General features: G+C 43.6%; 3 protein-coding genes across 8 annotated transcripts in view; 2 read left to right on the top strand and 1 right to left on the bottom strand.

Annotated features, from left to right (window-relative positions):
* RFTN1 (raftlin, lipid raft linker 1) overlaps nt 1-13,512 on the top strand; it is a 187,895-nt gene extending 174,383 nt beyond the window's left edge. The window contains exons 9-10 of the mRNA XM_081071626.1: nt 1,455-1,536; nt 12,108-13,512. Of these exons, the coding sequence (XP_080927752.1) occupies nt 1,455-1,536; nt 12,108-12,506 (481 nt within the window). The 3' untranslated portion in view covers nt 12,507-13,512. The remainder of the gene's footprint in view (nt 1-1,454; nt 1,537-12,107) is intronic.
* A 13,325-nt stretch (nt 13,513-26,837) lies between these two features.
* OXNAD1 (oxidoreductase NAD binding domain containing 1) lies at nt 26,838-63,516 on the bottom strand. 6 transcript variants are annotated; one of them, XM_081072786.1, is made up of 10 exons: nt 63,149-63,506; nt 58,471-58,626; nt 56,439-56,565; nt 56,086-56,149; nt 46,800-46,925; nt 44,752-44,858; nt 36,813-36,954; nt 29,179-29,421; nt 28,306-28,414; nt 27,049-27,636 (listed from the first exon to the last, which is right to left on the bottom strand). In XM_081072786.1, exons 3-10 carry the CDS (start codon nt 56,555-56,557, stop codon nt 27,482-27,484), a joined length of 1,065 nt encoding a protein of 354 aa, XP_080928912.1. In that variant the 5' UTR covers nt 56,558-56,565; nt 58,471-58,626; nt 63,149-63,506; the 3' UTR covers nt 27,049-27,481. The 6 variants fall into 6 exon arrangements, with proteins under 6 accessions (XP_080928915.1, XP_080928916.1, XP_080928912.1 ...); XM_081072789.1 differs by lacking the exon at nt 46,800-46,925 and having other exon boundaries at nt 26,838-27,636; nt 63,149-63,516; XM_081072787.1 differs by lacking the exon at nt 58,471-58,626 and having other exon boundaries at nt 63,149-63,496.
* Nucleotides 63,517-63,691: 175 nt separating this feature from the next.
* DPH3 (diphthamide biosynthesis 3) lies at nt 63,692-70,478 on the top strand. Its single transcript, XM_081072757.1, has 3 exons — nt 63,692-63,950; nt 64,500-64,574; nt 67,982-70,478. Exons 1-3 carry the CDS (start codon nt 63,843-63,845, stop codon nt 68,045-68,047), a joined length of 249 nt encoding a protein of 82 aa, XP_080928883.1. The 5' UTR covers nt 63,692-63,842; the 3' UTR covers nt 68,048-70,478.
* The last annotated feature ends 1,371 nt before the right edge of the window (nt 70,479-71,849 follow it).

Raw genomic sequence — 71,849 nt, 5'->3', positions numbered from 1 at the left:
TCCCTCCTAACACTGGGCCATGGTGAGTTTGTGTACCTGCAGGAGCCAGGCTGCAGCCACCTTTGGGCCCCTTGGCCCCTGAGAGCCACCATATTGTTTCTCAGCCAAGACTTGTAGGGGCACAGGGAGATGCAGCAGAATGGAAAGAACCCTGGATTTGTGGCCCAAGTCCTAAGTCTACCACCTCGGTTAAGTCCTGTAGCTTCTCTGAGTCTGTTTCCTAGTCCATAAAACAGAAGAACGTCTGCCCCACCACCCATTCCAGAGGACAAGAATCATCATGAGAATGTATTTGAATGGGCTGCTCCGCTGGTTCTGAGCTAAGCCCAGAGGGTGTAGATAGGTCTCTGTCTGTCTGCCTCTCAGATAGTTACACCTGCTAAATAATTCTCCCTAGTCCCCCAGGCCCTGTGCCTTAAGTGACTCCTCATGGTGGAGTGGGAGAATGCATAGAACCAGGCAGACCTGAACTTGGATCTTGGCTGTGTGCTGTGGAGGCTGCTTTTTAAGTGAGCCTTCATTTCCTGTCTGTAAAGGTGACCCAATCCTTGAAACGTTGTGGTGAGACCTACATGAGCCATTATGTGTGGAACAAGCCAGCCCAGCCCAGAAATAAAATAGGAAATATTAGTCCTCTCCCTCCTTACCCTCTGACACTCCATGTAGTGACATGTTGCTTCGGCAGAGAAGACATTTGTAAAATAGAGATTTAAGAAAGTAATCGGAAGGGTGGAGGCAGGAGAGAAAATAATGATCTCCTTTATAATATTTCTATCTGCCTTCTTGGGAGGAAAGCACACTCATTGTGCCATAAAAATGGGTGGCGCTCATAAATGGTCCCCTCACATGCTTTGTTAATGCCAATCCCTGCCTTTCTGCCAGCCCTTCATCTGTGTGCCTGCAGGAATGGCATGGCCCTCCTGCTCAGTGAGGGTGTGCCAGGCCGTGCCTGGGACCCTGTGAGCAGCCAGCCCTCTGCCCACTGTCCCTGTGACGGCTGATGGGCAGAGCTCTTCACCCAGGTCCTCATCTGCCTGCCCATCTGGGCCAAGCAGGCCCCTTCGGGACCTCATTACCAAAGACAGATTTCGAAGAGTCCTCTCACCCTTTTGAGAGTCACTAAAGAAGCCAGTTTGTCATCATTTGGCCAAGATGCTAACTGCTATTTCACATCAAGGGAAGAGATTTTTTCAGCTATGAAATTGGCTTTGCAGGGATACCCACAAAACTTTGACTGGGCCCCTGAGATAGCCCTCCAGAAGCAAGGGAGGATAGCCTGGGGGTAGGAGGTGGGGGCACTTCTTGATTCTGACCTCTCACTATTTGGTGGCAGCCTTCCTTTCTTCCTCACTATTTGGTTGGCCTTATGAAGTTAGGGATTACAGTGTCTGTGTGAGGTTTAGAGTCCCCCCCAGGTATAACATAGCTCATTCTCAGCTCTGCGTGTGTTGCAGGGAGGGCAGTGTATCCACCAAGCAGATTGTCTTCCTTCAGAGACCCTGTCTACCTCAGAAAATCAAGAAGAAGGAATCAAAGGTAAGTGACCTTGATGGCTTTCCTCAGGTTTTCTTTGCAGGGTTTCACCTTGGAGTGTATTTGTCTTTAGCAGTTGAGCGGGCAGCCTGCTCCAACTTCCAAGGGCTCTGAGCCCAAGGGCACCTGAGCCCCTTGGCAAACTGAATCAGACCTGAGGCTGCCAAAATGGGACAGGTGAGGGCACTGGCGGACCTTGTCTGCCAGTGTCCTACTGGTGAGGCCAGAAGAGCAGAGAAGAGAGGTTTTTCAGGACAGTCAAGCATGCCAGATATTCCCACTAGGCTAAGAATAGGGTCATGAAGTCAGCTGCAGTCTGTCAGGATGGCGGGAGGCGGGCTTGAGCTCAGGCCCAACGTCTCTGTATCTTCATCTCATTGCAAGCTGGGCAGAGGTCTGGCCTGCCCTTCGGACCCCTCAAACATCAGAAGCGTGGTGATTTGGGCAGACAGACCCCACCGGAGCCCGTTTTTGACAGGCTCTGACCCAGAAGCCCCTGAGTGACAGTGGCTGGTGTGGACAGAGGCCAGCCAGCCTTCGCCTGCGGCCGTGAGTCTTCAGGTTAGACTGCCCTGGGGATCGCCAGGTTCCTTTCCCCTCCCTCACTGGATGTCACATGAACTATCCGGGAAACACAGTCACCCTGAGAGACTGTGGCCATTCTCAGAATATTTCCTGTGTTTCATAAAGTCAAGCCCAAGTCTGTCCTGTGTCAGTTGCTTCTGATGCTTCACACGCCCATGGTTTGCTGCTGGAAGGTGCTTTTCCCATGGGTGTGTCACCAGTTGCTCAGGAAGAGGCAGGTGAGTCGAGGGAACCTGCCAAAGCCCGAGTCAGATGTCACCTGGGGCCATCTCGCCCCACCTTTGATGGCCAAGGCCATGCTCTCCGGCAGTGCCTTCTGGGCCTGCTCCTCTCCTCACATTTGCCACTGTCCCTGGGCTCCCATTCTTGTGCCTCAGGTTCTTTGGACATGGAGCCTGGACAGGAGCACCAGGCAAGGGAACAGATTGGAGCAGCCCCTCACCAGCCAACAAATCCGGGGAGGGGGACTTTCGTGGGAGAAATGCCAAGGAAATGGCGCCTTGAAGCCAGATGGGGTAGATTGCCGCAGACAGTCTCTCTCCAAGCTCTGAGATGCTAATGTGACAGGTGACAGCCGCAGAGAACCAGAAGGCAACTGCCAAACCCAACATTAACCACCAGGAGCAGTCAACCGCCGGCGGGAAGATGGATCAGCCCGACTGCTGTCACAGTCATGGCTTAGCCGTCGGCTCCTGGGGACTGTGTGCATTCACAGAGTCACGTTCAACAACAGCACAGGTCAGGGCTCCCCAGACACCAGAAGAAACCCGTTCTCCCTCTGAGAGAGGGAGGTGGTGCTGCCTTTTCTTGCCAGCTGTCCTGGTTGTGGTGCCGTCGGGTCCCAGAGCAGAGACACGTGTTTTGATTTTGGTGAAGGCCAGACATCTCTCACAGGGGGATGAGCCAGTGGAAACTTGAGCAGCAGCGAGATTTTCAAGGTAGTGTTTTTAGGCTGCTCTAAGAGGATAGAATGAGTTTGTTCTGGAAACATCCTGAGAGGATAGGAGTCATTTATTTTCTGGTCAGTAGACACTTCTAACCCCAATCAACTATACAGATATGGATGGGTTAGCTGCTTTCTCTGTTAAAGTACTTATTTATTTCCTACTCACTGCAAGGATTGGCCGGTGCCGAGCACTTGTTCTCTGTGTGACCTGGAGAGGTTCCCTCCCTGGTGGAGTCCCAGAGAGGGGACTTTACATCGGATGTCTTGTTTTCATCTCCCCACCGCTGTCTTCTGCTCCTCAGCTGACTCAGGTCGGCGTTCTGCTCCCATGAGGTCTGTCTATCCCTGTGACTGTGGCAAAAACCCCACCTACTCCTCACGGTTCCTGAGCACCTGGCAGCAATTAAACTGTCAGCTGCCTCTACCTCCTGAAGCACCTTTTCCTCTTGGCTCTGTCCCACCATACTCTCATGGTTTTCCACCAGGTTCCTCAGGGTTCAGACCAGCCCGATTCTCCTCTCACTCTCTAACCTCTTCCTTAGAAAATCTCATTCATCCACAGAAGGAGAAATTCTCCTCACTGCCTTTGTGTTGACGACTCTTTATCTGCGTTTTCAGCCCTCCGTGCTCCCTGGAGGCCCCAGCTCTACCTGTCCTGTCACTGCTCAACAATCTCAGAGCAACTCCTGACTTCGTCCCTTCCCCACACCTGGCCCACCTCCCTCTACCAAGAGGAATGGGCCACCACTGACCCAGAGTCACCTGCTCCCTTAGGGACCATCCTTGTCTCTCCACATCTCCTTCCCTTGTATTCAGTCAATCCTTAAGACATGTGTATGTTAGGTCATGGAAAATCTGGAATCTTCCACTTCTCTTCACCCTCACTTGCCTCAACTACCCCAGTCTTCTGAGGACAGGTCTCCCTTCCAATATGTTCTCCACTCAAAGACAAAGTGATCTTTGGAAAAAGCAAGTGGAATCATGTCACCCCACTGCTTAACATGGTTCTAAAGCTTTGTATTATTCTTAAGATGAAGATGGAAACCTGTCATACGGTCCACGAGACTCTGTGTGATCGGACCCCCATGTTTGCTTTCCAGCTCTGTTGGCCTCAGGCTCTCAGTGTCCCTTCCTGCCCCAGGGCCTTTACTTTGGCTGTTCCATCTGCCTAGGACACTGTTTCTTTGTATTTACTGAGGATGATGTTCTCTCCTTTCAGGCTCATTTGTGAGACACAGGGAAGAACCCCGCTTCTCTTTTTCAGAGCTCTCTTCTCCTTTCTAATGATTTGTATTCATTAGCTTATCCTCTACTGGTAGAGGTAGTCCATGAGAGCAAAAACGTTTTTCCTGTCATATGCCCAATACCTGGCTTTTAAGTTGGTTCTCAACAAATATTGGTTGAATCAGTGAATGAGTAATCAAAATTCTGAAGCCCAGAACATACATATTCTCTCTAGCATTGAAATTTAAGAAAAGAAATCGCAAGGTTGGCACACCAAGAAAGCAGTCCTCTTAACAAGCAAAGTGGACAAAATTCTCCAATCAAGACTTTTCATCGTCTGAAAGAAACCTTTTTGTGTGTATGTGAGTGTGGCTTGCAGAGCAAATATGAAACTCCTTCAAAGGTAATAGGTGGTTCCTATGACACCGGAGAAATCTTCCTTCTAAACTACTTGAAGTGAAGGCAGATAATGAATCGTGTTCAAAATGTGCGAATTAAATTCATTAGCCCCTGCTGACATGGAACTCTGGACACACTGCTGTAAAATGAAAGATTTGTTTTCTTTCCTCAGTTATTTCTGACATGGATGGCTAGTTGGAATCTTTCTTGCTTTAGGCACCAGTGGCACACCCACGTGCCACAGATACCATGCTTGCGAAGGCCCCCAGCATCGTGCAGTCTAACTTTCAGCTTGTTTGTGGAGTTCAGAGACGCTCCCTGATACTGTTCAAGATATGAAACATGTCCTCCAGGCTGGACTGCCTGCCTTTAAGTATGATTGTTACAGACGCCCTCTCATAGACAACCCGGAAAGCTGTCCCTGTTCCAGGGGCTGCCACATCCCTGCCTCTCCTTTTTTTGCTTTCTGAAATGTCACCTTTTTGAGCCTTGGGATCTGGAGCAATTTTTGTTGTCTGTTAGAGACTGTGATTGTCCCCAGCTTCAAGGAGAAAGAGAAGCCTGTGTGTGAGGGAGCTGGTGTCGAGAAGGAAGGGAGGCAGACGAGGAGGCCCTTCCGTGCACGGCGGGGCTGGGGGAAGCTTAGGGGCATGTTCTTTTTTCACCCGCTGTTCCTCACACAGCTAACCTCTGCCCAGGTGCTTTCCTTAGCTTGGTGGTCTCAGATTATGGCTCCTGGACCAGCAGGATCAGCCTCATCTGGGAGCTTGTTAGACCTGGAATGGCTCCCCCACTTCCCAGACACACTCAGTCAGAAACTCTAGGAGGAGTGAGTGATCGGTTTGAAGGAGCCTTCCAGGTGATGATGATGTCCTTCCAGTCTGAGAGCCGGTGTCTTAGTTGAACAGTTTGGGGCCCTTCTAGGCTCACCCATGAACCTCCATCCAAATTTTATCATTATTGATTTTTTTTAAATGGGCCTGTCAGGGAGCCTCCAGTGTACATACTTGTTATTAATAAACTGAACCAAAGAATCCTTAATGGCAGTTAAATCTGAACTTCCATTAGCTGACCACTTGGCCACATGAGTCAAGCTCCTGATCTAGAAGATGCATTTGAACATGGTACAGTCTGAAAGCTGAGGCACGTATGCATTGGGCTGAGCCATCAAAAGGTGTGTGGCCTCTCCCTTTGCTTCCTCTCCTCCCTTCTCTCTAGGGCAAGGGACTAAAGCCTTTCATTCACCAAGAATAAGAGGCTAGAAGGGTAGTGTGGAGCCAGAGAGACACCTGTGTTTGAATTCCAGCTCTGCTGTTTTCTAGCTGTGTGACTTTAGGCAAGTTACTTAACCTCTCTGAACCTCTACATGCTCATCTATAAAATGGCTTTAACAATGCCTACTAAAGTATTGCTTTGGGGATTCAGGGAAATGGGAAACCTTATCACAGTGTGCGACACATATAGTAGACACCTTGGTATGTGTTTGTTTTTTCCTAGGCAGGTGTCCTACAGGCAGTCTGCCTTTGCAACTCAGAACATTTAGCTTTTAGATTGTGCAGTCCCTGAGTTTTGGCCACTCCTACTTCCCTGCCTCATGAAAATGTGCCCACACAGGAGAGAAGGAGAGAGGAGGAAAATGGAAGCGTGGAGTCAGACAGCCTCCTGAGTATCTGGCTGCAGCACAGGGACAGCTGTGGGAGGATCAGGGTGCCCAGGTCGCAGGGGGAGTCTGCACAAACCCATCCGACGACACAGAAAACAGTGCAATCCTAGAAGGCATGTGGCTTGGCAGATTTTTCTGTGATGATTCTGCAGGACAGAACACATTGGCTGGAATAGTTCCCTGCCAGCTCAGCACTGACAGTCCCAAGTATTCCTCTGCCCAGCAGTCCAGGCACATTCCTGGAAAAAGTGTCTGGTGTGCCTGCCACAGGCCCTTTCCACAGTCTGTGTCCTCCAGTCATTATATCAGGTGATCAACAAAATGTGGTCTTCTTCAGGAAACTGGGTATGACTGGTCACCCAGAGGAACCCTGGATATTCTGTTGTTTAATTAGCAAGAGCAGCCCCTGAGAGAATGGGTTTGCGTAAGAAAAGAATTGTTGAGGATGGAATCTGGCCCAGGTGAAAGCATCCTCAGTTGTCTAGCACCCAACTGCAGGGGTCACTATTCACATCCACTCCCAGCCTGCAGTGTGCACCACAGCCCTGCTGGCAGAGACAACTGTTTTAGCGATGAGGAGCTCGAGATTCCGAGAGATTAATAACCTGCCCAAGGATGGAGAGCTAACAAGTGGCAGAACTGGGATTTGAATCGGGGTCTCAGCCACCGCACTATAATGCTTTGACATTTTGGGATGTAGGGCCTGGCAGCTAAAGCAATCTCACCACTTCTTTAGCAAAAGTAGAACTGCCTGTAACTTCCCTGCTAGCCCACTGACTCTCGGAGTACTGTATGTAGGCAGCCTTAATGGGCCTTTTTAAAAAAAACATGCAAAACACAGAGACGCTGACTATTTGGGGACATCAATTTTTTTTTTTTAATTAATTTTATTGGGGTGACAATTGTTAGTAAATTTACATAGATTTCAGGTGTACAATTCTGTATTACATCGTCTATAAATCCCATTGCGTGTTCACCACCCAGAGTCAGTTCTCCTTCCATCACCATATATTTGATCCCCTTTACCCTCATCACCCACCCCCCACCCCCTTACCCTCTGGTAACCACTAAATTATTGTCTGTGTCTATGAGTTTTTGTTTCTCATTTGTTTGTCTTGTTCTTTTTGGTTTATATACCACATATCAGTGAAATCATAGGGTTCTCTGCTTTTTCTGTCTGACTTATTTCACTTAGCATTATTCTCTCGAGATCCATCCATGTTGTCACAAATGCTCCTATATCATCTTTCCTTAACGCCGAATAGTATTCCATTGTGTATATGTACCACAACTTCTTTATCCATTCATCTATCGAAGGACATTTTGGTTGTTTCCATGTCTTGGCCACCGTAAACAAAGCTGCAATGAACATTGGCGTACACGTGTCTCTATAGAGAAATGCTTTTATATTTTTGGGGTAGATACCCAGGAGAGCAATTGCTGGGTCGTATGGTAATTCTATTCGTAATTTCTTGAGGAACCTCCACACTGCCTTCCATAGCGGCTGCACCAGTCTGCATTCCCACCAACAGTGTATGAGAGTTCCTTTTTCTCCACAGCCTCTCCAACACTTGTTACTATTTGTTTTGTTGATGAAAGCCATTCTGACTGGGGTGAGGTGATATCTCATTGTGGTTTTCATTTGCATTTCTCTGATGATTAGCGATGTTGAGCATTTTTTCATATGTCTATTTGCCATTTGTATATCCTCTTTGGAGAAATGTCTCTTCAGGTCCTCTGTCCATTTTTCAATTCGGTTGTTTGTTTTTTTGTTGTTGAGTTTCATGAGTTCCTTGTATATTTTGGATATTAGCCCCTTATCAGAGGAACTGTTTGCGAAAATCTTCTCCCATTCAGTTGGTTGCCTCATTATTTTGTCAATAGTTTCTTTTGCTGTGCAGAAGCTTTTCAGTTTCATATAATCCCATTTGTTTATTTTAGTTTTTACTTCCATTGCTTTTGGAGTCAAATTCATAAAATGCTCTTTGAACCCAAGGTCCATAAGTTTAGTACCTATGTTTTCTTCAATGCAGTTTATCGTGTCAGGTCTTATGCTTAAGTCTTTGATCCATTTTGAATTAATTTTGGTACATGGTGACAGATAGCAGTCCAGTTTCATTCTTTTGCACGTAGCTATCCAATTCTGCCAGCACCATTTATTGAAGAGGCGACATCAATTTTTTTTTAAGGCTCTTCCATGTGGGTTGGAATTAAAATGCAACAGCAGCTGCTGCATGTAATAAGGCAGCAGTTATGAACCATGATCACCTGTGCCCGAGAGCCACCGAGGGCTGGTGTCCGAGGCAACAGCCATGGCTCTGAGGTCCAAAGTCGGCGTCATGCATTGGTGGTTATGGAACTGAGATGCTTGCTTGGCAGTCTCAGCCAAAGTGGGCACCCCTGGGGTGGGGGCCTGAGGCACCCCGTTGCCTGTGGAGGGGCTCTCAGGCCATTGTTGGAAACTCATGGCTTAAGTGGAAGAAGCTCAAACCATCCCCAGAGGGGAGTCTGTGAGCTGTAGTGTGAGAGGGAGGGTCTGGGGGAAAACCCATCCCATTGTAGGCGAGCCCATTTGGGGGTTTGGGTGGGAGGGCAGGGTGGAGGAGGACAGGAAAAAAGTTCAATCCTCAGCATATACTTCGCTCCTTTTTCTCTTCTTTGATGAAATATTCAAATTTACCAGTCTTATCCAAAAGGCGTTCAGTGCAAAAATCCCATGACGTGTTCAATCTCAGAACCCTGTGAGTGCTTAGGCAAATGTTTTATTTGGGAAAACAGGTCTCTACCACTGAGAGCTCTGCAAAGATGGCAGATGTTTAAAAATTTACATAGCACATTTTTGGTGTTTCCTAGCAAAGTACTCAATTATTTACAGTGTGGTGAAGCCTTCAGTCATTTTCCACTGATGGTGCAACCGCATTCCTAGGCTCCCCTCTCCAGAGTAGTAAGAGGTCGTCAGAACTGCAGGCTCCCTTTATTTTTCTTTCAATCACAGGCGAGCTAAGATTTAAGTCCATATTTGGCGAAACCAACGTAGTGTGATTGAAATAGAAAGACATGACTGTGGTGGGAACTTAAACTAAACCCCTGTGTGTACCGTGAGTCACTGAGCTGCAGCTGTAGGGCATGCCCAGAATCTAGTCCCATGATTCTCCTCTTCCCAGTAAGAACACTCCCTGCCACTGGGGGTCCTGACTCTGGCCCCCACCTACCTAGCTCGCTGTCTTCTGGGGTTTCTCTCTTGTTCTTTGTGTCTTTCACAACGAAGCCTAGCACGTCCTGGAGAACCTGTGGCTACCATTTTCCCAAGTGAACGCACACCACATGGATCCCTGGCTTCTGACACTGTGGGTCCCCATCCTGAGTGGACTGGCCATCCTGGGGATACTGACCCCCTAGAATGACAGAGGTCAGAGGGTCTTTGGCTCAGGAAAATTGGGGGCACCCCTGATGTTTGGGGAGTAGAAGAAGGCTACAATTCTTGCTGGGTCGTTAGCCCACAGAACACATTCCTCTTTTATAAATACAGTGACCCACAACTCCGAGGTTTCCAAGGTGTTCTCTTTAATTATCACCCTTCAGTGTTTCCATGTCTGCTCAAGCTCATTTGCCTAGATTTATTCCAAGTGCACAGGCCTCTAAACTGTTTTCCTCAGACAGTTCATGTAGTCAACACACTCAGCAGAACTTTGAACGTGGTGCCCTCTTTTCCTTCCTTAATTTCTCTTTTTGGAGATCACCCAGAAGTAATGTGTAGATGTACCCATCCCTCCTCACTAAACCCTCAGCTATGTTTTGGTTCTACATTACGGAACTGGTTTACCCTGAAACACAGTGTAGGCGGCTTGGCTGGGCTCTGTCATCCTTCCAATCATGCATCCCACAAATAGTTTTTGAGTGCCTACTCTGTGCCAGGCACTGTGCCCCAGAGATACAAAAGTAAATAGGACAGATGGCCTCCTTGACCTAATGGAACTCACATCTGGTGTCATTCATGGTAAGAGCAAACGTATCTGGTATATAATGTGCTGGTCACAGGGCTAAGTCCATGACATGGATTATCCCGTCATTGAAACCACATAAATACCCTCTACAGCGGGGCTTGACAAACGACAGCTCGCGGCCAAGTCCAGCCCACACCTGTTTGTTTGTTTGTTTGTTTGTTTGTTTACTTTCACCTGTTTTTATAGATGAAGTATTATTGGAACACAGTCACGCTCATTTGTTTATTATCTATGACTGCTTTTCTGCAACCACAGTAGAGTTAAATGGTTGCAGTACAGACCACATCGCCCACAAAGCCTAAAATATTTATCTGACTTTTATAGAAAAAGTTTAACTGATCTTGCTTTTACAGAAAATCAGATTACCAATTTGATTTTAGAGTTACTGTCCCCATTGCACAGATGAGGACGCTGAGGTTAAGAAATTAGGCTAGTTTGGGGCGGCCGGGTGGCTCAGGTGGTTAGAGCACAAGCTCTGAACCACAGGGTTGCTGGTTCGATTCCCACATGGGCCAGTGAGCTGTGCCCTCCACAACTAGATTGAAGACAATGAGCTGCCACTGAGCTTCTGGAGGGGGGGTTGGATGGCTCAGTTGGTTGGAGTGCGGGCTCTCAACAACAAGGGTGCCAGTTCAATTCCCCCATGGGATGGTGGGCTGCACCCCCTGCAGTTAAGATTGAAAACAGCAACTGGACTTGGAGCTGAGCTGTGCCCTCCACAACTAGATTGAAGGACAACGACTTAGAGCTGGTGGGCCCAAGAGAAACACACTGTTCCCCAATATTCCCCCCCAAAATTAGAAAAAACGAAATTAGGCCAGAGAGCAGTGGAATTTCAACTTTTCCGCTGGCGGTCTTATTCCACAGCTGGGACATGACCTGGTACTTGCCCAACTCTTGCATGACCTGAGTCCTCTCTGCGTCTCTGTTGACATCCCTGTCCCATGGGGAAACGCTTGGCTGCAGATCAGACTCCCTGAGAAGCAAGGTCTGAGATAGTTCTGAAAGGAGGAAGTTACCCTCAGGAACAAACACCTGTGGGGTAAGGAGGGTGCAGGAGGGGGCAGGGGGCGAAGCTGAGCTGTGATGCAGTCTCAGCAGCGTCCTCAGCCGACCCTGCAGGTATCTGGAGCTGGGATGGCCTTTTCGAGTTGTCCCGAGTTGGGACAGGGAGAATGGATCCCATTGGATCAGTCATTGGTCATAGGTGTCCCCAAGAAGGGAGTGTGACCTTCTGTAAGATGGTGGGGCTGTCAACAGAGAGGGGCTCCGCTGAGGGCAGCAGTCCCGGCAGCTGAGGCAGTAATCTGGGCACTCCACATTCTGTGCCCTTCTAACTCAGGTGAGACGGTGCTGGCCCACAGCTAGCTCAGGAGAGAAGCAAGTAACCAGAGACCTGGCATTTAGGAAGGGCAGGCCCCATGTCCCCTCTCCCATCCTGCTTATTCAAATAATAGGATTTGGGGACCTCCCCTTCCAAGCCTTTGGCATGGGGCCAATTGAAAGAGGTACCCCTTCAGCCCCCCACAACACTTTAAAGTACGCTCCATGAAAGGCATTGAGCAGGCTTTCGGGTGGGTGTGATATGTTTGGGCCATGATGTTTGGTGCCGGTAATTCTCTGCCCCATGAATGCTGGGAATTGTGTGTCTTGCTCCAAAAAATGATATGGGTATAAGTGCAAGAAGATGTTCAGGTGAAGCTCTCGTTCACAGAGACTGCATTTATTTATCCCCATCCTCTTCGGTTTTTAGTTTCAGTGGCGATTCTCCCGGGAAGACATGCACAGCAGGCAGATGAGGAAATCCAAAGGTAAACTCAGTGCCAGAGACAAGCGACAAGCAGAAGAAAATGAGAAGAATTTAGAAGAACAGTTTTCTAAAGCTGGAGATGTGGGAAACTGTGTGCTGAGCCGGCAGCAGGAGGTGGGAGCCTCCGAGGAGATGAAGGTCCCCTTCCCGGAGGTCAGGGGAGAACAGCTGTGTCCTGACAGCCGGCTCTGTGTGGAGGGGGCCGCCATGCAGAACGGTCCTGCTGGCCACTGCAGGGCTCCAGCGGGGGGCTGCGAGGGGCAGTCGGGTCCTGGGGAGGATGCCAGGGAGGGAGGTGCTGAGGAAGCGGCTGCAGAGCCCCTGACAGCAGAAGACAACTGAGTCGCGGGCGGTTGGGGCGGAAGCCCTATGAGTTGGCCAACCCGAGGCACTGTGCCGGCAGCCGGGTCGGGGACTGATTTGCCCTGGTGTCCTGTGTTACCCTTTGGTTTGGTTTGACCTCTCCTCGTGAGCTCTCCAGGCCCTGCAAGGGCTGGCTGGCTCGCTGACAGTGTTGGTTTCTGCATATCCATTTGAAACGTGTCGTAATGCTCCAGTGTTAGAATGCAAGAGATCAAGTTATTTCTTCTAGACTCGGGGCTGGAGGCCCAGCCCTGGCTCCGTCACTCCTCAGTGGGAGGGTCTGGACCATCCAGTGCCTGTGTCCACCCCCCAGGGCCTCCAGGGAGCATCCGGGTCACGTCCATGGGCCTTCCTGGCTCCAAACCAAGGCTGTGTGGTGTTCATTCCCACACCCTGCTGGGCCAGTGTCTGTCCCTTGCTGTTTTCTGCAGCTACTTGGTGATTGTAACAATCCCTGGAGCCCTGTCAGCTGCTCTTCTCTCCCTAAACCCCCCAGACCCTGATGCTTTGGCAAAGAAAATCACATTAGAGGAGGCGAGGTGCCCCACCTCCTGGCTTTTCTCAAAGTATTCCCATAGATACTGGAAATCTGGAAATGAAGAGGTAATTCTGTTTGTGCACCTACTCTTGCAGAATGTCCAAGAAAGTATTCTGTGTTAGTATTAATGCCAAAAAAAAGTTTTGAAGGTTTTGTACTCAGCACACCACGTGAACACATGTTCTTTCTGTCATTTCAGGGCAACCCGACTGGTTGGGTGTCCTTGTTATGTGCTATTTTTAATCAGTGTATCATTGGCCCAGTTGTTTCCCATGTATGCTACCACGTGTTTATATCGTCCAGAAAGTATTGTTAAGGCTTTAAGTAGATACAACTGGCAAACCTTGGAGAGAGGATGCCGAGTGTCTTGACCAAAACAACAACCTGTCTCTTCTTTCTTGTTTAGTTACTTAAAGCAATAAATCATCTATGAGTTAGTGCATTGTGAGTATTGAGTATTTACTGTGTCACAGTGAAAAGTCCTAGCTGATGTCCAAAGGACTCGACCTCATATCCCTCATTTACTTTTCGTAAGTTTCTAACTCCTGGCAGCGTGATGCTTTTGGAGAGAATGAAAGCTCCTGTGGGAAACAGCAGCGCCAGCTGAACACACTGTGCTTTTTTGTGATTTGTAGAAAGGAGATAGAACGGGGGATTCAGGTACCACCATGAAAAGGTGCTAGAGACAAACCTTTTGAAAACAAACAAAAAGCCCCACACCAGTGTCTAAGCGTGTTTCCGAGCTTTTAAGTAACCGATCTAATGAGGCAAGTCATTCCCATTTGCAAGTTTGCTAAAATAAGACACATATGTAAAATATTTACTGAACCTTGTACAGACACATTGTACAGTCATTTTCCTCTCGATTTTTGAGCAGGTTTCCCCCACCCAACCCCGAGAGCTTACCTAGAAAGGTTGAAGGCTCTGTTCAAAGAGAACTATTTCTAAATAACATTTTCCACAATTACACTCATTAGGAATATCTACACAGCATTATGATTTAATAAAAATATTACCACTTGGCCCATATCTTAGAGGATCATGGCTTTTTAAAAAAAAATAGGCGAGTGAGCAGCAGGCTGGGACAAAAACAATGCCCATCTTTCATATCTTTGAAAAGCATACGATCCCAGGCGGTATCTTCCAGGTAGATGGCCTTATGCCACTCAGCATTGGGTACATTTTTCAATAATTAAATGACATTTATGTTGGCTGAATTTGTTGTGGGGAAAAAAATTAAAGGTGATTGTAGCTAATTTGAATTCTTCAGGAAGTTGGGCCCTGGAGCCAGGCGAACAAATAATTCCTGAAGGTCTTGTTTTTTTCCTCTACTTCTCCACACCCCTGCTGATATCTGGCAAAATATCAATCTCCCACAGGCAGTTCTCAAATTGGCGACACCTTAGAATCACTAGGGGAGCTTTCAAAACCCCTGATAACCTGGGTCCCACACCCGACACTGGGAGTGGCCTGGGCATCAGGATTTGTAAACACCACCACCACCACCCCCCCCCCCACACACACACACGGATTTTTAAGGTGCAGCCAACGGTGAGACCCACTGACCACAGGGTTGCTGTGAATCAAATCACAGCGTACTCCTTGTGAAATACAATGCTTTTTATAAAAGCTAAATAACCAAATCCCTAAAATGCAGTCCAGCATCCTCTGTGCATTGCAAGGGCACTGCAAATTCCTGAAGAAAATTTCACTTTCCTGTGATTGCTGATCATTGTGGGGCCATCAGGGCCGTCAGGGCCATCGTTGGCACTGACAAGACCCCAGTGACCAGTATAAGCTGCAAAGACTTGCAGTATCTGGCACGAGGAGGCTTGTGTACGTGGCAGGTAGTCTTTGTGGCTGCCGCTGTCACAGCAGGTCTTGAAGAAACAGGGAGTTCTGGGGGAGAAGGGGTGATCAGGTGACTGAAGTGGGGACCTAAGTGGCTGGAATAGGCCCTGCTGCCACCACCAGGCAGCAGGATGGGGCATTCCAGGGAGTCTGAGGCACCAAGGTACCAGGAGGCCAAGGCCAGCCTATGGAGGGAGCAGATGGACTGCCTGCCATGGAGGGTTCTGGTAGTTCTTTGGCCCAGTCATTTGCCTGTGGAAGGAGGTTTTGGGCGGGGGTGGGTGGGGGGAGTCTCCCCTAAGAACAAAAGAGATGTTCCTGTGAAACTGGGACTGAAATCTAAATCGTTCACTAGGAAATGTTTTCATGACCCACTCTTCACCTCCGGAGGTTCAGGAGAGGGTAATGGACGGAGGTTAGCATCATTCCCAGGGCAGCTGTGGGAGACGGAGGCCGAATTCTTACCAGAGCTGCTTAGAGAAAAGCAGGTAGGTGTATTGCTCTCTGGTGCTCGAGGCCACAAGGACAAAGTAGGGAGGTATGGAGAGCCAGCCAACACTTGTGTTAATGAAGTGGGAAGACTGTTCTGTGTTGGCTCATGCAGTGGGAAAGCCCAGCCTGGCTTTGGAGTCCGACAGAGCTGGTTAGAACAGCTCTGACCAGAGCTGGTTAGAACACTGCACAACCTACAGATGTAAGCTCCAGTTCATTCCTTCACACCTGCGAGCACCCAGCTCCTCATTTGTGAAAAGGGGTTAATGACACCCACCTCATTGGATTGTTGTGAGGATTACTAAGGGGTGGTTACGTACTTGGTCTGGGGGAAGTGCTCTGTGGGTAGCAGTTCATCATAATACCAATAGGTAATAAATGGGGCGGAGACTGTCAGTACTCACCCAATACCCATGGGCTCCTGTACCACTCTTGCAGTTTGGGGCTGGTGACTGGGTTCTGGCTCAAGGGACATGAGCAGATGTGACATAAGCCAACTCAGGGCCTGAACGTTAAAAATACCTCATGCAATCCCAGCCCTCTCTTCATCTCCAACATCCTTGGCATAGTTCAAAATGGACTGCGGCACGAGGAATAAGTAAACCTTCGCTGTGCAAAGCCACTGGGATATGGAAGTTTATCTGTTACTGAAGCATAGCGTATCCCATCCTAATAGAAATACTGTAATGTTTATAAAATCTTTGTGAGTGGTTTATAAGTAACAATCTTTCCCTGCCTGTTTTTACATCTCCAAATTGAGCATACGTCACTAGAATTATACATGATGGGACCAGCTTCAAGGGGGGAAAAAACAGCATTAGGAGACATTCTAATTCATTTCTTATGAAGTACATTTTATCAGTACTCTACACATTAATTACGGACTTCTCTAAACCACAAAACATCTTTCAAGAATAGCTCTCAGATGCAACAATGCTTATTAGTAGGAAGACGTTGACCCAAAATTCATCTGTCTTAGAACACAGTTTGGTTGCGCCCATACCCAGTGCAGGGTGTGCTGGCCCTGGTGAACCAATTGCAGGGAGCAGCCAGTCCCAGCTTTGTCCTGCTGGGGCTCACAGCCCTGCACAGGCCAAGCGCAGCAGTAGGGACTAACGACAAAGTCCTGAAAGGGCTGGTGAGAGGGGGGCGGGGAAAGGAGGACTGGGGTGCAGACACGCAGCCCGGAGGCAGCTCAGTGCCGACTCCCCAGCCATTTCAGGGAGCCCTGTCTCCCTCAGCCCTCCCGGAAGTGCTGGGACCTGACTGCGTGAGCAGTACAGGGTGTGCCCCTGGCCATCCGCACTCTGCCCGCTCTGTGACCTGCCAGAACGACTGATGCAGCTTCCCAGGAGAGTCTGGGTTTCCTGTACCTGGCTCCCAGAGTTTGGAACAGGGAAGCATGTGAACTTTAGATTTAAGTCCAAGACCCAAGCCTTTGGCTGGGATTTCTGAAATGGCTGTCCCCAGAGAAGGAAGCAAAGTGATGTTCACCACAGGTTCCTGTTGATAACGATCATTTCTGTGGCCAGACTAAGAAAACTAACTCTGGTCACAGACAGCTGGCTCTCTGAACCTAGCAGCTACTTGCTTCCCCAGCCCTTGCAAGACAGTGTGGTGTGACACTTCCTTTCCCTCCGGCAGAGGTAGCGGCCTGCTTGGAAGACCTGTGCGTTTATGTGGGCATAAGGGATCAGATCACGCACTACACAGACATAGTTTTGAATGCCTACACCATGGTGCTAGGTGCTGGGGAGACAGCAGTGAATGAAGACAGACCCAATCCTGACTCCTCTGGAGCTTACAACAGACACTAAGTAGTTGCCCCAGTTGGTTATAACTGGGTAAGTGCCGTGGAGAAGAGCAGGATGCCGTGAAGGAACAGGGAGATGTAACCTGCTAGGCAAGGCCCTGTGGAGAAGCAGGCGTTAAGCTGAGCCCTGAGACACAAGCACCAGGTGGGGGGCAGCATGCCTAGCGGCTCAGAGTGTGGAGCCTGGAGCCAGACTCCCTGGCTAGACCCTGACTCTGCCACTTACCAGGTGTGGCTTTGGGCAAGTTACTTAAGCCCTCTGTGCCTCAGTTGCCTCATCTGTAAAATGGGGATAAGAGTTGTAAGAATTAAATGAATTAATAGATGCAAGATGCTTAGAGAATGGCTGGCACACAGTTAAGTGCCATGAAAGTGTTGGTAATGAGGAGGAGCAAGAATGAAAGGGAAGGCTCTGAAGAAAGAAGCTTCTCATGTTCCAGTACCTGGAAAAAGTCCAGTAAGGCATTTTTACAGTGTGTGTGTGTGGCAGGGAAGGGGCAGAGTAGCAGGGATGACATTAGAGATGAAAGGGGCCAGATGTGGCAGGGCCATGGTAAGGATTCCAGTCCTCACGGGAGGCTGTTGATCAGTTTTAAACAAGGAAATGACCTAATATTTGTATTTGTAAAAGATCTCTGCCACTAAAAGAGAAAGCTGGTATGGAGGGGGCCCAGAGAGGAAGAGGCACAAGTGAGGAGGCCAGTGAGTGCTTTAGTCCAGGTGAGAGGGCTGGAGGTTTGCGCCTCAGTGGAGAGGGAGAGAAGGGGTCACATGTGGTAGTGATTTAGGAGTGAAAATGGACTGAATTTTACCACTGACTGGAAAGTCACCAGCCATACCAGAAACAGGTGAGTCGTCCTTAGCAAAGGCATGTCCTCGGAGTAATAAATACTCCAATGATATTGCTGTGGCTTGGAACTTCTCTAGAACCAGTCTCATGGATTATCTTTCAGGACTTGAATGACTACTTCAACTTGTTTTAAAAAATCACTAAAACGTAAGTCTTCATACCTTCCTTAAGAACCAAAGTACTATGTCTTTAATTTTTGGAGGGAGCTGAGAAATAGAAGCAGCTGGTGCGGAGATGCCATGGGTAAGGTGTGTGGTTGTACAAAAGAAACTGTCTCAGGTCTGCGGGGCAGAGCCTGAGTTCTGTCCCCAAAATGATTTTTAATGGTGATGCTGACAGTTACAGCCACAGCTCTCAACTATGGGACCATGGCTTGAAAATGGGTTATGGGGATCCATTCACTCCAGAGATGGCTTAAACACACAGATCTCATTTTGGTTAATTCATTGAGGGGACAGAGTCCCAGAGCGCAGTTTCCAGGCTCTCGGTCTCATGTGGAAAGGTGCTGGCTCGCGTAGTAGATGGCCATCAGCTGTGACTAGTTGGCCATCAACCGTTACCGGTTAGCCATTAGCCACTGATATAAGTGCCGTGCTGAGCTGGGGGGGGTTGGTTGGCAGAGAAGCAGACGGCGGATTGCGGATGGGATCGTGTGGATCCTGCTTCCTGTATCTCCAACCCAGCTGCCAGTGAGAATATAGTGGTATGAACTCCCTATCCATGGCTCCATGGGTATTTGTTTTTGGCCTCACCATATCCTGCATCCTCATGCGGGGAGCGGGACCAGAGACCCCACATATACCCCACATGACACTTGTGAAAAAAGAAAAGGTTTTCACCCTATAACTAATGCAGTAAAACTTATACTAATGTATTTAAATGTGTTGCTCACTAGTCATTAAGTTCAGTATGGCTCTGGATTTTTCTGCTGCCTCTAAATAATATAAAGGCTTAATGTTGATAATATATTTCCCTAATCAGGTTGAATGTCAAAATGCTTCCTGTAATGGACCTCTATGTTTGTAAACTTTCAGTCCTAGATATGTCATATCTAGTTGATTCTTCAATAAAAAGAACAAGAAGGTCATCTTGGAAGGAAGGACAACCAGCAAGCTCACCAGTTTCTGGACCCACAAAATGCCCAACAGCCTAAAACTCTTCTTTTTCATGAAGCTAGGGAACTCTCAATTCAGCCCCTGGTTCAGTCCAGCCCACTTCAAACTCCATAGGCAAATGTTGTCAGTTCTCTTTCTTATTAATGGTGAATCTACCATTTCTCTTGGGCCCCAACTCCAGAATTTAATCAGCACTATATCCAAAAGTTCTCTATATGAACCTAACTTTTCCCTCGCTTCAGTCCAAGGCAATTTCTTCTTAGGGCAATGTTCGAGATGCAAACAACAGTCATTGCAACAATTAATCAAATATCTGAAGACAGTTAAGACACTTCATCATCTCATTTGAATAGTCCACCCCAGCTCCCCTTGATCTCTAAGGCCCACTTTTCCATCATGACATTGTAGAAAGGGATTTTCAATTGCATAGCCCTACCCACTTGACAGACAAGGAAAGCCGGTTACAAAGAGAGGTGGAGGGAGTCAATAAAGGAAGCGAGTTGTAGAATATAGAATAGAACTGGTTTAGGTATCTTGATGCCTGGCGCTGTGCTCTTCCTTCATGTCACACAGCCAACCAAACTTTGTCCCATTCTTTGTATCTGTTCTCTAGACTCCTAGTCTCTAAAAGCAGAGAGGCCTAGCTGGATTTTCAAAAATTCTCACTAATTGGAATGTTCTGGCGATGGGGGGTTTTGGTTGAGTCTTTCTAAAAAAATAGAGGTGTCCCATTAGTGGTGGGAGGATTTTGGAATAAGCCCAAGTCTGAGTCTCTAGAGAGGAAAGTTCTCCAAGACCAGAAAGAGACCAAATCCTATAGGTCTGGCTTTGTCACGCCCCAGCCATGTGAGATAGGGCAAACTATCTAACCACTCAGTTTCCATTCCCTTGAATACCTACTTCAGGATTATTGTGGAGTGATTTAATGAGACAAAACGAAGCGCGTGCTCATTGCCAAGTACTGCTGTAATGTTCAATTGATAATGGAAGCCCGAACCAAAATGTAGAGGACCAATGAATTCAGGTAACCCCAGAGTCACTATTTCCTATGTTTTCCTTTATGACTTCACCTGTGAAAGTGAAGTTATATCACTATGCGTAAGCTCTGTTTGTGTTTAAATAACCTGGACATTAAAACAATGTGGGGGGGGGGAGTGTAGAAAATACAGACTATACTAAAAAGCTAGAGTAATTAAAACAATGTGATATCAGAGCTGGAACAAATAAGGAGACCTATAGAACAGAGTAGAGAATCTAGGGGGAAAAAATCTGTATGTAGGTAGGAATTTAGCATGTAATAACGGAGGCATTTCAAATCATCAGGGAAAGTGTGGAATATTTGATAAGTGGTGTTGGGCAACTGGAAAGCCATATGGAAAAAAACAGATCCTTGTCCCCCACCCATCAAACACAAAAGTAAGTCCCCAATGGATTAAAGACCTGTTAAAGTATTAGAAGAAAATATATCCATAAAAGCCCAGGAAAAAGGAAATTTATAGGTAAATTTCAACTCTGGTATAAGTTAGAAAGCACCAAACTCAGTGAAAACAGAATGGGGAAAAATATTTGCAATACATTTAACAGGCAAAGGATTTGCCTTCATTCTATTTTATAAAGAGTTACAAATCAGTCAGACATCAAAATGGACATAAAATGTGAACCAACACACCATTCTCAAAAGAAAGAGAAATGGCTAAAACACTTTAGGGAAAAAATGCTAGGGAGAAAACAGGAAATTAATTTTTTTTAAATAATCTTTTTAACCTAACAGACAAGGAAAACACAGTTTAAGGACTTAGAATCTTTAGTGTTGCTAGGAGGTAGGGAAATGAGTACTTTCATAATCTATTAGAATATAAATCAATTAGGCATTTTGTAATTTGTCAATACTAGTCAATTTTTGATCCAGAAATGACACTTCTAGAAACTCTACAGGAATATGTGCACAAAAATTATGTGAACAGGTAAGTTCGTTGCAATATTGTTTATAACTGCCCCAAACTGGGAACAATCTAAACATCTATCATAGAGATAATGGTTAATGTGTGTGTGTGTATATATATATATATATATATATATATATATCTCCATAATTTGGAGTTAAAAGAAACCCACAAGCACACATACCTGCATATGTGTACAAGGTTAATACTGTGAAATGTCTAAAAGGATACTTAGCAAGCTCTTTATACAGGTCATCCTAGGCAAGGGAGGGGGTGGGGCATCAGAGGACTCGAGCATTTAGCATACATACGTTCATGTTATTTGATTTTTTTATAATCATATTTATCAGGTAATTAAAAAAAGAACAAAGGAACAGATAAAATGTTGGATGGCTCAAGCATAGCAAAATGGGACATTGGGATGAAATGGAATATTCATCCAGGTGAGTCCAGGTGAGAGGGCTGGAGGTTTGCGCCTCAGTGGAGAGGGAGAGAAGAGGTCACATGTGACCTAAGGTGACCTAAGGGGTCACATGTGACCTACAGGTGACCTAAGGTTAGGCTTAGGGCACCTGTAGGGTTTTTCATAACTCAGAACAGACTGACCTAGGCTCTTACCAACTAGGAAAGTCTGGGTTCCTAAGCACAGACCATTTTAAAATGCATGCCTTGATGTGATGGCGGGTGAGTAGGTATCTGTGTCCATCATCATCACGTGTGCTGTGTGTGCGCATATTAGCAAAGAGTAATATTAAAGAGAGAGACGTCTCACTATTTCTCTAAGATGAGGACAGTAAACTTTGAGTTTCATTTAAAGTAAAATGAAATAACAGCTCTCGGGTTAAATTATCAGCATATGATCATCTGCAATACCCAGGATTAAAGGAAATTGCTGTTTTCCACTCAGAAAGGAAAAAAACCTCAGGCAGAGGAACATCACATTGGGCACTGTTTGACAATCATTGCATGCACGCTCGTATTTGTATTTGCACACGCGCGTGCATACACACATGCAGCTATACATCCCATAATAATTCTCCTGAGTGCTGTCTCCAGAGTGTGGTACCTTTCCGACCACCCCCCTTCCACCCTCCACCCACTGGATTCTGTCACTTCAATGACTTGCCCAGACATCTGTCTTCCCCAGCTTTTCTTTCAACCAGTGATAGTTGCAAAAAAAAAAACATATTTTCCCCAGAGCATTTTTACTTTCAATCTTGTTGAAATGTTCTCAGTACTCAATATATTTCTTTGTAGAAGAGAGCTTTTATCACTTTTTAGCCTCATAAAAAAATAGCTCCCCAAAGTATTTAACTTGCTCTTCAAGATAACCTTTGTCTTATACTTTCCTCTCTTCAATTTCTAGCATAGTGACTACACATTGTAGATGTTCACTAAATGACAGTTAACAAATTTATTATCCGCTAGAAAAAGTTGTCACCTCCCCACCTGGAGTCCCAATGAATGACTCTTCCATATTTTTTCATGCAATCAAGGTGTTATTTCTCTCACCTTAAAAACATACAAACAAACAAAAATTAGTTAATAATACTGTACTAATCTAACTATACTGTTAATTTCTTAGTTTTCATAAATACACCATGCTTATATAAGATATTGACATTCAGGGAAGCTGGGTAAAGGGTATATGGGAACCCTGTACTCTCTTTGCAACTCTTCTATAAATTTAAAATATTTCAAAATAATTTTAAAACATTTTTTAAATGAGTACAAAGAAATGGAGTTCCCTTAACCCCATTTCCCTTTCCAGCTACCATCCCATCTTTCTCCTTCCCATTATAAATTATTTGAAATGATTATTTATATTCACTCATTACAATTTATTTCCTCCCAGTTGTTCTTAAATGCACTCCAATGTTTTCACTCTTTAATATCCATTTTATCAAGCTCAGCAATGACCTTCCAGTTGCTCAATCAATGGCTGCTCATCAGAACTCATCTCTCCTGTCCTATCAGCCACATGACATCCCTCGAGACACTGTCTTGTGGCTTCCTGGCACCACACTCATCTCCTGTTCCTCCTTCCTGTTTAGCAGAGCACGTTTTTGTGACTCTACGAGCCCCAAACCTCACCAACGCCCAGGACTTAGTGTGGACCACCTACACAGCAGTGGCAACCTGAAACAAGTGGAATATAGAAAACTGACTGTAGTGGATGAAAACGATCAATATATAAAAAGCCGTAAGTTCATAATGATACTTAAAAAAAATCTCACTGGTCATCTCGAGGTTGCCAGGGCACCAGCTCAGAACAGGCTACCTAATAAATAAAGGGAAAGAATCAAGCACTGTCTTTCCTGTTCAGACTCATTTCAGGGCAAAGTCAATGAGGGAAAGTTCTTTATAGAAGAATCACAGGTAATAAATGCAGGAAAAATGATAGAAATGGACAATAATCCTTAATGAATAGTAGGTATATGCTATGATCAACAGCTACTAAGATAATTAGGTGAAAGGTTGATAGAAGACTTTATGGGATGGATCAGGCTGACAAGAGCTGAACCGATTGGTCAATCTTTTTCTTTTTTAATTTATTGGGGTGACATTTGTTAGTAAAATTACATAGATTTCAGGTGTACAATTCTGTATTACATCATCTATAAATCCCATTGTGTGTTCACCACCTAGAATCAGTTCTCCTTCCATCACCATGTATTTGACCCCCCTTACCCTCATCTTCCACCTCCCATCCCCTCCTTACCCTCTGGTAACCACTAAACTATTGTCTGTGTCTATGAGTTTTTGTTTCTCATTTGTTTGTCTTGTTCTTTTGTTGTCTTAATAACACTACGAGTGAGACAATCAGACATTACGTGCCTCTTCACGTGTGAAATAGGAAGTACACACCACCCCTTATAATGTAGTCTTGCAAAAAAAAAAAAACAACCTTGAATCTGAATCTAAATAAGCTCTAGATCTAATCACTAGTTTACATGAAATAAAGGTAAAGGATAATGTTAAATGATACTTTTGAGGATACAGTAAGCCAGTTCAAAATATCTGATAATTTAACCCGAGAGCTGTAATTTCATTTTATTTTAAATGAAACTCAAAGATGTTTACTGTTCTCATCTCAGAGAAATAGTGAGATGGGACAGTATATAGGACAACTGACCCAGTTTCAACAAATGAATGAGCGGGGGGTGAAAAGTGTCTGTGTGGTGGGGGGAGGGGGCCTCAGTTTAAAAGAAACTTGAAAGACACATCAACTGAATGCAATGTGCAGACTTCGAAACCATGGAGGGAAACGACACGGATTGGTCGCAGATGATCTTAAGGAATCGCTGTTACTTGTGTTGAGTATGATGACGGCCCTAGATGTATCTGTAAAGAGACACATACTGAAGAATTTACAGGTGACAGGATATAATTTCTAGGATTTGCTTCAAAATACACCAGGCGACAACACAACAAAGACAAAAATAAATAGCGGAATGGTGATAATCACTCATGTTGGATAGTGGATGCCCAGAGTTCATTTTACTGTCTTCTCTGGTATCTCTGAAAACTTTTGTTTTGTTTTTAAATACAGGCTACTGAATAAAACCGGGGTGTCAGGGGATATCCTTCTCTCGGAGCGTGACGTCCACCTGCAGACACCCTGTTGGTTGGCAGTAAGTGCTGTGCCTCACTGAAAGCCCCTTTGACGGTGGACTCTTTGGGAAAGGCCAGGTATTTGACCCATTTTCTGGTGAGCGCTGGTATTCATACTGACACTTACAATTTGGGAAAGATTCATCCATCAGCTTCACTATCTCTTGAGTAGATTGTGGAAGGGTCTAACGTCACAAGAAGAAACATCGTTTCATAAACGCACAGACTCAGAAGAATCCTTAAGAATTCCTTTAACATACCTCATCAGCTCTGGGCAGGCCCTTTCACCCACATAAGAAATGTTTATTAAGTCCCTGTGATGTGCCAAACACAGTGCTGAACAAAACAGGGCCCTACCCACATGAAGGTTATAGGTTAGTGAACTAAACCTAAGCCACCCAGCCTCTTGCAATCCTTTCTGAACAGGACAAAGAATAGCAAATTAGTAACATAACACACACACCTGTCGTGTTCGGCCAAGCATTTGATTTCCGTTATCTCATTTCATCCTCTGAGGATGAAATTAACAATGCTATGAGGTAGGGAGTATTACCTGTATATGCAGGTGCCAGCGTGCACACGTGTGTGTGTGTGATCACAAACTGAGGCATAATACAGTTAAGTGACTTGCTCAAGGTCATTTCCTTAGTAAGTGGCATAGCTGGGATTTGAACCCTGGCAGCCTGGCTCAAGAGCTCTCTCCAGCCTCCATTCTCAATCCCAAGGCGCCCTGACAGGAGTTAGCTCAGTGTGAGTACCAAAGAGATCCTGACAGGCCTGGCAAGCAAGGGCAACAAGACGTTCTTGGCCAGCAGAACAGAAATACTCATCAGCACTCAGCACCAGAAATGAGAGCTGGAAGGAACCAGAGTCCAGGCAAAGGTCACGACCTGGCCCATCTCAGCAGTTTACAGATGGTGAGTGAGTCTGGGAGGGTAGCCGCAGAGCTGGCATCTCCAGGACAGGTGGCCCTTGCTCTGTAACAGCAGGCCCACGGGCTATCGTGTTGGTTGGATGGAGGCAGTGGGCGGCACCCCTCGCAGGCTACCCTGAAGATGCTCGTCGGGCATCTCCAGTACCAACACAGAAAGGCCTGCGGTGGCCACTTTCTCCATTCCTTTGCGGCTCCTCCCAGCCAGCTGCCTTTGCCCGTCATCAGAAGAGCCCTTTGCTCTCTCACATCCCTAAGCTCATCATGCTGTGCTCCTATGCTCTTGCTACTTGGTCCTAAAGCCTAGCCCTCAGCCTGGACACTTTGGGGCCACCTGGGGAGTCTTATAGCAGCCAGGGCTTCTCACATTCCCCTCACCTCTGAAACACAGATGATCACTGCCTTGGAGGGACTTGGATATTCCCATGAGGTCAATGGCCCCTCTTTCCTCCCGCTGAATTCATATTTGGGATCAAAATAGTTGACAAATGATCTCTGCTTAAAACTTGACAAAATTTAAAACAGAGTAGAGGCTGGAATGGTGATGCCAGCCAGGTCCGTAAATCAAAGCCATGTATAAGCCCTGAAGTCCCTGTGAGGCCTGCAGCCAGAGAGATGAGAGGGGCAAACTGTTTCTCTCCAGAACACAATCTTCTCGACTGGAGCTCCTGGGTCTCCAGCACTGATGTGCCCTCTTCCCAGACTCCCTGTGTCCTCAGTGTCCTCTCAGCATGGAAGCCTTAGGCCGGAGACTATCACAGAACGAACAGCCTGGCCTTACCAGGGCAGCCTTGGGCCAAAGCTCCAGCACTCTCTCTCCCCATCCTGGGGAATGCCTCCCCACCCAGGCTTAGCAAAGAGTTCAACTGTCTTTTGCTTTCTTTCAGTCATTCGACCAGTATGCGTTGAGGAGCTGCTGCTGCTGCCAGGAACGACCCTGGTGAAGGAATGAAATAAAAGGCAGAGCGAGGATTTGGAAACAGCTCTATACCACCCCTAATCAACCTTAAGCACATTTCCACAGCTAGTGAGCACGGCTGCGGAAGGCAGATTAAATGTGCAAGACGGCAGCCACCAGTGCCTTTGTCCCCACCAAGAAGCCACCTCCTACATGTAGTGCAATGGCACGCAGCCAAGACAGAACGCACAAAGGGTTTCATTTGAGAAGGAACTAACAATTAGTCAGGATACATACTGAGGATATTCATTAACATTAAGCAAATACGCTGGTCATTCAATTCCCTAAAGCAGTTTTCCTAACAATTTTCTCTTTCCAAACCCGACTCATGGTCTGAAGAAGCAAGGCTGCAGGCCAGGGTGCGGTCAACTAAGACAATTAAGTAGAAAGAATTTCCAAAGTAACATCACTAAGAATGTGTTTAAATTATAAGTTTATTGAACATAAGATAGTAGGCTGCTATCAAATAATTTAAAGACAGCCTGCATTTCACACACAAAACCACCTTTTCATATGATTAAATGTAAGTTTATACCTTTTTTTATTCCCTCAGGGGAAAGAAAATCTATACTGACCAATTCAAGTACATCATGACATAATCAGTTATTAATAAAAGAAAGTCAATATAGTAAAAAATAGTTTTAATCAATGGAGTCTTTGCAAAAAGTTTATCATTTAAGTCTGTCAGCTGGTTTTTCTGTTATTCTCCAGTAGGTCACTTAGTTCACAGCCTTAAAAAATAAGGCTGAGTAGAGGTAAATTCACCCAGCCACAAGTCATATAACATAATACCTGTGACTGTCCTAAGTGGCTCTCAGAGCTTTCTCTCTTCGACCTTTGCCTGCTCACTACCACCACTTCTCAAAGCAAATGTGTTCTTTGGGAACATGGCTGTTTTCCAGTTGCTTGGAGAAAAAATCTGTCATTGGAGGTGGGCCACAGATATAGAACAAAGTCTCTTTTGAAATATGATCTCTTATCTCCTGCTCCATTATTCTTCCTTCTATCAAGAAACAGAATAAACACCAAATTAACGCAGACGTGTTTGTATTGAAATGAGGAAGGACTACCTACAACTCAGCAACAGTGTTTTTGTTTCAGTGACTCAAGGTTGGTGAATCTCGTCCTGAGTCATCCACGCGATGGCTCCTGTTGGCACCGGGGCCAGACCCCAGCAGAGGGTATCTCCAGGATTCCCAAACTTATGGCAAGTAAAGTAGGAAATGAATCACAATGCCTTCTTCAGACAGGGCGAGTGAGTTTACTGATCTTTGCTAGAGATTCAAAACAGCCTTCAGCAAAGTCAAGAAACTGTTTTGTGAAAAACCCTACCAGCCAGGGGAAACTACAAGTAATTTAAACCACCATTAACGGCAAATGGCATTGATTCAGTCAAAGCTGGAATATAAATTCTTTATATGCATATTGCAGTGATGATACAAAGGTCCCCTAAAAAAAGTGGAAAATAAATTTTTAATTTGGGTAGTAGGAAACCTGTACGTAGTAAATAAATCCAACTAAATCTCTTTTCCATCATGAATCACCTTTCAATTCCCCAGGTAGTGATATTCCCAGCCTGCAAGTCCCAACAATAAAGCATCTACATTCAACCAACTAGTATGTCTACCACGTAACTCCATGGAGATAGTCGAAGTATTTTTGGGGGACTTACCCGTAATGTATGGCTTGAGTGCTGCACTGATTTGTGTAGTCTGTTTTGTAACATGCAAACTGCATGCAATCTTCTCAGGAAATTCATTTACTAAATCGAGGATACTTTTCTGGAATGTCAAACATATTTGGTCACACTACAATTTAAAAAAATCAAAACAGATGTGTATAACCACTGACGTCGAACCTCGCCTCCCATTCTGCACACGACGGCCACTCTTGCTCTCTACTTAGGCAGACATTGTTTGCAGCCGAGCCGGCCGGAGCATTTGGAGTACACAGGGCTCTTTGGCTTTAATTGAAATCTGAACATGCTAACAAGCATATTACTAAGTCTCCAGGAGTTTTTTCCTTTTTCCTTTTTCTTAAGCCTTAGCAATTAAGCAGCAGTTTCACTGACCACAGTTGTGTCTTTTAACTATTTCTGTTCTTTTGTTCATCCTTGCAGCTGCAAAGCAATCCAGAATGAAAGCTTAGTTTCAACAGATGCAACTAATGGGGGTTTCATTTACCCAGCTGGGTCCAAACTATGTACATCTCACCTACTCCTGTTAACACTCGAGCCCGCTTGTAAGTCGCTTGACTCTTGACCGAGTCTCATGGCCAAGGTGACTTTTCTGTTCATCCACTTCCAGACTGAGGCCCACAAGCCCTGCCCTATCCTGTCATGTCACTGGGAGCCTCCTCAATACTAGCTATTTTGACAGTCCTGGTTAAGTTGTGTTAATTCTCATTTGAACATGGCTAAGCTTTGTCGGGCCTTTTGTTTGAATTGTTACAGAGAAGACAGAACTGAGAGAGGAAAGTTCTGTGGACAATTAATATCATGACACAAGTCTGCCCACAGCAAGCTACGAAACACACATATCTTTACCTTAAACAGGAGTTCGCTGGTATTTTTTGCACTGTAGAATAGTTTTATTGTTCCTATATCATATCCACTTCCTTTGTTTGCCCGTTCTCTGAGAAGATCTGCCGAGTGCCGCAAGATGGAAAGCAGAGGGTTAATTCCGACTCCTCCTGCAATCAACACGAGGTTTCTAGAGGCATCTGCAGGCTGAGGGTCAAAGAAGAACTCTCCACCCACTCTCATAGCCACTTCAGAGTCAAGTGTACACTAAGGCAGGAAAGAAAAAAAACCTTTACTCTTTTGTAGCACAGGTCTTAAACCAAATGTTCTTCTTAACGAAAACTGATGCATCTACCTCCTGCATTTGTATCAGTATTTAGGACTATGTTTGCAGCTTGCTCTCAAGTTTCCCAGGGCCCTGTGAATTGATCCCACTCGTCCATTATATAGGTTATTTGCTACTCTACTCTTCTGTGGTCCATACTGCGCAGCTGCTCCACTACTGAGGAGCCTCACTTGAGTAATTTTATCATTTGTTAACTTCTTAGGTAAAGAACTGAGTTGTGGAGAGGCCCTGGGCTCAGGAGACAGCTCTGAAATATGAGTTTCCATTTCGGAGTGGCGCTCCTATTCTAATCAAAGCTATGGAGTTAGGAGAGGCAAGACAGGGTAAGTGTCACTAGCTGTGGCTGTCCTGGACTTATCAGGGCTGAGAAATGTGGGTACCAGGGGTTTCTTCCTGGTCGCCAGCAGGGCACAGCCAGAGCTGCTCCACAGACTGAGGCCAGTATTGCAGCACCATTCAGTACTTTTCATGTCTCCCTGGAGCAAGAATAGGAAGCCCGAGGCTTCACACTAGGGAGTAACATATACAGTAGGGCTGAACACCACATACACTAGGAGGTGAGTACCACATACACTAGGAGGTGAGTACCACATACACTGGGAGGTGAGTACCACATACACTGCGGGCTGAGTACCACATACACTGGGAGGTGAGTACCACATACACTGGCAGGTGAGTACCACATACACTGCGGGCTGAGTACCACATACACTGGCAGGTGAGTACCACATACACTGGCAGGTGAGTACCACATACACTGCGGGCTGAGTACCACATACACTGCGGGCTGAGTACCACATACACTGGCAGGTGAGTACCACATACACTGGCAGGTGAGTACCACATACACTGGGAGGTGAGTACCACATACACTGCGGGCTGAGTACCACATACACTGGCAGGTGAGTACCACATACACTGGCAGGTGAGTACCACATACACTGGCAGGTGAGTACCACATACACTGCGGGCTGAGTACCACATACACTGCGGGCTGAGTACCACATACACTGGGAGGTGAGTACCACATACACTGGGAGGTGAGTACCACATACACTGGCAGGTGAGTACCACATACACTGGCAGGTGAGTACCACATACACTGGGAGGTGAGTACCACATACACTGCGGGCTGAGTACCACATACACTGGCAGGTGAGTACCACATACACTGGGAGGTGAGTACCACATACACTGCGGGCTGAGTACCACATACACTGGCAGGTGAGTACCACATACACTGGGAGGTGAGTACCACATACACTGGGAGGTGAGTACCACATACACTGGGAGGTGAGTACCACATACACTGGCAGGTGAGTACCACATACACTGGCAGGTGAGTACCACATACACTGGGAGGTGAGTACCACATACACTGCGGGCTGAGTACCACATACACTGCGGGGTGAGTACCACATACACTGGCAGGTGAGTACCACATACACTGGCAGGTGAGTACCACATACACTGCGGGGTGAGTACCACATACACTGGCAGGTGAGTACCACATACACTGGCAGGTGAGTACCACATACACTGCGGGCTGAGTACCACATACACTGGCAGGTGAGTACCACATACACTGGCAGGTGAGTACCACATACACTGGCAGGTGAGTACCACATACACTGCGGGCTGAGTACCACATACACTGGGAGGTGAGTACCACATACACTGGGAGGTGAGTACCACATACACTGCGGGCTGAGTACCACATACACTGGCAGGTGAGTACCACATACACTGCGGGCTGAGTACCACATACACTGCGGGCTGAGTACCACATACACTGGGAGGTGAGTACCACATACACTGGCAGGTGAGTACCACATACACTGGCAGGTGAGTACCACATACACTGGCAGGTGAGTACCACATACACTGGCAGGTGAGTACCACATACACTGGGAGGTGAGTACCACATAAACTGTGGGCTGAGTACCACATACACTGGCAGGTGAGTACCACATACACTGGGAGGTGAGTACCACATACACTGCGGGCTGAGTACCACATACACTGCGGGGTGAGTACCACATACACTGGGAGGTGAGTACCACATACACTGCGGGCTGAGTACCACATACACTGGCAGCTGAGTACCACATACACTGGGAGGTGAGTACCACATACACTGGGAGGTGAGTACCACATACACTGGGAGGTGAGTAATACATACAGCCATTATGGGGGTATTTACAGCACAGCAATCAACAAATGCTGCAAATAAGGGCACTGTTTACTCAGAGAGCTGGTTTAGCAGAACATCATTATCTGCAATGCACAGACTTCTCAATGACCCACAGGACATACATGTAGGTGTGAACTGGTTTTTAATGATCTGAGACTAGATCCTAACTCATTTTACAAAAAAATTCAAAAGTGTTTTTTGCATGGATCTAATGTAGTCTGAATTTTCCAGAATGTAACCACTGTGTAGATTGTACTTGGTTGTGCTCAGAACTTTACCAAGCATGTTCACTGTTCTGGAAAACTATGTCCCCACTGGGAACATGTGCATGTGATCCTTCTGTCACCACACAACAGCTTTCACCACCTGCATCTATGCACAGTGTGTCATGGCAATGCTACACTGAGGAACAGCCATCGAACTACTTCATTCTACCTTCTCGTGTAGATATGCCTACGCATTTATATGAAATACACAGACTTTGTGAATCATTTTCCTTTATCCCTTTATTTCTCTTTTATAGTACACTTAAAGAATTACATTACCCCTAAAAATTTATGTGTTGATTACATTAACTTTGAATTTCATTTCAAGATAGTTCTAGAGAAAGGCCACTGGATCTAACAAAGTTGAGAATATCTAGTTGGAGAAAAATGTACTGATCTAGGAGTCAGAAGACTGAATTTTAAGTACATCCTCTATGATATCCAGCAAGTCCCTTCATTTCTCGGAGCCTCTGCTGCCATATCTGGAAAATGGGTATCAGCAGCTGTCCAGCTCATCCCACAGGGCCGTGGTGGGCATCACATGACACACTGTGGGGGAAAACTCCCTTTTGGCATCCAGCTCTACATAATAGGGTATTTTGGTCAGTGCAGCTGTCCAGTAGAAAAAGTGCTGGGGGTGCCTGCCTCCTTCTTCTCTGTCACTAAAAAACAGAATCTGGAAATCAGGAAATTTATATTAAGAGCATAGGCCTGGTTCATTACACATTCCTGACATAAATCAGCTAAATGAACTCACTCCTAAGATGTATTAACGTACGATATGCTCTTTGAAGACTGAACCTTTAGCATTCACACCCTGGCACCTTGCATGGCAGATAGGAAGTAAGTCCATTTTGACATGAATTTAATTTGAGGCTCTATAACTTAAAGAAGAGTTAATCTTAGAGAAAAATCTAAGAAAAAAAAATATTTGAATTGACAAAACAGGTCTTTTTTGGTAAAGAACTGTTAAATGAATGAAAATCCTTTCTCTTAGGGGAAAAATACATCTGAATTTAACTATTCTAAATATGTGGGAGATTTTTACATGAAATAGTAAGTGGGTTTTCATTTTTGACAAAAGAAATTAGCATCAAGGGAGCATTCTGTTAGTAATAACTAAAATCTAAGAATCACTACACCGGCTACCAAAGTGCTTTAAAATGCTCCTTCCTTTCAAGTCTTGAAAATAGAATTTATGATACGAGAGCCTCTGCCTAACGATGACAATGGATTTAATCTCTTTATGCCCTGCCTCCCCCTTTTGCTTGCCTGTACACTTCTCTCTTTAGCTCTAAGAATCTAAGAGTAAGAGACGAAGAACTGAAAAAGAAATAATTTTCTCCAATGGTCTTCTTCGGCATGCTTAGTAATGACAACAAAAATGCCTTTAGGTTATTGTTTTTAAAAACCACAGTGTTTTCAACCCGAAGGTTGACAAGAAAACATGCCCCAGGGAAAGATAATACTCAAGAAGCCTGTCGTCTCCTTAATGACAAAATAATCTTCAGTAGATCTATCTTCTAATTTGCAGCATCTGGAAAGAATCAACAGCCATCTTTGTCTTTTGTTGATCAATAAAAACTGCCAGGATAGCATGAACAATAAAACTCAAAGTACTGTACAGTACAATATGGAAGTGGGTAAAAGGATACTACCTTTAATCACATAGCAATGTATCTAATTTGGGTATAGATTTTCTACTTCTGAAATAAACTACTTCTCCACAGCAACTGGAGCAGGCACACAATAGCTGTCTAGAACCCTTTACCCTGCCAGGAGCTTGAGCCAAAGCATATGAAATAAAGGAAGATATTATGGCATTTTATCCCATGTCCCAACAGAGCAGCCTGCTGCCACCCCAACACTCATGTGCCTCCATTGTCCACTCTAATAGCTTAATAAGACAAATCCTCGGGAGGAATACAGCCACCTGAGAATGGTTCCAAGAAAAATCTGACTTCATAAAGGCTGTTTGCAACTCCCACTGGGCAGAGTGGAGCAGGCACTACAATTAGGATGTGCATTCAGGCAATGCCACTTGGAGATTTTCTACAGCCTCCAAGAATAAGTTCCTTCATTGAAATGCCAATGAGGCATGAAACCAAGCAGGGAGCTATGGACCAGGACCAGGCCAGGTCACGTGGGAGGCTGACAACGGGAGGGGGCTCACAGCACTAGGAGACAGAAGGGCTAAGCTCCTTTTAACAGTGAGTGCAGGGCACGTGAACGAACACCTTGCTGGTCCCACACCCGCGGCATATTTTAAAGACTCGGGATGTAGCCTCAAGACAGTAATGGGTGGAAAAGCCAAAGAGAATCTAAACAGGAATGATGCAGCTAAGGCCACACCGAAGGAAGAATTCAGAAGACTGGAGGATAAAAATGTGACAGATACATTTACGATGGAAACGCTGAGGCGAGCAGCCAGGGGTTATCCTGAGCAGACACGACTGGATATGTAAACCATAAGAAAATATATTTGTTATGCCCCCACAGATTTAAAAACTCTTTATTTTTTCAATTATATTCCAGGAAAACTTTTGTTGGTGTACAGTCCATGAATTTTACACACACATACATCTGACTACCACCAGAATCAAGATATAAAACGGTTCCCTCACCCCAGAAAAGCCCCTTGTGCCACCCTTTTAGGCTCACACCCTTCCCCACCCCCAACCCTGTCAACCACAGATCTGTTTTCCATCACTGTATCTTTGTCGTCCAGAATGTGACAGAAATGGGATTACACGGTACATAACCTTTGAGACTGGCTTCTTCCACTCAACATAATGCCTCTGAGATTCACCCAAGTTGTTCTGTGCCATCAATAAATAATAGTTCATCTGTGTTCACTGCTGAGTAACAATACACTAGATGACTATATCACAGTTTGTTTATCCATTCACTGCTTGAGGGGCATTTGGGGTGTTTCCAGTTTTTGATACTATAAAAGGAATTGCTGTAAACATTCATGCACAGGTTTTAATACGAACAAAGCTTTCATTTCTCTAGCATAAATACCCAGGAGTGGTATTGCTGGGTCTTATGGTAAGTGTATATTTAATTTTATATGAAACTGCCAAAATGTTTTACAGAATGGCTTGAGCATCTTGCATTCCTGTTGGCAACATAAGCATTATATTAACAGAGTTCCAGTGGCTCCACAACCTTGTTAGCACTTGGTAGTGTCAATATTTTTAATTTTAGTCATTCTAACAGGTCTGTAGATATCCCACTATAGATAGTTTTACTCCGCATTTTCCTAATAGTTAATGATAAAAGATGTTAAACATCTTTTCATTGCTTATTTGCCATCCTTACATCCTTTTTAGTGAAGTATCTATTCAATTCTCTGGCCATTTTAAAATTATATTTGTTGTTTTCTTTTTTGGTGATTTTTGGGAGTTCTTTATATGTTCTGGATACAGTCCTTTGTTGGCTCTCTAATTTGCAAATACTTTCTCCTAGTCTGTAGCTTGTTTTCTTAAATTCTGTTAATAGTGTCTTTTGCAGAAAAAATTTTTTAAATTTTGATTATGCATCTTGCTTTTGGTGTCATGCCTAAGAACTCTTTGCCCACCCGCAAGTTCAGAATATTTCTTATGTTTTCTTCTGAAACTTTTATAGTTTCATATTTTATACTTAGATCTACAACCTATTTTGAGTTAATCTTGAATATAAAGTATGAGATATAGGTCAAGGTTTTTTGTTTTATGGGTTTTGGGTTTTTTTGCATATGGATAGACAATTGTTCCAATACTATTTGTTGAAAAGGGTAGCCTTTCTCCATTGAATTCTTTAAGCACCTTTGTCAAATATCAAATAGCCATATGTGTGTCAGTCTATTTCTGAACTCTTTTTTCCATTCCATTGATCTGTGTGTCGATCCCTTCACCAATACCACAGTTTTGATTACTGTCATTTTATTTTAATCTTAAATTTGAGGAATGTGATTCCTCCCACTTTAGCCTTACTTTTCAAAACTGTTTTAGCTATTCAAGTTCTTTTGCCATGCAATATAAACTTTAAAATCAGTGTATCTATCTATAGTATTTGTACTGGTACATTCCTTTTTGGTAAAGGGGATAAGAAAATGCCTGGGATGGGATGGCTGTTGGTAAATGAAGTAGGCACACACTAGAAGTGAAAGGGATGGCAGTAAAACAAAAAAGACAAGGGTCAAAAACTAAGTAGGCAAATAACTGATCTGCTCTCAGCTCATTCTTTGTTATCAGAGTTCTAGTAGGGAATGAGCAGGCAGCTTATTATGTAGGACTGTGTTTGAGTCCCCGGAGGAGGCATGAGTTATTAGCAGCAAATGTGGATTCCCTCTCAGAATCCCAGAGATCTCTAGAGACTGAAATGGAGAGGCAAAGACACCTCAGGTTTAGTAGTGCTCAGGTCTAGGCTTGAGCAGTATGTAATCAGAGACCGTTTCTCATCCAAATAATGACAGAATGATAGTTTAATTCCCTTCATTAGGATGGTTAGGACAAAATAATCGGATTTTATAAATTTACCGTTTACAAGACATACAAAGAACCAATTTTCAAAAACTTACATATAAATAAAATGTTTTACTCCTAAAGCAGTATTCAACTGAATACTGCTTGGTGACCCAGACGGTATTTCCAGATTCCAAAGTATCTTTGAGTCATCCTTAATGCACCAAAAAGATTCTGCTTCTTTGACCTTTTGGAGTCTGAATTCTAGATGTAAGGGAGCTCTCTGTGAGCATGTACCCTTTTCACTCAAGCCTAGGTTTCTTAGATAGATTAAGTGAGCTCACAGAAATTTTGTGGATGGCAGAGATGCCCTAATCTGCAAGTTTAAACAGAGGTTTGCTCACCTGATTGTGAATCCAGAGAGCAGGAGGGTGGTTTGTATATTTCACTGCCAATTCTATCATTCTCTCTTGTTCTAGCAATCTGGGGCTAGAGCATATTGAGAACCCACCAACCACAGAGACTCCCGGGATAAAGAAATCGACCCTAAAAGGAAGGCAAATAAATTATTACTGTTGAAGCAATTTTAAAAGTGGGCAACAAGGCAAACAAAACTGACAAACTTTTAACTAGACTGATTTCAAAAAAAAAGAGAAAACAGAAAATTACTAAAAGCAAGAATAAAAGACGGGACATCATCACCAACCTTACAAAAATAAAAGATTATAAACGGCTTCTATAAACAACTGTTTGACAAAAAATTAGATAACTTAGATGAAATGGACACATTCTCAGAAAGACAAAAACTACCCAAATGGACGCAAGGAGAAACAGAAAATCTGAACAGACCTGTAACAAGCAAATAGATTAAATTAGTAATTTTACAACTTCCCACATAGAAAAGGACGGGTTCAGGTGGCACCACTCTTGAATTCTACCAAACATTTAAAGAAGAATTAATATTAATCTTTCACAATATCTTCTAAAAAAAAAAACAGAAAACACTTCCAAATTCATTCTATGAGGCCAGTATTACTATTACCCTGATTCCAAAACCAGAGAATGATATCACAAAAAAAGAAACTATAGATCAATATCCCTTGTGAATACAGATGCAAAAATCCCAAGAATACAAGGCCAGTTTAATACCTGAAAATCATTCAATGAAATACACCACTTAATAAAATAAAGGACAAAACCCACATAATCATCTCAACAGATGCAGAAAAGGCACTTGATAAAATCCAACACCCTTACATAATAAAAATATTCAACAAGCTAGGACCTGATAAAGAAATCTACAGAATCATATTTAATGATGAAAGGCTAAAAGTTCCTCCTCTGGGAATAGAAATAAGACAAGGATGTCCACTCCCACCACTTCTGCTCAACATTATTCTAGAGATTCTAACCAAGGCAATTAAACAAGAAAATGAAATAAAAGGCATCCAGATTGGAGAGAAAGAAGTTACAGATGACATGACATTGTATACAGAAAATCCTAAGGAATCTACTATACAGACACTAGAACTAATTAACAAGTCAAATAAGGTTGCAGGATACAAGATCAATAACAAAAATCAATTGTATTTCTATACACTAGCAATCTAAATGTGACATTAAGAAAAATAATCCTATTTGTAATACCATAAAAAGAATAACATAACTGAGAATCAATTTAACAAAAGAAGCATAATACTTGCACAATGAAAACCACAAAACATTGTTGAAAAAAAATCAAAGATCTAAATAAATGGAAAGACATCTCATGATCATGAATTGAAAGACTTCATATTGTTAAAACAGAAATACTCGCAAACTTGATCTCCAAATTCAATGCAATACTTATCAAAACCCAACTGGTTCCTTTGCAGAAATAGTCAAGTTGATCATAAAATTAATATGGAAATTCAAGGGACCCAGAATCATCAAAACAATCCTGAAAAAGAAGAAGAAATCTGGAGAATGTACACTTTCTGATTTCAAAATTTACTATAAAACTACAGTAATGAAAACATTGTGATACTTGCATAAGAACAGGCATATAGATCAATGAAAAAAAACTGAGAGCCCCAAAATAAATACTTACATTTATGGTCAGTTGATTTCCAACAAGGGTACCAATACAATTCAATGGCAAAAGATTAGTCTTTTCAATAAATGGTGCTAGGACAACTGAATATCCACATGTAAAAAGAATGAAATTTGACCCTTACCTCACACCATATACAAAAATTAACTCAAAATGGATCAAAGACGTAAATGTAAATGCTAAAATTATAAACTCTTAGAAAACTTACACAGGAGTAACTCTTCAAGGCAATGGTTACTTAGATACCAAAACACAAAGGTCAAAGAAAAAATACAGAAACTAGCCTGCATCAATGAAAAACATTGTGCTACAAATGATATCATCAGTAAAGTTAAAAGACAACCAACCGGCGGAATGGGAGTAAGTATTTTCAAAACATGTATCTGATAAGGGACTTGCATGCAGAATATATAAAAAAACTCTTACAACTCAGTAATGAAAAGACAAATTTAAAAAATGGGAAAAGGATTTGTATAACTATTTCTCCAAAGAAGACACATAAATGGCCAATAAACACATGAAAAGATGTTCAACATCATAAGTTATTAGGAAAATGGAAATCAAAATCAAAATGAACTATCACTTCACAAGCACTGGGATGGGTGGCTAATCAAAAACACAATGGCAAGTGTTAGTAAGGATCTGGAGAAATTGGAATCCTTATACATTGTAGCAGGACTGTAAAATGGAGCAGCCATTCTGGAACAGTCATTCTGGAACAGTTTGTAAGTGCCTGAAAATGTTAAATAGAGTTACCATATGACCCACAACTCTACTCCTAAGTATATACCCAAGAGAAAGGAAAATATATGTCCACTCAAAAACACATACACGAATGTTCATAGTAGTAGTATTGATAATAGCCTAAAAGTGAAAACCATCTAAATGTTCATCAACTGATAAATGGATAAACAAAATGTGTGTATCCATACAATGAAGTACTGATACATGCTACAACATAGATGAACACTGAAATTATGTTAAGTGAAAGAAGCCAGTCACAGAAAAGACCGTATATTGTATAATTCTATTGATAAGAAATGTCCAGAACAGGCAAATCCATAAATACAGAAAGAGAACAGTCGTTGTCTAAGGGGGTGAGGATGAGTATAATGAGGATTATTCATTATACTAATGAATAATAATTAGTATAGGGTTTCTTCTTGGGACTAGAGAATGTTCTAAAGTTGATTGTGCTGATGGTTGTACAATTCTGTGACTATACTAAAAACCACTTTAAGTGGATGAATTTATGCATTACCTGGATGAATTTTATAATATGTAAAGTATATCTCAATAAAACAGTTTTAAAAGGTGAATGAAAAGGCAACAAAAACTCTTTCACTGGCATTTGACAAATTAAATAGGCCGATATGGCCTTCTAAGTTCCAAAAGTCTTATTTTTCTTGCTTTTCTTCTAACCACACTCCTATAGTCTAGAACTCTTTCAAGTTTTAAGCCTTCAATAGTTCTATACCACAAAAACCCTTTTGTTGGGGATTCTAGGAAGTGCAACACACGTAGTCACATATCAAGGAAAAAAAATTTATTAGAATCCGGGACCACAAAAAATCCTCATCTCCATGTTTAGGAAAATCAAACATCCAATTGACATGTTTCTCTGCCATCAAAGAGCAAAAGTATCGTTTTCCCACAGTTGTTTTCCTATTTGCAGGCTTACATGAAAATGTTCTCTACTGATTTCATCTATGACCTCAAAAGATGCTTTCTTTCTATCTATGACCTTAAATATCTGTTTTCTTTTTATAGTCTTATAAAAAACAGTTCTCGACTGGAAATGCTCCAGAAAAGGTCCCTAGCCTACTTTCACCTATATTCACGCGACTGCTTCCCATGAATACCTTAATTTCCCTTTCATTTCAGACAAGGTACAAATTTTAGAAGAATATAGTTAACACTTATTAACATAGTTCCTATATGCTTTCAGAGAGGAGGTATAATAGCATCTCCACAGCTTACATGACAAAAAAATAATCAATGAACTACTGTTGTTGCTTCGTCTCCTGAACTCCAGCGCCCTCTGCTGCTTGATGTTAATAAAGACCATTCTCAGGTGAGGGAAACGGAATCCTATAGAAAATCTGGAAAGGTACCTTTGGGAAAAAGGACTCCCCTCATTAAATGCGACAGAAGAATTCAAATGACGCAGAAACCTCATGTGAATGGATTTAAGAAAATATGCACAATACATATTTGATAAAACATGTGTCCAAGGAAGAATTATTTTACACACACACACACACACCACTTTAAAAATGACCTTTGTGGGATGAGCAGTCTTGGAGCCAAAAATTAAGGCACCTACTGTAGCCCCAGATGAGTGAGTATATGAAGAACTGAGAACAAGAGCCTATTTCTGGAGTGAGGACACATAGCCATATCTAACTGTGACACACGAGGCAGCGCTGTCCTGCCTACAGATGCAGCCCCTGTGCCCAGCACAAAGCAGGCACGAAAACCGTGGCCGAATGGCGATGCTTTATTATGAGATCCCAAAATTCTTTAGTCCTCAACTATAGTACTCGGAGCCCCTCACACATCCCCTGTGCAAACACTGCAGGTGGCACCTGCCTACAATGTGCAGGCACTGGGGTTCATGTTAGAAGTAAAGATGCAAGTTATGTCTTGGTTCCTGCCCTCAATAAACTCACCCCAAAGGGAGGGAAATTAACAAATAAATATAATTAAATGGACTATGTCAAAATCTGCTTGGCAGAGAGAGAAAAAAATAATGCTCATCATTTGAGATCTGTCTGGAAGTATCTGTACTTAGCAGAGATTTCTTGGTTCTCACATATGTAATCCTGATTTTATCGGAAAATATTAAAGCCACTGTTTTATTAAAAAAAACAAAACTGCTTGTGGGGAGTCAGTTGGGGGTGAGAAGGATAGCAGAGGAAGAAGTCGTCAATTCTACCAGAGGTAGAGGAATTGAGAAAGATTTCACAGAGGAGTCGTAAAAGACACGAAGCGCTCACGAGACGAGCAATGGAGGAAGGTCTGGACAACGACACCGAAAACTGCAGCACTTCCGTGTGTGGTCACGTGAGAGTCAGGCTGCCAGACATGGCTGTGTAGGGTGTATACTGTCTACAACACAGCGGCCGTGCTGGAGGGTGGGGTAATCTTTTTTCTCTAATTCTGCTCCTCTAATGGGTTTCTTCTTGGTGTCCTCCTTCTCCTGGTACAGCCCTGTCACTTTCAAGCATAAAAACATACATTATCTTGTCTGAAGCCAGACATACGTACACCTTTCTCTTTCCATAACCGTGTTGCGCTTGCTTCCCCTCGGGTGGTGTCCTGTGTGCAGACCCCATGGAGTCAGACAGAGCTGCCCACAGCATGAGAGGCATCTGGTCACTGGAGACGCATGTGCACCCACACCTACTGGGCCTGCTGTTCTTCCAACCCAGCGTCACTGCAGGAGAACGGGCCCAGGAACTAAGAATTGGAATCTGTCCCCTGGGCCTCACCAGCACAAATGATCTAACTGACTGAGTGGAACACTGGCTATAACAAGAAACAAACTAATAAAGTTAAATATTAGGCATTACACTAAGTGCTACCATATCCCAAGGTACAGGAATATTACTATTCCCTCTTTACCTGGAAACCGAAGCCCGGAGAAAGACAGAAACTGCCCATGCCACAGAGCTAGCATGCAGAAAAGCGGACATGTGAGCTGGGCCGTCCCCAGAGCACTAGGCGTGTGACACTGTGGTACAGCCTCCCCGGGGGATGGACCCAGCCCAAAGCACTGAGCACCAGAGAACGGACTGTGGCAGCCCCGGGCACTCACACACCGCATGAGGACTGTTGGTGGCACACGCCAGCCCTGAGAGGACTAATCTTTCCACCCTCAGGAAGGAGGAATTCTGAAGAGGTGAAGGGCAGGACTCACCAAGGAGCTAGGTACTGAGGGATGGACCCACTGGCGAGAGAAGCCCTAAAGGTTTGGCCCTGCTCACGTGAGAAGGGGTTCAGAGGCAATATCCCCTTTGACTTTTCTATCTGCATTAGATGACTTGAGTTCTTGGGACTGGGTTCCTAGCACAGAAACCAGTCGGCCCTCTCTGGGAGGGCCCAGGAAGGACACAGTGCCCAGGAAGAGCCCTGGAGACCAATCTCGGGTCTACGCTGAGGGGTCCACTTGGGATCTGGGCCCAAAACCCCAGAGCACCGAGGCGGGTCTGGAGTCTCCCCCTCACAGTTTGGCAGGGGTCAGAGCAGCCCACTGGTCAGGAATCCAGTGAGAGGGGATCACTGTGGCCCTGTCTCCCGCGCCAAAGCTACGCTTAACAGCAATCCTCTCCTTTATTGCTAAGTAGCGATAAATCTGATAATCCTAATGACAGAAACTGCACGGCAGCCACATCCACACTCCCTAACCCTTGTCCTAGTCTCCCAAGTGCCACATGGAGGTTACTACCGAGCTGAGGAGCTAAGAGCCTAGACTGAAAGCCATGTGGCCACAGCGCTGAAGGAGCGGACACCACCACCCTAAACAAATGGCCATCCTGTACCACGAAGTCAAATGTGCCAAGGGAGTCAGCGCCTACAGCCGTGCAGTAAGTCCACGCGAAGGGACTGATCTTTTGAAAGGGGAGGCCCAGGCACCAGGAATGGCTGCTGAGGGGGAGTCCTCGCTAACCTGCCAGATGACCATCCCCACGTCTGCGCTGTGAGGCAGGACTCTGTCAAGCACATACTAACACCTGTCCTGGCATCAGTGACCTAAGTCCGCTCACTGATATGGGCTATATGCCACTAACCTTGATAGTTTTACCTTGAGGATCACAACGGGACCCTATTTCTGGATGTGTCACTAGAGAATGATGACATTTTTCTCATCGGTGACTACAGATTGGCAAGTGCTAATACACCTGCAGGCACACTGTGACAGCAGCATTAGAAACCAACGCACAGGCCTTTTCTCTTCAGGAGACTGGGGACTGGCGTCAGAGTCTGGGCCCAATTCAGAGCTGACGGCACAAAGCAACGCTGTGCACACGACACAAACACTTCCACAGAAGGGAAATATGGAAAGACAGATCATTACAATGAAAGTTTCCACTTTTCAATGTAAAACTGCTAAACTATTTCTGAAGGGTAGAAACGTTGCCCACCCACCCCCCACCCCCGCCAAAACAGCCCAAATGCATTTAATATGTATCACTGAACATGTGCAAAGATTGCAGTAAATTGCTTCACAAACGCAAATTATTGCAATCAGCATCTTGTTTTCTAGTTCTAAATTCAAAGGCAAACTATTAACACAAGACTGCTAACTCTTGCTATTATCACACTTGCTATTATCACACATCCTCCTTCTAACAAAACCACATTTCCAGATGGACTGCCAAAATTAGTCAAGTGACTCCTAAAAAATGCTACCAGGATTGACATGCCAGAAATTCATTTAGAAATGAATGCTTTATTTAAATAAAGGAAACATACACCCAAACACACCTTTCCTAAAGAAATACAAGTTATTTACAATTCACCTTGAATTGCAGCTCAGTGAGGCCACTCACAGGAACTGGGGGAGGGGGGGGGACAGCGGGGCTGTTTCCCTGTCAGCATACTGACTGGTCCCCAGAACCGAATGGGGCAGACTCTTGCGGTGTGGGCTGGGCCTGACCGGGGGGGGGGGGGGGGGGGGGGGGGGGGGGGCTCCTGATATTAAAGTCAGCACTAATAATAAACCCCACCCAGACATGGGATGAGTGATGCAGGAATTCAGTCAAGAGGGTGGCCAGCTCTGTGACATAACTGGCTATTCCTCTTTTCAGACTGCTCTTTACTCTGTACTTGACCTAAAGAAGACTAATTTTTGAAAACGTATCAATCCCCAACAACACCTATTCTAGCAGAGTAGATTATTGCAGGGCACTCTATTAGCAACCGTTTCTGCAGAGCAGAATTAAAAGAGTTGTCGGGACCACAGACCAGAACTAGCTGCTTTGTTTCAATCTGGAAAACTCAAGCCAGCAATTTTCACATATGACTTAGAGGGCCATGGGTGCAAAATCAAGGTAAGCTCTGAGGCTAGGAAAAAAATCATATTCCCCATGCCAAAAAAAGGCTCACCCCCAATGGAGATGGTCTAGAATACTCATTCCCTCGGGAGAAACTGCTGGCAACGGAAGTCCTTTCCAGAAGGAAAAAATGAGCCCTCTGATAGCACCTTCTTAAACACACACAACACAGGAAACAGAAAAGCCACTTACCACTGGCCAGCTTTAAAAGAAAAATCTTTATCAGCAACGAGCAGGCGGAGCGTCTTCACGGAGGGGGACTCATTGGCAGCTCCACACACCTTTGCTGCAGACACGACCTTGAGTCAAAAGACAAATTGTGGCTAAGGTTAGTGTGTACACAACGCAAGGAACAAACGGTGGCTTTCTGGTAACTCAGGGTTTCTGAAGATGTGGTGTTTGAAAATTGCAAAACAAGGTAAAGCACACTTTGCTTTAAAATTCTGCCTACCACCAGGTGAACAAATTTTAATTGTCTTGTCTGTGAGAGACTTGTTAAATACTGATTAAATTTTATTCTGCATACAAAAACCATCTCTGAAGGGGACTATTTAACAAGCATTTATTTGTTGAGTGTAGCATGTGCCCTGTACCAGGCTGAGAACTCTGGTGGGAAGAGTTCAGGGAACAAGAGCCTGCCTGGCTTCTAAATTCTGCCAGTTCTATGGACGCAAACTGAGACCCACTGTTAGCTACGAGCCTGCATTTGTTCTGAACCTGCAAGAAGTCCATGACAAGAAATTTCAGAAATTAAAAGTAAGCACTTAGAAATCTTATTTTCACAATTGTAGAGTAAATTGTGTATCTGTTGAATCTAATAATAGAAAACAAATTGGGTTTCTATTTCTTATGTCTTTGTTGTTTTAACTTATTTTTTCTAATCCATTTTTATTATATTTTACAAAATATAAACAGTCCACAACCTTAAAGCAACAGCCCTTCACCACCGTTAGTTTGAGAAGCACTATTCTAAATGACGTATCTGGTTTCTAGAAAATCCTAAAGAGGTCTGAGTTAGACACTCTTCGGTTAAGTGCCATCCATGCCTCGGCAACCCTCAAACTCAAAATGTCTCTACTTCATTCTTTGTTTCTTCCACCTTTGGGTTTCTCTTCCTCCCTAAACCTGGGACATCTTCACAGCAGGTGAAAGAAAAGACAGTATGGGTCTTTCTTCAACATCCTATTGCAGTTCAACGCTACTTCCAGCAGCAAATAAAATCAGTAGCAAGAAACCAAAATATAGTCACTCTCCTTGGGTGGTGTTACTATCATGGCTCCACCAAAGGGTGCCTCAGAAATCTGTTCAAGGTCAAGGAAGCCCCCACCCTAATGCTAGCTCATTCCAGCACCTTGTCTCCAACAGGACTAGGTCCAATCGTTCTATCAGAGGGAGACAGTTCTTAATAGTTCACGGAAAAATTCTCAACATGGATGACAGTCTCCCTCACCAGATTCAAAATATCTCTTCAAATTTTCTACCTTTCTCTTGCTCCTGTAAAATCCCTTGCCTCTCTTTCTCTGTAATTTGCCAGTCTTCCCTAGCTCCTCTCCCTGAGAGCAAGTGGGGTGATTTTCCCTACTGATCGTCCCCCTGCACTTGTGATCCTAGTCTTGCCTACCCTCCCTGAAACTGTTTCATCGGCTCCCATCAGCCTTTTCCTTCATGTTTAGTTTTTCCCTCTAGACCTTCTGTTTCATCATGATATCCAATGCCATTTGCTTCTCCTAAACTTTCAGCAAAATAAAAAGGAAAGCAGCATAGGATGGCTGTTAACAGCATGGGCTCTATAGCTAGATTGCCTATTTAATCCTGGCTCCACCAGCGCAGTGACTCTGGGCACATTACTAGCCCCCACTTAGCTTTAAATGAGAATAACAGTGCCCACACCTCATAGAGTTGTTGGCAAAGGATTAAATGAGATAATAGAAGCAAAGAACATAAAACACCACTGGCCTATAGTAATTGCATACTCATTAACCGTCAGTTATAATGTATGTTGTTGCATTCATTATAATAAGTTTATAATAATATTTACTTGTTATTACATTACGTATTACATTTTATTCATTTATAATTGTGTATACCATCATACAAGTGCTGCCACGCAAGACGTGGCAGACTGAGCACTGCACACCCCCAGGGGACGTCTCCTGGATGACAGTAAGAACCTGTAAAGTATGGTGGCCTCGTACCACATCTTAGCAATTATTTTGCCAGAACAAATTTAAAAGCTGTACCTGCCTCTCCTGATACTTCCTTTTCCAACAGAATCTTCCCTTTTTCCTTGATGGTCTCCATAACCATAGGTAACCTGGCTTCCGCTTTCCTACAACTTCTCCTTCCAAGGTTGCTGGGATGGCTTCCTGAACAAATTCAACGGCAAGTCTCAGTTCTCACCCTCCCTGGTCTCTCTGAATTCTTTTCCATCCTAAAGCATTTTCCTTGCCTGGAAGTGCTGACATTAAACTCTTCAGGTCCCCTCCTGCCCCTCTGAGCCTAGTCCTTCTCCTTTACCATTTCTCCTCCCACTTCCTCAATGGGAGCTTTTTCTAAACTGTCTCACTCCTACTCCCTCTCTCGGCTGAGGTGTCGAGCATTCCCAAAGCGACTAAACCCAGGAGTAACAACAGCCAATGTCTGAGAAGCATTTATCTCGGGTGTATACCAAATGCTGGGTTAAATGTTTCATGTGCGTTAATTAATTCAGCTAATATGAATAAAGAGATAGTGTTATCCTCCATTGTGCAAATGAGGAAATAGAAAGGTTCAGTAACTCGCTCAAATGACTCAGGTATGGCCGAGTCAGGACTCAAACCCAGGCCGACTTGGCCCTTAACCACCAGAGTCTTGTCCCAATGATAAACTCACTTATGTGCATGACTAGATCCACCAGATTCTTCCACAAACATTGCTTGAGCCTGGTGCCAGGCACTGGAGAGGCAGAGACGGAGAAGGCAACTCCTGCCCTCAGAGAGCCCCATAAAATCAGCTGCTTTCCATCACCAGGATTTCAATTCCAGACCCATCTTGGACTCAGTAAAGTCAAATGCATTTTCAGTTGGCGCGCGCACACGCACACACATGCAGTCTTTGTCTCTTCCAGGCATTATGTCCCTAACACGGCCAAGTTCCATGAATTCAGCTCGTGTCGTTTTCTCCCCTTGTGCACCCATCACCCTCCCGAGCCAAGAATTTCTTTTCACTTGAACTGCTGCCTTGTCCATCTTGTCTCTCAAAGCAGCAGATAAATACATTAGATAAATACTCCTAATGCTCCAACCTTACTGAGTTACTCCCAAAACCCTTCAAGGGCTCTCTAAAACTCAACTACAAAAACAAAACAAACAAACAAAAAAAACCCAAAATGCTAAAAGGCCTTTGTAACTCATACCAACTTAAGCTCCTCCTGGATCCCTGGGCTAGTGGTTTACCAGCCAAACTGAACAACTTGCTGGTCCTCAAGGCACTTGACACTTGCCTACCTCCCCCAACCCTGCCAAGGTCCCTCAGCATGCCACACTCTCTCAGTCCTGCCTAGCAACCTCTCACCCACCCTTCCAGGCCCTGCTCAAATCCTACCCCCCACCCCATCCGAAGGTCTTCCCTCCTCTCCACCCTCTCAACTCTCCCCATAAAATATTTCTGCCTTTGTCATACTTAGCACATAGTAATGTAATTATAAACACTCATGCACATGTCCTTTTCATCACACAGACCACAAGCCTCCTGAGATCAGGTACTGGGTAGAATTCACACCTCTACCACCAACTCCCTAGATCAAGCACAGGGCCCAACACACTGTAAGATTCAGTAAATATTTGCAGAATAAATGAAGACTCTGACCTGAAGTCACTTAAAATTGGTTTCTAGAATGAAGGTTAGTAGACGTTCAGGAGTTTTTGGTTGTTAAAAAAGTTGATTTGGGATGGGTGGGAGAGGGCAGGGAAGGCAGGGAGCTCGTCAGCAGAACCAGAATCTTCTGTTTATCACACATTCCAGTTTAAATATCTTATTACAAAGACAAGTAATAAGTATCATCAGAGGACTTTCCCTTACATTATTACTCTCTTTTTTTTAGGTTTACAAAAAAAGAAATGTTTATTTTATAAACATTCAGTATTTTCCTTCAATATGATAATCTGTAAAAACACAGCCAAGAGCTAGATTATTTCATTTACAACAGCTTAACTGGCATCTGTCAGACTCATGAACAGAACTAGATGCATATAAGCTTTAAACGCATCCCCAAGAGTCACCTGGTGGCAGAAAATCCACCATGCCTAACCCCTGGGGGAAGGGGGAGAGGAGCACACAACTGCAGCTGAAACATGGCAGCATGCTTCAAAATCAAATGCCCATCTGTGCGAAATGAAATCACCAAACATTGGCCACTGTCTAAATATAAGTCAGTGAAGAAGGGAAAGAAGTTACACGTTCTATTGAAAAAGTCTTATTTTCATTTAGTCTCCATAACCAAAAGTGTTCCCAGACGCTTTATGTCTATTGGTATTAATACGAACGGCAACACCCCTGTTGCTATTCATCCTAATAATCTGGACAAAACTGCTGGAACTGGTGACACAAAATACCTTTAAAATACTTTTAAAGACATGCCTCCCTTTTAACACTTTATTTAATTAATACAAAGACTGCACACTATATAAAGATCCCTAGCAAGGTGGGTTAAAAACATTAGCAAAATCTCCTTGAAGGCTGAATCTTTATTTTATTCGGAAGCTAGTCTCATGTGATTAAGATTTGTACTCGTGGCCCTTGTTGTATGCCATTCTTTCTTTTATTCAATAAGTAAAACACGATGGAGAGAGACTTTATGATTTCACATTTGTACTTGTTCTCATACTTAACGGATCAAAAGATTTCACAACTGAAACCTCAACTAGCCATGTCCTAAGTTAAAACACATGGCAGGAAATGAAGTTTTCCATAAAATAACATTTAGACCCTTCTACTGTTCAATAAAATAACAATACATTTGCCAACTTTTACCAGCACACATTTTCAATGCTTTGACGAAGTCAGCATCTAAAAGGAAATTCCATCATACTGATTTAAAAAGCTGGTTTTATGTAGGATATCTTGATGTTACTGCTGCTGTAAAAGTCTCTGTACAGGAAATAGGTCTTTCTTTGGGAAATCTGACTGGCTTCCTCTGTTCATTCCCATTCATTCGAGGGCTTAAAAATTTAGACAAAGCCAAGGTTAGAAATGACCTGAAACAACAGAGGGCACAGAGACTTTCAGAGTTGAAGGAAAATTCATTCATCATCAAAAAGACTATGTCATTTCATACCTAAGGACACCAAGGCACAGAGACATTATTTAAATTGCGGCACAGTACCAATCTGATGAGCAGGAACCTGATTCAAAGAAACTGGTTTTTATTGAAGTGATTTACTGACAAGGAAAAGACCACAAAATTCTGTCAACTGTACCACTTAAGTGGCTTATGCTCCTCAACACTACCGTGTTCCCCCCAAAATAAGACCTAACTGGAAAATAAGCCCTAGCATGATTTTTCAGGATGACATCCCCTGAACATAAGCCCTAATGCGTCTTTTGGAGCAAAAATTAATATAAGACCCGTTTCTATTTTCGGGGAAACACGGTACATCCTGGCAAATGAACTCTCCTTGCTCCTCGCAAAGGTAGAAAGGCACCCCTTTCTACCCCTCTGCACAAGAACACATGCGACACTCGGATCTGCTACTTCAAATAACATCAGCAGCAAACACCTGTACATGTGCCATGTACTTTACATACATTAATTCATTCAATCTTCATAAAAACCCTGGAAGGCAAGTATTCGCATTATCCCCATTTTATAGATGAGAAAACATAGGTCCCAGAGCCAGTAAGTGGCAAAGCAGAGACTGGAATCCAGGCACGTGGCCACTGGGCATTGCTGCTTCTCAAAATACAAAAAACAAAACAAGCTTCTCCCTTAATCCAGCTATCACCCTATTTCTCTGCTCCCAATCACAAGAAAAATTTTCAAGAGTTATACAGGGACCTGGCTTCATGTTTTTATCTCCCATTCTCTCTCCAACACAACAGTCAGCCTTTCCCCCTCAGCAACGTACCAAAGCCCGTCATTTGGTCACCCACTACCCATTTCGCTAAATCCAATTATGAACTCAGCAGAATCCAACACAGAGGGCCCCGCCCTCCTTGAAACACCTTTCCTCCCGGCCTCACCACCGCCTTGCTGATTTCCTTCTAGTTTCACTGACCACTCCTTCTCTCTCTCCTTTCCTGGCCCTTCCTCTTCTGTTTGGCCTCTGAATGTTGACACTGCTCAGGGCTGAGGCCTGGGCCCTTGGGCCCTCCCTTTCTCTCTATGTGGCTAAACTTTTTATTTCCAGCACTGAACTCCAAACTCATATATCCTACTGCCAATTTAAATTCCCATTTCAAACAACACATCCATCACAGAACTTATCTCCCAAAGTTTCTTCCTTTCTATTATTATGGAAAATTTCAAACATAATATAAAAGTAGTCAAAATAATATAATGAATCTCCATGAACCCATGCCCCAGAGATTCAACAGTTGACGTGAGTGGATAAAACTCATGGCTCATCTTGTTTCATCTGTAATCCACTTCCCACCCTCCCACCCTAGATTATTCCAAAATTGGGCTCTTTATTTCCCGTCCTTCAAACTTGTTCTTCTCCATGCTAGCAAATATATGCCACCATCGCCATGTACCCGGATTATTCAAATCCCAAAGCCAGAAACCTCTTGGTTTCCTCTCCTTCTCTCACTAACTGCATCCATACCCTCAGTCCGGGACTCCCTTTGGCCCCACCTGTCCCAGACCTGCCCACTGCTCTACCAAGCAAACAGATGACCCCTGGAAAGTGTAAATCACATGTCATTTCCCTGCTTAAAGCTATCCAACGCCCTTAGAATAAAATCCCTCCTTTTCTGAGCCCACAGTTTATACAACCTGGGCCCTGCCTACCTCTCATCCCACCATCTTCCTCTAAACATGCCGAGCTCCTTCCTGCCTCAAAGCCTTGGCTCCTGCCGATCCCTCTGCCGGGAATGCTGTGCACCTGGCTGGCTCTTGTCCTTACTCAAGTCTCAGCTCAAACGTTACACACCCATTTACAACAGCAGCTGTGCCCCAGCCATTGCCTTATTTATTTCCTTCGTAGTGTGTATCACATCTGACATGCCCTGGTTTATTGGTACCATAATAAGCTCCACATACAGCAGGGGCTTTACCTGCCTCATGCACGGCAGGGCCCCCGGCACCTAGGACAGGGCTGGGCACACAGCAGACATTCAACACATGTCCACTGAATTTCAAATAAAATCCACTGCATTTCATTGGGTCTCCTGGGGGGGCGGGGGAATGGAAAATGTCTTGCCTCTTAGATCACTTAATTTAGTGAACAAAAAATGCGTCAGTGAAAAGCACTGACACCGTACATTTTAGACACAAACAAGGTAAGTTCTGGGCGTCGTGAGGAAGCAGCAGTACAGGCCAGTCTTCTGTTGTTCACAGCTCTTCTATGTACAGAACCACAGAGTGAGTACACTTGCATCATCACTGCTACTATTTTACAAAGTGACTCATCCAAGGCAGTGAGGTAATCAGCGACAGAGGTGGCATTAACACTAGCTTATTCTGCGCAGTGAAACAGGCACTGAGGGCCTATGGCACGTCAGCACTGTGTTAGCATCTGTGGTGACAGTGTTGGGGAGCTGGGCCTTCCCACGAGGAGGCTCCCTCGTGGGATTCCACTCACAGCAGGCAGCTGTGCACCCTGCGGGCCCAGAGGCCAGATCCATGGCTATCAGGCTGCACCTCCCTGGGAGTTTCTCCCAGAAACTACACATCGCCCACCTGGGTGCGATCTCTGGGTGGTGGGGGCCTGAGGTTCCTCCCCACCACTCTGCTGTCAGAGCTGACAGTGTCATGAGGCTGGAATGCCAAGCACTGCTCGTCCCACGCCACATCATCTTTAAAAGGCTCTCTGAGCAATAGACTCTGATAATCAAAGCAAATTAGGTGCCCAACTATTAGGAAATATTACCTATTAAAAAGATGCCCCCTTCCCCACCAAGTTGAAGAAGGCCACTCCAGCATACAATCTTCCCAGAATGTGTAGGTGATGACTAACAGAATTGGAAGGGTAAACTTGGGACACAGGCCAGCTCTCTGGCTAAGCAGCCCATGCCACTCCAGCGCAGGCTTGCTCAGGCCTCAGCAAGCCACGAGTCAAGCAGATTATCAGCACTGGATAATCAGCACCAGGCCCCAGGACATCCTCAAAGGTCTCTGCGTCAGGATCCCAGCCATTTGACTTTATTTGCCTTCTCACACCCAGTTAAAATTATGGGAAGTTTTGATTTGGAACAGAGAGGAGGATATGTGAACTTTATCTCAATTAAACTTTGCCTAAATCAGTGTCATGTTCTTGTTGTAGTAGAAAGAAAAACCAATTTGATATCAAAGATCTGAGTTTAAGGGCTGTGTACTCAACTTACTTGAACCAGTCCTCTAAACTTAGGCTGACAACATAATTTATCATCCAAAACAGAGCATTTGTGAGAGTGAAAGACGTGCTACTGACTTTCCACCCGGACAAGAGGCATAAGCCACGACTATCCCAGGCAAATCTGGAAGCAGGACATCCTGTCTAAATCTCTGAAGTCTGAATTTCCTCATCTGTGAAATGGGGATAAGGATCCCTACACCTCCTTCCCAGGGTGGCTATGAGAATCAAGTAACAGCTTACTGTATGATCAAGTGCTTTTAAACACAAAGGAAACAATACACATAAGGCATTTGTAGGATAAGGCAGAGACTTCTAAAAGAAGGAAACTAGTACAATTGAAACAGGATTAGTCGTTTTTTCCAAAATGAATTAGGTGCACAAAATCAGTCCTCTAGAATCTGATGTCCGGGACCTTATCTATCATTTTCAATGTTGCAACCCCTAATACCTAGGACCCAGCCTAGTGGCTGGCACACTTCCAAATGACTGCATAAGAATTAGTAACTTAATATATTCTTTCAATACCAAACTCTCCCATCAAATTGATAAATAGAGTATATCTTGCTCAGTGGGCAAGCCCTCTACAGAGGCCAAGCACAGAGTGACTCCTGCAATGAAATCAGTCTTACCCAGAACAAGTGAACAATCGTTGCTGCATTACATTATGTCTTCTCTTATCTCCTTGACATTTCTAAGGTTACGCAGACTGCTTATTCTTTGATCCTTAAGAAAAAAATGTGAACGCAACACAAACACTCAAATGTCATTCAATTCAGAGCTCAGTTTCCTGCATCAGCATGACCCAAGACATTTATTTATAGACCCAAGTAAGAAGCATTAACATCATAATATGGTCATTCAATAAGTTCTCTACAGGAAACCCAATGTCTAATGAGGAAAGGAAATTTCTGGGTGGATGAATGCACCATTTTCTACCCACTCCAGGAGGGGCAGCAGGGTCTTTTGGCCCAAGAATCATAGACCTGTGCTGGAGCTTGCCCCTGGCCCTGGGAGAAGCCACTGCATCTCCTAGGTTCCACTTCCTTTTGCAAAATTCAGGTGCCATCCTACCTCTAGGCTACTCAGACTTGAACTGAAGAGCAAATGGCATGTGGGGAGTTTCGTAAAGCCATTAAATTAAAGGCAAGAGGCAGATGAGACCATGAAGTAGGCCAGTTCTGTTATGGCCCAATCTGAGGTACTGTTCATTTCAGCAAGTCCAAGATCGAACTCCTGCTCTATGGCTAGGAGCTGCCCTCTGAAGGGATTGGGGTGAGCCCCTGATGACCTCATTATACCACTGAGGTCGTGGCCCCAGGCACCATCTAGCTTTATCCAGCTCCTCCCAGCTTCCAGCTCTTTTTCTGTGTGGGAGAGGAGTGGAAATTAGAAACAGAAGAAAAGGAGAAGAGCTGCAATTGGAAAATTCTTCCGCCAAAGTACTATGATAGTTGGAATTAGCCCTGAAATTTTCTGACTTCCGGGCATTAAAATTTTCAACTTTCAGTCACACTATTAGAGTTCACATTAACTTTCTGTGTCGTTTTCTTAAACTTGGCTCAAAATAGCCCCCAAAAAAGTCTCAATAATTTTGTCCTGTAAAATTCTGAAAAGACTACTCTAATTCGGGGATTGGCAAACTACTACCCACAAGGCAAATCTGGGTGTTTTGGTAAAGAACATTTTACTGGAACCCACCACACTGACTTGTTGATGTGTCTATGGCTGTTTTCACACGATAAAGGCAGAGTTTTGTAGTTGGAACTAAGACAGTGTAGCCCATGATGCCCAAAATATTTAATATCTGGCCCTTTCCAGAGTCTGCCAAATTCTGCTCTAGTTCTATCTGCCTCAAAATATAACAGAAAAGAGTACAGTCTAAGACTGTGAAACCACTTTTTCTTCAAAACTGGCAAGGTTTCACTTTTTAAAAAAGAAATTCTAACAAATCTCACATTTACAGAGTCAGCATTTTAGTGTGTTGCACAAACCAAAAGAAAAGTATTTTCAGATTTATTACCTCTGGGAATGTGTATTTTCCCACACATCCATAAATGTTATGCTGAACTAATTTTACAGCCCGCAAAACAACATCGACTTAACGCTGAATCCACAAACACACCACCCCTTAGTCCAGAAGAAATTTTCTGAAAATAGAATTAGCTTGAAAAGGGCCCAAACAATACTCTTTTAATTAATAGGATCCTACTATTACTACTAAAAATGAAACTACTGTGACAACAGAATTTCTGACCATGTTTACAGATATGTATAAATCCTTCTTTATATGAAACAGTTTATCTTATAACACTAAGCTAAATATGTCCAAATATGTGAAGCATCACTCAAAAAGCAAAACAAATACCCAATTTATGTGAAAATTGAGAAAATATGGTTACTCAGAAGTAAAGGGTGAGGATCCTTATTTCCCAGCCCTTGATACCCCTTCAGGTGGTGGATTAGCTTTCTACAGTGTGAATATGGTAGAAACAAATCTGCACGTGGGAAAGGTAACAAGAGCTCATCCACCTTCCTTTTTCAGATGTTAGTGCTTTTTCCTTGATGAAATAAGAAGTTGTTCTAAAGTAGGGATTAAAACAAGGATTGGGGACACAGTTATTAATTAATTAATAACAAAGAAAAAGAAAAGGTAAGCTATTCATAAAATGTAGGCTCTAAACAAAGTTCTATCCCTAAAATATAACCCTACACATCATACCTGTAAGGACACTTCCCTCAATTGCTGCTATACTTCCTTCATCAAAAATTAATCCATTCACTCCAAGTTTAAAGGGAAAAATTTGAATGTTTAACTGTCATCTTCTCAAATCAGTTGTCACGTGTCCTGTTCAAAAACGTGAACAGAAAAATAACAAACTCCCTGACTGTCCTTCAAAGGTCAAGCTCATGGAATGCAGTCTCTGTAAACCAGTCATAACTGCGTGCAAACTATCTGGCCTCGGAAAACCTGCCACAGCCCAAAGATACAAACCTCCCGTCGAACGACATTTGCAGTTCTCTCCAAGTGATCAGTTTTCCTTTTGGATTTCATTACGCTTTAACAGAAAGTAAAATTAGGTTATTAAATATTATCCTCATAAGAAATAATTAGTTTCCCCTATAATATCATAACTATCCAAAATACAATGTAACATTATGGATCCTAGAAAACGGTCACTGAAAATTTGCACATCTAACTAAAGTTGAACAATTTACTGATGTCGTGCACATTTCAGCAGTATGTTACGTTATGACTTCGGGAGTGTGATAAGCTTCCCATGACCAACAGCAGGTCCGGTCCCTTTGAAAATCAACCTCAAATGACGCTGAAGGCTGATGACTCACCTGGTTAAGGAAAGGTGGCGCACGGTGCTGCGTGTCGATCTCAGCGAAGCAGCCTGAGTACAGATGGCTCCAACAGGGCCTCGCAATAACCCAGGAATCATGACAGCAGCACAGCCCATGGTGCCTCCTGGGCAAACATAAAACTGAAAGTTAAAGTATTTTAGGAAAAAGTAGAGAAATATCAGACTACTTTGGGGGCCAATGAAGAAGGGGCCAATATTCAAGCTAGATGTGCTTATGTTCTTACTCATCTAACAACAAACAAAGCAATGAAGGGCCTAACTTCACCCTGACAAGAGTTCTGCCACTACATAGAGTTGATTCAACGGGTTGCCATAGCTTATACATATGTAATTATTGGTGCCATCAAATATCCATGTTCTCTATTAGTTTCCAAAATCTCTGACCAAGTTCACGTGACTAATCTTAAGCTATTACAGAAGAGTAGACTTTCTAACTGCCTGATAATTGTATTCTGCCCAAAGAGCACCACATAAGTCTTTAATTAATTTCCTGTTAAAGTGCAAGGGGCAGACGAACAGAGGTTGACAGCAGTGAGAATGAACAAACTGTAGCTACATGCAGTAACACAGATGAGTATGACAAATATCACACTGAATGAAAAGAAAGCACCCAGACTCAAAAGTTCACATTCTATGGGTCTAGTCGGGTAAAGCAGAGAAACAGACAAAACTAATCTATGAAGCTGGAGATCAAGTTAGCAGTTACCATTGGGGAAGTAGTAGTGACAATGTTGTTTCTTAATCTGAATGCTGACTGCATGGGTATTCTTTTTATAAATCCTTGTCAAATCAGAGGAATTTTAGGGCAGTAAAAATACTCTGTATGAGACCATAAAGATGGATATACGTCATTATACACTTGTCCAAAATAGAACATACAGCACCGAGAGTGCACCGTAATGTAAACTATGGACTTTGAGTGATTATGATGTATCGATGTAGGGTCACCAATTGTGACAAACGTACCATTCTGGTGGCGATGTTGATAATCGGGGAGGCTACACATCTGTGGGGCAGGGGGTATATGGGAAATCTATGTATTAACACTTTGTATTAATTTATGTATTAAAAGTGCTCTAAAAAAATGTCTTAATAAAAAAAACCAAAAATCAGTAAGTCCTCTTAGGATTTATGTATTTTTCTGTTTGTATGGTATACACTTCAATAAATAGTTTAAAAAAATAAAAATCTACAAAGGTTCCCAACATTTCAAATTCTAAAAACTACTAGCCTATCAGGAAAAGCAGTGATTGGGAGTCGGATGATATATTTTTCTGGTTCCTACCATTCTGTTTTCCTCAGTCAATTTTTAATTTAGATATCTCTTTGCCTAAGATGGCCATTTTTAACATATTTTAACAATTTTTAATTTAGATATCTCTTTGCCTAAGATGGCCATTTTTACCATATATGGCCATAACATAACTGTCCTTTCCTATCTTTAGCTTGAGAATAAATGAAGATGTATGTGAACACTTTTTTTCTAAGCTCTTTGGAAGCACTACATAAATTAATGGTAATAAAGTTAGTGTTAGAAAAATATTCAAGCTAGGTGTGTTGACGCTCCTACTCCATATTCAATAACTCAGCCCTTCATTTGACAAATATTTATTAAGAGCCCATTATGTGGCAGTCACTGTGGATACGCACATGAACAAAACAAAGACCTTCTTAGGGAACTTGTATTTTGGAAGACAGAGACAGAAAATAAATAAAAGTAAATCAATCAGGTGGTAATATGTCGTATGTAATTTATCCAGTTGCAACCAAACCATATTAAAAACCCACTGCTTCATAATTAATCTTTAGATAAAGTAAAATATTTATTTCTTGCCATAGCATGATGTAACATCATTGTAGATAAACAGGTCACTTGCTACTTTTCTCTCTAGTAGATGAAAAAAGTATAAGGCCTCTTGACCTCACGCAAGACTACTAAATGTAGTTTCTCTCCTTTAAATGCGCTAAACCAAAAATGGTGTGTTATTCATTGAAAGAAAGAAACTTACTTTAGAAGTCCATGAGATTTTAGGAGTCATTAAGCATATTGCTGGCTGACTGAGTGACATGCAATAGTTTGGTCCTGGTATTATACTGAGACCTTCGGATATACACCAGTTGGAACACAGACAGTGTTTCCATATATTGAAATTCTCACAAAGTTCCTGCAATGGCAGAGACAACATATAAGAACAATGTTTTGGGAAACTTAGAAAGCACTACTCTTAGCTGCAAAAGGAAAGGCTTATTATAATCAGCAGGCATCACCTCACAGCGAGTCTACTCTTAATTATACTCTTTCCATCAATTCTCCCTCCTTATGTTTCTACTTTTCTTTTTTCTGATTGGTTCCCCCCCTTTTCTGATTGTTTCTCTTACTGCTTCTTTTTCATCTTTCTTCGTTTGTCTTTAACTCTTGCTACTTAGGATATCCACCCATGAAAGACCAGACCAATTCCTGGAATGATACAGTTAGTGTCATTTAAGGCCAAGTCTCCTGATAAAATTTTACTGATGTATAGTTTAATACAGAAACACTGTACTGCTTAACGTTCTAGACAACTACTGCGAAAATAAACTGTCCTCACATAAGATACAGCTTTTAGGATTATGCTGTTTGAATGGTCCACCACTCAACTAAATTAGAAAACAAAGAAATGTTAATTTTAAAAGCTGTTCTCTTCGAAATTCTAAAATCTTATTTTGTAATGGTAACCATGACCGAGAGTGCCACCTACTGGTAAATAAAGGATAGTTTTATCAAATTGTGTTCAACGTGACTTCCAAAGCAATAGGTATTTAAAAAACAAAACTACTTGTTTTTTGAAATATATCTAATGGTTTCATATATTTAATGTAATAGTCAATTAACTATGTAATATTAACATATATTAATTTCTAAAACCATAACAAACAAGAATAGTCCATAAATGTTTGTATCCTCATAGGACCTCCCTCACCAAAAAATTCTTAATTAGCTCTATTTCCAAAACAGAGAAAATTATCATAAATTTAGGATTTAAAAGGAACGATACTGGTTTCTGTTCAGTAAGTACACTCAATTTATTTAACAATTAAGGGGGTGCCAGGCACTATTTTAGGCCATTGAGACACAGTAAAGAACCAAACACAAGGTCCTTGCCATCATGAAGCTTTTATTATAGTGTGTGTGACAGATAATAGTATACAGATAATTAATGAGACACTTACATTTTACAATGAGTATGATGATAAAGAAAATAAGAGTGATGGGGTGGGTGTGGGAGTATCAGGAAAGGTCTCTCTCAACACATCTGGGCTGAGACCTGAATGATGAGGAAGAGGCAGCGAAGCAGACGTCAAGGGCAGAGCATTGGGGCCGAGGCCCAATCACAGAAACGAGCTTGGTGTATTAGAGGAACCACAGCCAGTGTGACGGGACAACAGTGAGCTAGGTGATACGAGATGAAGTCGAGCCGGCAGACACACGCCAGATCACATCAGGCCATGGTAAGGGTCTAGACTTTATTCTATGGGAAGCAACTGGAGAATTTGAATAACCCAGGAGAGGGACATGATCGAATTTATATTAAAGGATTGCTCAGGCTGCTATTTGAAGAGCTGATCATAGAGGGACAAGAGCTCAAGCAGGAAGTCCAGTCAGAAGGCTCCAGTTTAAGGTTAGAGGAGCACAAAGCTACTGAGATGACAGAAGTAGATCAGCAGACAATGTATTTTGGAATTAGAGCCCTAGGACTAGTTGATAAGATTGAATGAGGTGTGAGAGAGCAGTGAGAGAAAGAGAAAAACCAGGAATGCCTCGAAGAGCACTAATACACTGAAATACAGTCAATTCACAGAAATATCATGGCACCTGTTGATTTAGAAGCTAAGGTGCCACTGAGGAAGCAAAGGGCTTCCCAGAATTTGGCATCTGGTAGGGGAACCCTAGTGGTATACAAGTTATTTCAAGAGTGCTTGACTTGGAATCCGTGGAACTGGGCTCGGATCTGACTCCCTCCTGTTTTTTGGTCTTGGGCCAGTTGCCTCTTACCATTTTTAAATGGGAATGCCAACATCACCTCAGTGGATTGCTGAGAGGAATAAATGTCTACGGAAGTATCTGGCAAGCAAGAAGAGTGTTACAAATAAACTAACCCAAATACATTAACCCCCCACCTCCCTGCCAAACAATCTAGAGAAGTAGCGGTTTGATATTACCAATACACAGCTCCCCTTAGCTTGATATACAACAGCACTCACAAAGTAGTTTCTATTACATAATGATGACCTATTTCTAAATTGGATCTTATGCTAAACATTTTGGTCACTGTTATCTTCTAGATCAGGAGTGTTATCATTTTATCATTAAATTAAAACACACTTTAAGCCATAAATTTGTAACTTCAAATGATCCTGTAGCAACTAGTAAATCTGCTTTTGTCACACTTTCAGGGTCCAAAACATTATAGAATGCTTCCATTACCTTTCAGGAATAAATGTAAAGTTCAGTAATCACTGAAATGTTTGTTTGTTTTTTAAATGCTGGATGGAATAAAACAAGCACATCACATGTTTGGCTACAGTTTTATTTTCTTCAGCACACTATGAACTCAAATTGGGCAGAACCACAAAGGGAACCAGCTCTGGCAGACAGAGGGTGTGGCTAACAGAGGGCAGGATGAAAACAGTATGGAAGGCCAAGAAGACCCCCAAACCTAGGTCTCAGAGGAATCAGCACTGCTCTAGTGAAAATCTCAGCAGCCTGCAGAGCTCCAGGGCTACTGTTTCATTAGCTCTGCTTCACACCCTCATATCACAGATGGCATCAGAGGTATGGAAAGTCTGGGTTCTAGGGTCAGGCAGATGTTGAGTTCTCACCATAACTTACTGCCACTTACCAGCTTTACCTCTTTAGGCAAGTCTCCTTAGGCCCTAAACCTCAAGGGCCCCAATGGTAAAGATGGGATTTAATGATACCTATACGTCACTGGGCTGTTTTAATGACATAGTGCATGTAAACCGTTTGGTACAGTGCCTGGCACATAGTGTCAATTATTATTCATTAGTGCTTCATTACTTTTTCTTCTTCCATTTTAAGTATAATACACAAAGAAAAGTTGGAAAAGTACAAAGAAATTATACAGAACAATTACTCAATAACCCCTGTAACGTCTAGGACTACAAACCTCAGATTTTAAGATTCCCCAAGTGAATTGTTCTGAGAGATCCAAATTGCTTTCTAAAAAGTCTACCAATTTATACTTCCATGAACCAAATATGACTGCACCCAGCACCCATTTCTGTACATTCAGAAATGGCTGGCTCATCTTTAATTTGTAGGTACTTATTCTCAGAAGCACTGGAGAACTAAAGATGGTTCCCAACCTCAAAATGCTCACTGGGACTACAGAATAGACACTGGTGACTCTCGCCTGTCCTCCTGACCCCAAGAGGGTACCTGGGAGGTATCTGTGTCTACAGGGATATAGGGAGTAGCCAAGGGGCTAAGTGGGCTTTACTGGAATTTCTCCTTTGCTTAAACAGAGCAGAATCATCCCAGTTAACGCTCCAAAGGTATAAAAATCTTCCCTAACTGCTGAATAGATCTCCAATTATGCAAAATGGAGTGTTTGTGAGGTTTTTGAAATACTCCACTACAAACTCCTTTAATGTAACTTCTAGATTTTCTCCCAAAGACCCCTCTGCCTCCAGGTTTTCAAGCCTTAAGAGAACTAAACCAGGTGAAACTTCACTTTCAGTGGGCATAAAATTGGTAACTTCATGCAAACATTTGAGTGTGTGTACATAAATAAGCGTAGGGATGTTTATATATGTGAATACAAACTAAATACGGTACATATGATTGCTGAACGAAATCATAGGATGTTAGATCTGAATGGGAAATTGTAAGTCATCTCTAATCCAACCCATTGTAGTCAGAAAAATAAGGCCCAGAAATGTAAATATCCAGCTCCCAGAGCTATTCACAAGTCAGATTCTGAGCCCAGATCTGCTTCGCAATAGCACTTTTTTCACTGCACTGCGTTCCTTCTCTAACCAAGATTTGAATTACTGCCTAGTAATAAAGCAAAAATCCCATGGAATCCGGTCATACCAAAATACACACTAGCACTGCTTCCAAGACAAAGCACCTTTAATTTGCATTTCGCTTCAAGGTATAAAGAAGCCTCATGGTAATAATGCTGTGACTGCTGAGGCCATTACTTTTACAAAAAAGAAACTGTGGTTCACATAAATAATGTGTTCCCAGGCTTTGGGGACAGGCAGCCTCTTCATTTCCCAGGTATACGATCTGGGTCAAGATTCCCCACTCTCTGTATCTTAGTTTGACGATAAATAATATGGAATAACATCTAAACTCCCAAGGTCGATGGCAGACTTATCCTTCGCGCCATACGTGGCACATAGCAAACTCCCCGTTACAAGGTGATGTCATTACAAATCACTGTCGTAACTAACGATACATGCTTGGCTCTTATGCTAAAAATTTTGGTCACTGTTATCTTCTAGATCAGGAGTGTTATCATTTTATCATTAAATTAAAACACACTTTAAGCCATAAATTTGTAACTTCAAATGAACACAGGACTAAAACTCCATCTGCCTCCCAGGTCTTGGTCCTTTCAGCAACACAACTTGGGGCATTTGACCATAACCTGGGCTGAGGAAGAGGCGTGGGTGTACCTGAACAGCCGAGTGCAGCCAGGAACTACAAGCTACGCGTCGCCCTGAGCTCAAGGTCACCGGGTGAACTGAAATTCCAAGGGAGCTTTTCGTGGGTCACTGGGAAGTCACGGAGAAGATCACGAAGGCTGAGCTTCTCCAGCCAGGGCCGCCGAGGACCAATCAAAGCTGCGGCCCCGTCCCCAGGGGCACCGAGTGCCAGGACTATGCTACCGAGGCTGCTGCGGTCTTCAGCGGGGCCTGGTTAAGGCCTCTCTAAGGTCCACGCACTACAATCCACACCCAACAGCACCCGCAGTGAAACTCCTCCACGCCGCCCTCACTACACCGATCTGGCAGCTCCGGGCCAAACTCCGCCTCGGGCGCCTGAAGGCTTCCGGTCACGCGCGCGATCCTCATATTCTATTGGTCACTTCCGTCCAATGGGTGAAGCGGGGCCGGATACCCCTGAGCCGCGAGCGCCGTCTTCCAGTGTCTCCGCCCCCTTGCTCAGCCATCTCCATGGTGACCGTCACAGGTCACCCCTTTGGCCTCCGAGCCCGCAGTTGCGTCATGTCTATGCGCCGGAAGCGGTAGTTCCGGCCCCGGGTGCGTGGTGGCAACCCCCGGCTGGGGCCCGCGTTCGCGAAGTTAGACCGACCCGGGTCGGTGTCGGGCGGCGGGGGTGACAAGCCCTCTGCTGGCCCCGGTGACGATGGCGGTGTTTCACGACGAGGTGGAGATCGAGGACTTCCAGTATGACGAGGACCTGGAGACGTATTTCTACCCCTGCCCGTGCGGGGATAACTTCTGCATCACCAGGGTAACTTCAGGATGCCACGAGGCGACTCCTCGGAGCAGGCGCGCTTTTGCTCTACGAGGTTGCTTCCGCCGATCCGTCGCCCGTCCGGCTCAGAGTTACTCACGCCCATTTTTCTCCTGTTTATGAATCGCCCCGAAGTTGATCCTCTGAGCTGTCAGTGGGCGCATCATCTGGCCGTAGTCGGGCTGGGGCGGGGGGCGGGGAGGGAGCGGCTGGCTGGGAGCATCAGGCTTCTCGCCGTCCTCCCGCACTTGGCGTCCCACGTCGGGTCCCACTTCTTGGGATGCGTTTCTGGGGGAAGGAACGTGTTTTTGTCTTCCCAGAGGTTTTGAGGCGCCTGACCCCTGACTAGCCGTCCTGGGTGTTTTCCCCAAGAGACGCTTCCATGGAGAAGGCGGTCTCCAGGGGCGTTCCTCTCGCCAGGCCCTTGTGGCCCTCACTTACCCTTGCAGCCACACAGGAGCTGGCCCTTATGAGTGGGGAGGTTTGGGAGGAGGAGATGGCCAAGGGAAGACTGTGCTGATCATACGGTGTTTGGTTTTGTTACAGGAAGATTTGGAGAATGGGGAAGACGTGGCAACGTGTCCTAGCTGCTCTCTCATTATAAAAGTGATTTATGACAAAGTAAGGGGTCGGATCCTAAAAGGTGGGGGAGGGTTTGGATCCAAGAACCTAGGACAGTCTGTCCATATGTGAGGCACGGGGGATGTTTTCTAACTCTGTTAGGTAAACACTATGTTTTTTATAGCAATTTTTAAAACCCATTAATAGCCGTATTGTAAATTAAAATTTTTGAAGTTCTCATTAACTCATTTTGGCTTTGATGGGGCAATAAAGGAAACTGCTCTGTATCTAATGGAAATTATTGCTTACTTACTAAATAGAAGAAAAATAATCATACAGGTTAATTCATTGACGGTCTTTATTCCTCCTTTATTTAATCAGTAATTAAAATTGTTCAGAGCTTCTAGACTTTTTTTCTAGGAGGGAACAATTGCATCGTACTTTTTTACCTGGCTTATACATAGAATACCTACAACATATTGTTTGAGAAATAGTCGTAGTTGCAATTTTACAATTTCATTTTAGCCTTTAGTTGTCGTATTGTTTTTCATCCAGGGATATTAACAATAGAAAACAAAATAAATGTTATCACTGCCCAGCCCCACCCCAACTTTAGGTTAGTACTTTGAATAAAGTCTTAAGTAAGAAGCTTAACATTCCTTTTTTTGAGACATAATTGACATAAAACAGCTTAACCTCTTAAGGATGAGCTCTAAAATGAGTTTAGGGAAGGCGGGAACAAGGTAGTTAGCTTCATGAGAGAAGCAGACAATAATTTAGACTATAATTTAGAAGTTTACTGATTTATTCTTGTATTAAAGTGTGTTCTGGAACAAAAAGAGAACAGGGTAAAGGAGATCAAGAGTGCCAGTATGAGAAGAGGTTGCAATTTTAAACAGGGTGATCATGGCAGGCCTTATTGAGCAAAGACAGAAAGAGGTGAGGGAGTGAACTCTGGATATACACAGGCTAAGAGCAGCCCGGCAAAGGGAACTTTCAGTGGAGAGGCCCTAAAGCAGGGACATGCAAGGAGGCCACTGTGACCAGAGCAGAGTAAACGAGGGTGAGAATCATCCAAGATGAATTAGTGGAGTGGGGCAGATCACAGAGATGTTTGTGGGCCACTTTAAGGACTTCGGCTTTTCCTGTGAATGATACAGGGATCCACTGGAGGAGTCTTGATCAAAGAAGTGCCATGATCCAACTCAAGGTTTAAAAGAGGGATTCTGGCTGCTGTGTTCAGAATAGACTATGAAGGAGCAAGGATAGAGGCAGGAAAACCAGGGAGGAGGCTGTTAGACTAATCAAAGGAGGGGATGAGTAGCTTGAACCAGGCTGCAGCAATGGAGGTATTGAGACGTGGTTGAATTCTGGATACACTTTAAAGGATAGGTGGGTTTTTTTTATTGATTAGATATAGGATATGAAAGGGGACAAGGATGATTTCAACATTTGTGGCCTTCATAACTGGAAGGATGGATTTACCATCAGCTGAGGGGGAGGTGACTGCAGATAGTGGGGCAGGAGCGGACATACTATGTTTGAGAGGTCTGTGTTTCATCCAAGTGGAGCTGGTGAGAAGGCAATTGGATATGTAAGCATAGCATGCAAAGACTGTTCAGCTGGCCCTGTAAATTTGGGAGTTGTCAGCATATAGATAGTATTAGAGCCATGACATCAGGACTATAAATGTAGTAGAGATGGACCAAAAAAAAAAAGGCCTGAACCGTGGGCCACTCCAACATTGAAAACTCAGGGAGGGAAGCTAAGAATCAGCAAAGCTGGCCAAAAAGGAGCAACCACTGAGGAAGGAGGAAAGCCACCGGTGTCATATGCTGGAAGCCAGATGAGGAAAGGTGGAGGAAGTGATCAGCCTTATTAGATGCCACTGATAAAAAGATAACAAACAATTAACAGTTGGCTTTAGCAGGGAGGCCGTTTGTGATGGTTATAGGAGCAGTGTCAGCGGAGTAAAGGAGACAGAGCCAGATGGGTGGAAAACCTGTCGGAGAGAATGAGAGAAAAATAGGAAGCAGCAAGTACAGACATTTCTTTCAAGGATTTTGCTGCCAAGGGGAGCAGAGACATGGGACAGTAACTGGTGATGATGGAGAGGGCTTACAGTGGTAGACATTCAGCTACATGGGTGAATGTAGACTAAGGAAGTTAGATTTAACCAAGGTTATGGTTTTGCCAAGTGAATAGGATGGAGTGAGAGACGAGCAATTACCATAATTGACCAGGAATGTAAACTAGATAAAGAAAACACTAAGGGAGTGAGGGGGGCAGTGAAAAGGTGATAGGATAAATACACTGGAGATCCCAGAGGAGTCAGAATGAGGGATCCAAGAGGGGAAAATGATAGCAACAGAGACGAATAGTGATGATATAGTCTCATGACATAAGATTCAAACTTGGTGGGTTTTAGAGAGGGAAGGAGAACAGCGGCAGAGAGGAGCTACCAGCCCCTCCTCCAGTCTGTAATACTGGGCTCCGAGAGAACACAGAGCCTCATTTCAGGGGTTACAGGGGAAACAGTGTCCTTGCGGGCTGGCCTCTTCTCCATCTCAGCATGGTGGGCATGTTGGGCTAAATAACTTTGTTGTACAGAGCTCCCCTGTGCAGTGGAGGGTGTTAAGCAGCATCCCTCGCCTCTACCCATTAGCCAGTAGCACCCCCTTTTCAATTAGGTCAACGTGCAATGTTTCCAGACATTGCCAGATGTCCCCTGGAGACAACATCAACACCACGCCACCACCACTACACCTTGAGAACCACTGTGTGAGAGCAGAAAGGCACAGGGACATTTAAAGAAGAGGTTGAGAATATGGAGCCTTGTGCTGACAATGGACCATAAATTCCAAAGAGCACAGTGGTTCCAGGTGCTGGGCAGGAGTGACACAGCGACAGGGACAGAATACAGATTGATCCTTATGGTGATCAGATTGCAGGAGATGAGGGTAACCTGGGAGGCAGAGATTTCTTGTGTTAGCTGACATAAGCAGGATAAATAATCAGAAATTGGACTTCATTTATAAAGTAGCTAACATTGCAGATTAACTAAAAGAGCTATCCTTTTTAGTTGAAGTAATTACTTTGAAGGGGACAGGTATTTGAATGACCAAATACTGAAGTGGAGCAGTTTTTGTGTAAGTAGTAATTAATACAGACACTTAAAAGGTGTGGCAATGTCTTTATAAATAATTTCTGAAAAGTGGGTGCTCTGTAATAAAGATGAGCATGTTTGTTTATAAGATACGGTGCTTAATATTAAATATGAATTCAGGACTAAAAACTGATACACTTTTAAGTTTATAATTCTGGACATTGACTCTTTGAACATGGATGAAGTGATAAAGCAATGAAAAAACTCACAGAGCTGGATTGATTCTGTAAAAAGATACAAGTTTAATATTGATGCATTTGTAACCCAAACACTCAATGATTAATATTTTGTTCTTTCTTAGGAGCAGTTTATGTGTGGAGAAACCGTCCCAGCTCCTTCCACCAACAAAGAATTAGTTAAATGCTGAAAAAGACTATAAATCCAAATCCTGAACATTTGGGAATGAGCCAAACTGGAAAAATCAAATGCAAAATTACTGGCTTCTTCATGAGGACAGCCATTTTGTAGTTTGCTATTCTGTGAGAGTGTGGATTCTTTCTATCAGATGCTGAGTTCATCTCCAATTAAAAAAGCAAGTCCATAACGTGACATACCTGGATTTTGTGCTTAGAACTTTGGATTGGAAAAAGTAGTCTTAACTTTCCATCTGAATTTAAAGGAAGATAATTTCAAATCAGTGCTTTCTTTCCCTCAGTTTTGTTATTTTTATGTCTTATAACTATTTTATTATCTGATAATAGTATCATCTACCTCAAAGTCATTAGGATTTCTTAATTTAAAAGAGATTTTATTTTTAAATTGATTATTTAAGATTATTAAAATTAGCGCTTTTTTAAATTTGACATCAGCTTTGCTGTTCTAAACTTAAGAAAATCAGTTTCCACTCCAACCCAGTCTTCTCAGTCCTGCCGCTATTAGGATGCTACTGTTCTATTAGGCGTGCCTTTTCCATTATACTTCATGCTTTGAGTCCTGGTCATGGTATTAGAAAATATACTGAGAACACAATTGTTTCAGAGCTAAAAGTGAGAGAGAAAAGTCAGAAAGTGAAGTAGTCAAAGAACATGGTTTTTCCTTACCGATATTCTGCACGTTCCTTGAAAATCAGGATAAGATAAAAAGAAAAACAGCCAAAGGAAGTGAAATTGCTAACAGAGTGACAGGCAAAAATCATGCCAATTTAGTAAATGTTTGAATGTTGTTGCCAGATCAGATACTATTTCTTTATCTGAGTTCTTATTTGTTACTTTGTAGATACAGCTAATGAAATTGCATTGTAGATAGGGGTTAATGTCACGTCTTCATGGCCGGAGGCAGGGCTTTTAGCATTACCACAAAATCAAGTCACTACTCCTAAAAGGTAAATCTTTTACAACTCTTGTATTTGCTGAGGATGAACTTGAAAGTAAGATGCCTATTCTAAATAAGTATGCCCCTGAGAGCACATCTAATAAGCCTCTATAAGTTGCAACCAAACCAAACATTCGCTTTTACAGAGAAATGTTGCTCTGTGGAAAAAGAACTATATAATGATAGGCTATCAGTCTTCCTTTGCTACAGTGCTGAGAGTAGCTAGAAATTAGAATTGCTTACATGGAAATTCAAAAATTCCCTTTATAATATACAATTTTGCTGTGTATATATAATAAAGTTAGAAAAAAAAAGTATTGAAATCTGGTAGGTTGTTTTGGGAATGTCTCCTGCAATTAGAGAGAAAAATAGCTTGCCAGAATGTGAACATTCTATTAGTGATTGATAAAGGGGCTGCACACGTTCATCAGGGTTTAAATTAAAACAGGTGAGTGGCCTTTTTTCACCTGCTGGCAGCATGGCTCTGTGCAGCCATTAGACTGAGACAAATCACCAAAAAATGTGTGCCAGAAGTGCTTGGTGTGTCACACGAAGCATATGGCAGCTTCTGGATATGATGAGAAAGCTCATTGCTGTTTGGGACGCTGACATCCCAGAAGTCATCCACAGTTGCTGTGGAACCAGTGATGGCTCGGATGAACACAGTAGGTGCTGACGTGGGAATGAGCTTCAGAGAGAAATGGACTGTCCTGTACACAAATGTCGATGGCTTTGTAGACACTGAGGACACCAGCTGCCTCCGCTGATGATTTCAAACAAGAACAGACGCCCTTGATGTAGGTCCGAGCACAGAACAGCAGGAAGAACAGTTGTCCCGAGTCCACACATCCAGCAGTAAAGAAGCACGAACAGCCACCAGTGATCAGTGATCAGCTGCAATCATGGGAACGATTTTGTTTCCTAAGCAACTGAGTCACTAAATTTGTTCGCTACAAAAGAACACATCAGGACTTCAATTTCTGTAAGCAGAAAGTAAAGCCAGGGTCTTTCAGACATGACTAAAGCTCTGTGTGATGTATGTGCCTTATTTAGCTCAGCAGACATTTCTGGAGCACCTTTGTGCACCTGTGTAATCCAGCCTCTTCTCTACTGGCTCTATCATCTTTGTCAAGTCCAATGGACTCTTCATCTGTACGCATATGAGACTGGGTCAGGTGATATCTGTAAGTTCTGTATTTTTAGGGTATGTAGCTTGCAGGCTGAAATGGTTATTGAAACCTTTTAAACTCAAAACTATCTAACTCATGAATTACAGAGAAAGAGATTCCATTCTTCAGTGACTTGATGTTACCACACTTTTGAGTTTGAAAATTATAGTCAACTGTTTAAAGGATTCTGCGTATCCTTTAGTGTACATATTCAGAAGCGTTTTCTTAGAAAGCACTCAACATTTTGTAACTGTACATATTAATTTATTACCAGAATAATTGTATTGGCATGCTCAATAAAGTCATAATTTAAATCCATTTGTTTTAGTGTGGTTTTTCTTTCCCTAAATACTGACATTTTTTATTAAAAGGTTTTGATATATATGAGGTGCAAATATTTAACCTGCTTTGGGGCATTGTAAGTAGGTATCTGGCATGAGCAGTAGTTTCTAAATAGGAGGAAGAAAGTGCCACTGATTCTACAGTCTGGCCACAAGGGTTTGGGCTCTGGAATTTCATTGTTATTTGAGAAAACAGCTTTGACTTAATTGGCAGTAAGGCAAAGACAGTTGACATTCTTAGGTGAGTAATTCAGTTTATTGCCGGGAAATAAGGCTTATCTTTCACGGCTGACGATCGATTCTTGCAGTGGTTTGAAAGCCCAGCCCTGATCAGTTTGAGTCTCAGTTCCTCCGCTATGACCTTAGACAAGTTACTTAATCTTTTTGTATCTCCATATCCCGGCCTGGGAAATACAAACCATACTAGTACCGCTTTCCTACAGTTGCTCTGTGCCTTCATTCATTCAAGTGTTTGTGACGTGCCAGTTACCTACTAGGCACTAGGTGAAGACAGGCAGGGTTTCCGCCATGATGGACCTTATGTGCAACTCAAAGAGGAAATAAGCAAGATTCCAGAGAGGTTAGGGCCCAGAAGGAAACAAAGCAGGTGACGTGATAGTAACTGCACCACGTGCCTCATAAAGGATGAACACAAGGTGACTCAGGTCTGGCACTTTTTCTGAAACCTAAAGGATGAGAATGATAGCCTGTGAAAATGATAAAATGAATTAATGACTATGAAACATTAAGCACAATGTCGTATGTGCAGAAAAGTATTCTAATTCAAAAGGAATTCAACACTCTTGAGCATTGAATAAGTATGAGAAGTGTGAAGCATTGCGCACACCCACACCTTACAGAATATCTCGGGGTTGGGTTTTCAGCAAGCCCTCCAGATGACTGATGCAGCTAAAGTTTCAGACCCAGGGGTCTAGAACTGGTTTTCAAACTTGGCAGCAAGCACACTGGCATTCCCTGAGGAGCTTTAAAACTTGCTATCCCAGAGAGGGATTTCGTTAGTCTGGGTGCAGATTGGGCATCAGCCCGGGTTAGAATCTCCCTGGTGATTCTAACGTGGCCAAAGCTGAGACCCACTAAGCTAAGAAAGCAGAAAATTCATAATGGCAAAGTAAAAGACAATTTTTCAAAAGGTCACACCTGCTTTGCATGTGGAATAGTGTGTGGGCTCAGTTGGCCACACACTTTGTGTTCAGTCATGCAATCGGCCTTAACAAGTGACTGAAGATCCCAGGCTGGGCTCGTGAACACAGTGGGAGAGCCCCAATATGGGAGCCTCAGGGCTGCACCCCTATTAAACAGGCAATCACACGTTTCCAGCATACATTCT

This window comes from Rhinolophus hipposideros, assembly GCF_964194185.1.
Source record: "Rhinolophus hipposideros genome assembly, chromosome: 14".
In the NCBI taxonomy this organism is placed as follows: Eukaryota; Metazoa; Chordata; class Mammalia; order Chiroptera; family Rhinolophidae; genus Rhinolophus; species Rhinolophus hipposideros.
The sequence above is the reverse complement of the archived record's forward strand: the minus strand, read 5'-3'. Positions and strand labels throughout refer to the sequence as shown.

What these genes read in the sequence shown, in the direction of transcription:
- OXNAD1 (XM_081072786.1), bottom strand. Translation starts at nt 56,557, where the DNA reads ATGGGCTGTGCTGCTGTCATGATTCCTGGGTTATTGCGAGGCCCTGTT. An exon ending in GGAAGTATCAGGAGAGGCAG is followed by an intron (nt 44,859 to 46,799) that starts GTACAGCTTTTA and finishes TTTTGACTCAAG; the next exon opens with GTCGTGTCTGCAGCAAAGGT. An exon ending in TCTTTTAAAGCTGGCCAGTG is followed by an intron (nt 36,955 to 44,751) that starts GTAAGTGGCTTT and finishes CCTTCCTTTTAG; the next exon opens with GGTCGATTTCTTTATCCCGG.
- DPH3 (XM_081072757.1), top strand. Translation starts at nt 63,843, where the DNA reads ATGGCGGTGTTTCACGACGAGGTGGAGATCGAGGACTTCCAGTATGAC. An exon ending in ATAACTTCTGCATCACCAGG is followed by an intron (nt 63,951 to 64,499) that starts GTAACTTCAGGA and finishes GTTTTGTTACAG; the next exon opens with GAAGATTTGGAGAATGGGGA. An exon ending in TAAAAGTGATTTATGACAAA is followed by an intron (nt 64,575 to 67,981) that starts GTAAGGGGTCGG and finishes GTTCTTTCTTAG; the next exon opens with GAGCAGTTTATGTGTGGAGA.